The sequence below is a fragment of the Saccoglossus kowalevskii genome, chromosome 6 (genome assembly GCF_978046115.1).
Source record: "Saccoglossus kowalevskii chromosome 6, keSacKowa6.1, whole genome shotgun sequence".
NCBI lineage: Eukaryota > Metazoa > Hemichordata > Enteropneusta > Harrimaniidae > Saccoglossus > Saccoglossus kowalevskii.
Window position 1 is genome coordinate 19,191,860 of NC_140646.1, and position 64,070 is coordinate 19,255,929.

Sequence of the window (64,070 nt, forward strand, 5' to 3'; positions counted from 1 at the left end):
AGTTGCGTTTTTTTGACTAAAATGTGGGCAGTACTGTCAGTCACGAAAATTGATGAATAAATTAATACACATAAAATATGAATCACGGGCTAATTCAATGGTCACCGAACACTCCACTACTAAACAATCTGTGCTAAGATAGTAAGTAGCGTACTGTATATTTGACAAGCGTGGTACAGTTTTTTGCGCGTGTCCGTAATAACACGCACAAAGGATTGTGGAACAGAGTTCTTTATTTGCTGGCATTCTTGACTTTTGACTGCAGTTCTTTTTTATATTTTAGAGTAAATGCATCTGACATGCTCTTACATTGCTTAATATCCGTCTGAAATTCTGGACTGTGGTCATATTTTTCGATTAGGAGTCGTATATTTAAATATCTCACCGTGACTAGTGTTTTGCATTATGAAGTATATTATTATGAAGGTCAACACACTGTACTTTAGGTAAATATTTATCATTTCGTTATTTCATTATTTCGCTTTCCAGCATTTACAGGAAACGCTTCATTCTAGAAAATGCTATCGCAAAACGGTTGGAAATAATAAATGTAAAAGCAGAATACGTCCTAGCACAGTAGGAGAGTGACTGTGGTCCTAGTAATTAACTAAGTGACTTCTAAAGACTGAATGGTGTTTGCGAACTTCGTATTAGTTATAAACCGACGTTAGCTTCACGTTTATGTCACACCATGGAAACAGCCAAAAACATGTTGCTTGTTTTTGAGCGGAGTTGATCGCCAACCAGCCTTCCGGATTGTTATAGTATCATTCACTTACTGAATCATTGTAGCCGTTGTACGTATTTCATTTAATGATATATATCTTATATAATGTATTCTGACAAATTACAGAGACATGAAGGTAAATGCATTGATTTCGCCCGTGATTACAATATAATCACTTGTATTAAACTATTCTTGGGTCAATTGTTTCTCGGAACATGAATTGAACACTACACAGTGTCCACCTGACATCACCTAATTTATACCTTACAGTCATTATCTTTTTGACTCCCATGTGCGAAGCACATAATGTGAGTGTTTGCAGTTAGTGTGTCTGTGTGTGTATGTGTGTCCGACTGTTCCACTGCTATCTCAAGAACCATACATCGGTTTTTGATGAAACTTGGTGCATAGATGCTCTGGGCCAATGCGCAGATTTGATTAGGTTTTGGTAAAAATCCATGCTCGTTAAGTACCTAATTTGCATGATAATTAGCTAATTTTTAGCTGTTCTATGACTGTTCCACTGATATCTAAAGAACCACTCATTGGATTTTGATGAAACTTTGTACATAGATGCTCTGAACATATGCGCAGATTTGATTAGTTTTTGGTAAAAATTCGTGCATATTCATTACCTAATTTGCATGTTAATTATCTGATTTTTAGCTGTTCCATGATTGTTCCACTGATATCTAAACAACCACTCATTGGATTTTGATGAAACTTGGTACATAGATGCTCTGAACATATGCGCAGATTTGAATAGTTTTTGGTAAAAATCCGTGCATATTAATTACCTAATTTGCATGATAATTAGCCGATTTTTAGCTGTTCCATGATTGTTCCACTGATATCTAAACAAGCACTCATTGGATTTTCATGAAACTTTGTACATACATGCTCTGAACTAATGCTAGGTTTTGATTAGTTTTTGGTAATAATCCGTGGATACTAATTACCTAAGTTGCATAATGATTAGTCAATTTTCGTTTTTTCCACTGATATCTCAAGTACTAATTATCACATTTCAATGAAACTTGGTACATAGATGTCATATGACACTGCACAGACCTGATAGTTTTTATTGTAATATCAGTACATATTAATTACCTAATTTGCATAATTAATTAATTTTCAGCATTTTATATAAGTACTGATCATGACATTTCAATGAAACTTGGTACATAGATGTCATATGACACTGCACAGATCTGATAGTTTTTATGGTAATATCAGTACCTAATTTGCATAATTAATTAATTTTCAGCATTTGATACAAGTAGTGAGCATTACATTTCAATGAAACTTGGTACTTACATACTCGAGGACTATGCAGAGATTGATTGTTTTCGATAAATATTTGTGCATATTAATCACCCAATTTGCATAATTAGTTAATTTTCAGCTTTTCCACGGGTATCTCAAGTACTAATCATCGCATTTCAATGAAACTTGGTACATAGATCCTTTAGGATTATGCAGAGACCTGATTAGTTTTAGGGTAAATAATTGTGCATATTAATTACCTAATTTGCATAATTAATTTTCAGCTTTTCTACTGATATCTAAAAGTACTAATCATCACATTTCAATGAATCTAGAATTATGCAAACCCAATTAGTTTCCGGTAAATATTTGTGCATATTAATCACCTAATTTGCATAATTAACCAACTTTCACACTGATATCTCAGGTACTATACATCACATATCAATGAATGTACATGGATGCTGTAAGACAATAGACAGACCTGAATAATTGTGGGTTAAAATCTGTACATATTAATTACCTAATTTGCATAATTAACCAATTTTAAGCTTTCACACTGATATCTAAAGTACTAATTTCCATTTTAATGAAACTTAGTACAAAGATGCTCTAGGACAATGTACAAACCTAATTAGTTTGGGGTAAAACTCTGTTCATATTATTTCCCTAATTAGCATAATAATTCATAATTTCAATTAAACTTGGTACATAGAGTTTTTGTTACATTGCGCAGACCTCATTAGTTTTACAATCAAATCTGTTCATGTTAATTTTCTGATTTGCATAATTAGTTTTCAGCTAAGTAATTTCAAATTATATTTAATGTGTCTCCAATACTCTCAGCACATGGGAGTTCTTTCTAAGCTTTCTTTGATTTATTTATATTGTTATTTTTAAAATGGTGCTTTTGCTGGTGAGTTGAAACTGCAATGTCTTGTTTTACATAAGAAGATTCATTCAATCTTACTTTCAGTTTGAAGTCATGTTTTAAATATTTATTCAATATTTATTCAATATTTTCACTTCATTATTTTCTTCATTATTTGAACTCGTATGTGTGACTACTAATGTAAACTTACAATTGTGATACCCAGATATACCTTTTGACCATGAAACTCTCCCTAAATAGTACTGTGGAATACTTCATTTCCACTGAAAACATTTTTCCGCTAAAATAAATACCAGCGAAAATGCCATTTTCCATATACTATATATTGAGACTTGACACAGCATAGTGAAAATTAGGTTCACACGTAATGCCTTAAAACTTTTTCAGCGAAAATAAATTCTTTATGACTTAATGAGAGTTTGTAACGAACAAATTATGACACCCACCCCTACCCCTCCATATACACTGCACCCCCAGAACATCCTTTCACCAGTGTACTCTATGTGACTTCAGAAAGAAAAAATAACAAAATTATATGACAACGAACGTGATTATAAGTTCAGCCTCTAGTTCAGCAATGATTAAATAAACTACATTGTCTTTACCAAGTTATCCATTGCCTACATCAGTGACTTCAAAATCTATGTTTCAATCCAAGGAATTTCAGTTGCTATTTATTTGCAAGGGAGTGCCAGTATTTTGTTTTATATTTTAATGTCAATTTCGTGTAATTGCTTGGAACATAAAGCTGTAACCACAGTCCCTCTAGGTGCTGTAACTAAATGCTGGTATAAGCATCGGTTAGACTAGCTTAATCCATGGAGCTAGTTCCATGCTTGAACTATGCATGTGAAGCCAGCTCATAGGTATATATGATCCTATAGATTTTCCATTGTTTGGTAAATATTTGCGGCAAATGCAACAAAAATCAATTAAAATTATTACCCAAACAGCACTCTACAAGTTACTTGTTAATTTGTTCAATTCTTTTACCTACTCGCTACATGTGAGTGACAAGCAATATATTTATAGTAGAGTTATTATAGTGCACACTGATAGCTGCATACTACGTCATATATCACTTAATATTCATTAGATGCTACGCACACAATGCATGTAGAAAAAGACAATTGCACTAAAATGTAATTGTTAAGTTCTAGTAGTCCTGTTTTGTTAGGACAATAATTCCCTGTTCTTTTTATATGTACCGATCGCTTCGGCCATATTTGAACGAATCGGAAAATAAATTGACGTGCACATGTATGGTTGACCACTATGTCTTTGTACAAGTTTAAAAAAACGGTCGAGCCAAGGCGAAACTACAAGCCCCCTTATATAGAAAACGAAGGAGCTGAATTGCCCACCTTACTGCATACCCATTACATGTCTAGACATAGATGAATCAAATTATTCAGCACAAAGTTTATGTTAGAAAATCATGAAGGAATACAATGGAATCTTAAAACAGCACAAAGTAAGTAACAAAAAGAGTATTATCATTTACAATAAAAACTTAACTGTAGAGACTGCAGTGTAGATGGCATGTTTTGATAAAGGCTTGGTCACAGAAACACACAGATGCAGACCAGAAAGATCAGAAGAACCAGGAAGTGTTACAGCAGACACCTTGAACCAGGGTATGACCAACACACCACAAAGTAAAGTTCTCTATACAGGGTCTACCATACATTCAGAAAAATGAAAAGATTCAACGACTTGTTCAGTCTGTCTCAGATAATGTTAAGAATAAGGTGTTAGTAGAAAGGTGTTAGATATCCTTAAATAGATTTGGCCATTGTATTTGATACCATACTACAGAGGCTATAGAGACTGATTGAGCAACAACAATATCAGACATGTATTGTGCAACACTCGATGGTTGTTATCAGAAAGATGAAGTTGACATTACGGATACTGTATGCAGCAGTCCACGAAGAATTTACTTCTACAACCAGCGAATAGAAGAGTAGAACACAATCCAAAAGACACAAAGAACCTCAATTACCACCTACAAGGTTGGATGTGATAGCTGTAACACTCAACATTTCCCAGCAAGTAGCCACAGAGTGTGGGCAGGAGTTTACTGTTGTGCACTAAGATATTGCTGTGGCCAAACCTGCTATGCTGATACAAGCTGAAGATGTCCCAAAATATGACGACATCTCCATATGCCTTGAACCATTCCACATCCAGTTAGCTTATTTTGGTGCTTCAGGGCACATTCTTGATAGCTATGGAGTCCAGATGTCTTGACAGAATCGGAGGTTCTACCACGCAGATCGCTGGGTTACTACTCGTTATTTACCAACAACTACCCTTAATGTAAAGCTAGATCAATCTAATTTAGAGCAAGTTAGGGCTTTAAAATATCTTGGTGTTTCTATAGATACCCATTCCAAATAAATAGAGGCCTGGGCATTTTAATGTAATATTTTAAATGGCTTCTGTAAAACAGCAATTAGCTGACAGGATTTATAATAAACTTTGAATTTTAGGAAAGCACTACAACAGGTACATCATCACAATCATTATAATTTCTTTTCTAAGTCTGCTTCTTTTCTATACTTTTCTGTAACTTTCTTTATTCTTGAAAAAAAACTATTATTTTGTGACTGTAGGACTATCTCATATACATTTATTGTGCCCTTGCATGAAACGATATTGTGGTATATGTAATGCACTTAATTTATTGTTAATTCATAGGTGTAAGGGGTTACATCTTTCATTGGCAACAGCCTTTAAGATTCTCCATTTCAGATCATTCTTGTGAACAGAAAGTCCCCTGCCTCAGACAGTGACACTAAAATGACTCATCTAAACCAAAACTCATCAACAGTGATGCAGGCCATTGAAACTTCTAGTGACTACCAGGATATCATGACCACACAGATATACTGAGCTCACTTGTACATATATTTCTTTTGTTTAGTCGAGCATGCAGGAGTACACCCTAGACCTGTTAAGCTATGCCTTAAGTCAGATTCTTCCCATCTTTTTCACAGGAAATATGCCCAATTATGTCCGTTGGATAGTACGATATTCTTTGAACCTGGTGAATATGGATGAAACACATCCAGGAGTGTACAACATTTTTGATCAAGGTGTCCTTTCAGTGCAAAGGGCTTCCAAGAATTTTTCAAGGACTTAAGTTGATATGGCTCCTGCATAAATAGTGAATGCCGATGCTGCATCACGATTACCTGGGATAGATGCATTTAGTGAATCAAACACTGCACACTGCAACGAGACGCTGAATGGTGACCAGATCTGTGTGAAACCTGATAACCAAGGCTGGACTGAATTCTACTGAAGATATCACAAAAAGGCTCAAGCCATACAGGATAAAAAGGAACAATGAAGACCTGCAGAATTTGATTGAAATGACCTGGGGAAGCATGAATCCATTCACACAAAAACATATATTGTATCTCAACAGGAAAGAAGGTAGATGATGTAATAAAAGATCTTTTGAACTGTGTTCAAAACGGTCAAGCATGGTACGAGGAGTTTAAAACTGGTTGCTTTGAGGACCCATCCCGCTTCCAGAAACCAATTTCTAGAAAGAAAGTAAAACACTTTGCATCTGCTACTGTGAGGCAAAAGACCAGTGCCAAAAATGCAAAAATAAAAGAGATGGTAGGAACCAGAGATCTATTTAGAAGACTGCTTGATTTTGAGTTGGTATTCAAATACCCATTAGCACCAGTTCCACTCTCCTTGGCTTATATAGGTGGATCTCTAAACAAGACAGACAAAGAAAACTATTACACAACATTGTTGGAATGGTAGAAAGTATTGCTCCAGATCACATTAGTGTTCCTGTTGTAGATGTTATGTTCCTATTGCATGCACAGAAAAATCTACCTTCAACATAGTGATGTTGCAGCACATATTCTGTGCATACTATGCTCAATGTCTGAGCGATTTGACGTTGTGTGTGAGACATATGTTAGTTCCTTCATCAAGGACTTGGAGACGGAGCGGCATGGATCAGAGTAGACAACATTTTCCATCACAAACAGTGAGACCTAAGGATTGGCAACAAGCAATGAATTCGCCATCTTTTGAGGTTTCCTTGTTTTGATTATTGGCTTCAGAGTGGGTTAAGGGTTCTTATGCATACATTTTTAATGGCCAACAAGTCTACTTGGCGTATGATACATAGTGTCTTCAATTTACTGAAGCAGATGGATTTTCAAAGAAACAGTACCTTCAACCGGACCATTTCTCAATATTTTTTGTCTGATCTTCAGCAGTTTGTGTGTGCCTTATATGGGAACGCTAAAGTTACCAATGTGGATAATGCCTGATATGCCATGTTCCAGCCGCATTATACACCCAAGATGAAAGAAAGCCACATGGGGAGGAACCAATCTTATATACCACCCTGTAAAACAGTTTTGCTATACAAAATCGAGCGTGCTAACTTTGTAGCTTCAATGTGAAACGCCAACTTACCAGAACCATGCCGATTTGATCCCGAAGACAATGGATGGACCATGCTGGTTTGTTACATCACATTAAATAGTTTGAAGGAAAGCAAATTCATCAAAGTGTCCACCAGGTCTTGAACAAGAATGACTCCACTGGAGAGAAGACAGTGCCGATGATGAAATGACCTTTTGGAAGCGTTGTATGGCTCTGATGAATCTGATGCCAAGAACAGTGATGGATGATTGTGGAAACTTTGTGTTTTTGGATAGGTATGTACAGTGTTTTCCATAATATAAGCAATACCAATCAACACTAGCTAGTGATGTTTATGTTTAACCTGTTCACTGTGTAATATAACTAAATTAGAAGGAAGTGAAATATGTAGAATATGATATCCGACTGTAATAAATATTATTTATACTGCTTGTGAAAGCCTGTGCCAGAATGTTGATCAGTGTTGTCAAATAAATACCAACAGAATAAAGATTACAATTCACGTTCAAAGTTCACAAACAAAACCCACCATTTTTTTATCAATTAAGTGGGGCAATATATATATTTCACATACGTTTTTATTCTAAAAACATACATACTCTTATACCAAAATGTGGCATGTATGAGATTTAAAAAACTATTTGACATTAACCAAATCTCGCTCTAATTTGAAAAAGCGGCCTGGTATTAGAATTTTTGGTAACAGTGATAGTGGCCCTGATCAGCTGTCTGATATAGTTGGTGTTGTAAAACAACTTGTAGAACAACTTGTAGAAACACTGAAAACCGAGATTGTGACTTTCCGGGAGAGGTCACAGGCCAGTAGTTTAGGCGACACTATAGGGACGACCATGAGGGCGCTGTTCACATTGCGATGCGATGACGTCATAATGAACAGCGCCCGCATGGTCGTACCCATAGTGTATCCGAGGTGGAAGCATAGATTAGCATAAATGATGACGTCACAATAGGATTTCGTGCACAAATTAGCATAAATGGATGTAAATAGGTACGACCATGAGGGCGCTGTTCACATTGGGATGCGATGACGTCATATGGGGTGGGATGACGTCACAATGGGAGGCTGTGCATAGCTTAGCATAAATAATGACGTCACAATGGGAATTCGTGCATAAATTAGCATAAATGAGGACCATGGCCGTAAAGGGGATCATTTGAATGAGGATGACATCACAATGGGATATTGTGCATACATTTGCATACATAAAATTGATGTGAATATGAGGTCGTGTCGAGGTCATCGTGAATACATTTGCATAAATTACTATCAATTTTTTAAAGGGGTTCATTTGAATGATGACGTCACAATGGGATATTGTGCATACATTTACATACATAAAATTGATGTGAATACGAGGTCGTGTCGAGGTCATCGTGAATACATTTGCATAAATTACCATCAATTGTTTTAATTATTTTTTTAATTATTTTTAATTATTTTTTAATTGGACAGGCGTGGACGAAAGATTTTTCAGAATGTATCGTAGATGGCGCTCTCACACACACACACACACACACACACACGCTAATAAATACACATCATTTTGAAAACTAACAGAGTTTATTACACAAAGAAGGGAAATCTACTAATGAGTAAATAATCAAAAAGAATGGATTAAAAACTGAGTAATTGAAATTGAGTATATAGAAAGTATACATTTTGTTTTTGTTTTGATTTTTTTTTTGTTTTTTTTTTTGTTTGAGTAAATAATCAAAAAAGAATGGATTAAAAACTGAGTAATATAAGAATAAAAAATGACATTTTTGAGTATTTAGAAAGTATACAATTTGTTTTTTGTTTTGTTTTGTTTCTTGTTTGAGTAAATAAACAAAAAGAATGGATTAAAAAACTGAGTAATATAAGAAAAAAAAATGACATTTTGAGTATATAAAGTATACATTTTCAAATGCGGATAAGTATTCGATTATGATAAAAACAAGAAAACACGAGTAACACCGAAAAGTCAATACACACTTTTTTTCTAATCAGAATCGCTCATCTGTGATAAAAAGAAAATAAGAGAAATAATATGAAATCGATATATATATATATATACATGTGAAATTTTCAGAAGCATAAATCACACTTTTTTTTTTCTAATCAGAATCGCTCATCTGTGATAAAAAGAAAAAAAAGAGAAATAATATGAAATCGATATATATACATGTGAAATTTCAAAAGCATAAGTCATCTAGTAAAACTGCGTGGGAAAAAATATTTGTCATAAATAGGGAGGTTGAGTCCAGTCACGTTTTCGATATATCTGTTCACATAAAGGTCATTCAAATGTCTATCACGCGTAAAAGAGTCGGCTATGGACTTCATAGGTTCCCCTCGACATCTGCGCAGCAAGTAATACAGGACGTATTGACCACAAACGGTAGAGAACGGAGCTTGTAGTATTTGATGATTGTAGACCCATGTACAAACGTTTTTATCGAGAAATCTCTTAAATTCCACGTAGTAGGGTTGACTACCATACGAGTCAAAATATTCTCCACGGTAGGGATCCTTCAGATAAAAAGCCACCCAATGTGTCCCACCGCCGCTACTGTCATCGGTGTTTGATACGAACGCTGCGGGATACTCCAACACTTTAGCCTTAGGCAGTTGATCTCTAGCAGAAACGCCGAAGAACACGTTTCTAGTGTACGGATTAGTCGACAGAATACGATTCAGTTGATTCGTGTCCATCGCAGCTAGAAATCAGTCAATACGTTTCTGTCTCTGTCAATCTCGATAACGTTATCATATTCAGCATAAATCAAAACAGACACAGTCTCAGTCAATGCTTGTCTGAACTGAATCTCAAGACCAATCTTTCCTTCTTGTATCAAATTGAGGTGATAATCGCTGGCCGATTCGTCGGGAGTGAGGTCAAATGCGAAGATTGTGTACCCTTCGGGATATTCATCTCGAGTGATGCCGTTGCCTTGGTCTTGACCCATTTTATTTGTAACGGTAAATAGAGTGTAATAAGCCATGATGCAACTTCTGCCACCAGCTGCCGTGAAGTCTGTCTTCAATGGCTTTGCGGGAACTTGCTCGCCTCTAACGTTGAGAACGAGTGAAGTGATACCGTAATTCTGGAAGTTGAATGGATTGGTTTCGTAGGATCCATTGAAAGACTTATTAGAAACCAGACACAGGATGATTCTTTTGGGCAACTGACCAAGGAATATCAAATCTTTGTTTAATGACATAGTACCAGTCGGGATGGAAGCGATTTTCATAACGCATCGATCGATGGGGTATTTTGCAGTACCTTGTTTCAACTTCCACCCCATTGAGTAAATACTTTGGTTGAAAAAATATGTCCCCGTGTATTCGTCCGATCATGTCAACCGTCTTACTGAGTGATGTATATGCGTATCGACGTTTGAGTCCCATGTTAGCGTCACCATCATCAGCCCTTGGGTTTGCAACATTCATTTTTCCAGCGGTGTCCTTCTCAAATATCGCAGCACCAATCTGCGTTGATTTGGCGTCGCCTCCATAATTCAATAGCGTTTCGATCATGGCTCTGTAAGAATAGGTGGGAGATGCATCCGAAATCTGCTTTCCATTTAGGTACACGTCGATTTGAATGAAGAGGGAATGCATCCACAAGTTTGCAGGCCCTACAGTGGCGTCCGCAGCCAAATTACTTCCGTTTGCATTCGTGATTTTAGCCTTGATGTGCAAAAGCGTAGAACCAATATCGATGTAGTCACTTCCGGCCGAAGGTATTACAAATTCGATCGGACCATCGGCTATATTCGTGAGTGGGTTTACCTCTTCGTAACTTCCTTTTTCAATACTTGTCTGTGTCGGAGGAATAGTAAAGAGATCGAGTTCCGTCTTTGCGCATTCACAGGAGTGTTCGTGTACAAAAGCCATGATGTTCAGTCGAATATATCTTCTCCTCTTCTTAGCCTTGGAAGAAATGACACGTCTCGTTGTTGTCTTCTTTCTTTTGATGGTGCGTCCTCGCCCCGTTTGAGAGGGTCTTCCAAATAAATTGCTCAATACCGAAGAAGTAATTTGACGACCCACAGTCTTTGCTCTACTCGAAGCCGCTTTTTTAAAGTTTTTCCCTTGTACAACATAACCTAGAATACCTAAACCGGCATCGAGCGCTGGTTTTGCCACTGCTTTCAGACCTTGTGTTACCAGAGGTGTGGCCGATCTCACCAATCCAGAAAACATACTTCGATTCCATATCCGCGTTGCAGTCTCGCGCCAGAAAATACAGATCCTCGTCCAATCTGATTCATGTAGTAATTTCTATAAACCCCCACGTGAGGAGTGTAAGGTCGATGTCTGTTCATTTTTTCTTCACACTAGCGAAGGACGAGCTTTGCGAAAACTTGTTGAAATGGCACCTTCTCCCCCGTATCAGACCTTATATCAATCTCCACAGTCTCAAATGTTTACGTTCGAATCGGCAGGAAGTAAGGTTTGTTGTAAGTGTGATTGACGCTATCTCCGTGGGTTCCTTCAACATTGACTATTCTCAAGAGAGGTACGGAAACGTCACCGACCATTTGGTGTTCGACTATATTGCAATACACGTAGAGGGAATACAAACTTCTAATGTCGGCAAGGTAGGGACTAGTGCGTCTTTCGTTTGTAATTGTTGTATTTGAGGGAAATCCTAACAGTTCAGCCAATCCACCCATCAAGATTACACAAGCTCCTTCTTCAGCCGCCACGGTCACTCTCCTTGACCTCGAATTATATGTCATCAGTATTTCATCTGGTAGACCTTTTTCTCGAATCGCAATAAAATCATTTCGATCGAGTTGTAGTAGCCCGGATTCAATTTCAGTTCTCCGTATTCTCTCATATTGGGTGAGGCATCGTAAAAGATCCTATTTTCGTCATGTACGACGTTGTACCACGAATTTGGGTAGTGGATGTCGGCCAATGCTACTTCCCAATCGCCATCTAGCGAAAGCGTTCTCAGTAGTTTGACAGTGTATTTTGTCAATGTGTTGTTCGGGAACACATCGAGTGAGGCATTACTAGGGAGCGTCAAAAAGAAATCCTTTCCAGACATGATGATCTTTTGAAATGAATCGGGTCATCGTGTGTGTGAACGGTATTTATAAACGTTGCAAGTCCCTGATCCAAGAATTAAACGAATCATCATACCCACGCCACTTAACAAAATATTCCACGTGACATTTACGTTTTCTCTTGCGCAGCACTTTCTCCACAATGTACAATGCATCGTCGTCTTTTACTATTTTCTGAAGTTCTTCTTCGTAGAAAGTACCTTCCAACATTTCGCCGTTGTAATCTGAAATTTTGTAAACAGGTGGTTGTGTGTTGAGACGTCCAACAATCGTGAATACCTCTTCAGTCCAATTGGGTAGGTAACCTTTCTTGAAAACGTGTTTGGTTTTACTGATTCTGACTCTGTCACCGAGTTTATAAATCTTCCTCTTCTTCAACCCCTTTTTCTCTGTGCTTAGATCACCGTACAATATGTCTCTGACCTTTTTCTGGTTCGCGTAGGTAACGAGTGAGGGTTTGGTATTTATACTTCTGTGATGGGTATTGTTGTAAGAATGTACCATGTCGTCTAATACAGGTAGATAAGTCAACGTGTTGTTCTTCGTGAAATATCTGAACATTTATCTCTCCACAATGCTGGCTTTAGTCTCATTGCCTGTAGTAAAGAACTTAATGTCTTCGCTCTTGAGGTAGTTCTGAAAAAGTCTGTTGTATCTGGATATCGAGGAGAGATCGCATAGATCAGCCTCCCACTGCTCGTCCACTTGGAAAACCACCACCCTCCTTCTTTTAAAGGACCGTCTAGAAGGTTTGTGCAGAGTATATCTATCCTGTTTACTCAACCACTTCTTCATGTCCGACTTGGTTATCTTTTTTCCTCTCTTTGTTTTTTTTACGGCAGCATAAAGGGAATTCAAACCCCCGTAACTTCCAGGACTTTGGACATCGTAAAACAGTTCGTCTAGGACGGTGTCCATCTTCTTCGTCATTGTTTACGGGTGTGGTTATTTCACACACGCAGAGGCAGTGGATACGTTCGATAAACGAAAGCAAAGCAGGACAGCATGGATCCATCACGACCGACTGAACCAAAGTGAGATCTAGCGGTTGCGACGAGGTTCTATTTAATACGTCACCCACATGTGTCGAGGATGAATGGGAGTGGAAACCACATGGGGTCCACGTCTCTTCAGAACTCTCCCCTTGAGTGTGTTGGTATGCATGTAAGACCACCGATCTGTATTGCCAACAAGGTCTTGAGGTACATTTGACATTTTCATAACTTCGGCAAATTCTCTCCAACCTGTGGGGGTGAAATTCTTCCTTTTACGCAAGAAATCATTGACTAAATCGATGATGTGCGTGCCTGGCACGGATTGTCCATCAATGATTAATTCACCATTTTCACCCCAGTCGACCCGTTGGTTCTGTTTAACTTTCTGTAGTAGAAGCTTCGCTTTTCTCTGCATGCTCTTGGGAACACTTTGTAAGACTTCGGATGTAATTTGATCTGGCACATCGTCTTTGTCGGGTTGAGATTCCTGATTGGCTACAGCAACAGTGCTGGGTAATTGCTGCGTAACGGAGATTGGAATCGGTTCGTTTTTCTTCTCCCGCAACAACAAGTACTTGCGTAGAACCTGTTGGTACAGTTTGACTTTTTCATCTTCAGGCAACTCTTCCATTTGCGTTATGTCGTTCATGTCTCTATCCAGCGAAGTCAATGATTTCACCACAGGTCTCGTCATTTGAGCATTCTGGCTTTGGATGGTAGATAATAGCTCAGCAGAGACTAAAGTCATCTTCTTCACGGATTCCATCTATTTAAGATCTAGTAGGGGAGGGAGTATGCTCGAAATTAAGGGAGCAATCAAGGCGGCCAGGAAACCTCCTTTCTGAACCAGTTTTTTTTTCTTTTTCTTGACTGGAGTTTTCTTATTGGACAGTGCTCGGAGATGTTTCACGTACAACGCCAATTTTCTTTTCTGACTAGGTGATAGCTGGACGTTCCCTTTCAACACATTGAGCGAGCATTCACACAGACACTGTATCAAGTCACTAGAGGCTCCATCAATTATCCCCTTTTGTTGTTTCGAGTTGGCCTTGTGCAATACAGAGAGAAAATCAGCGTTCTTTCGCATGCGGGATGACATGGTGAAATGACTGACGATGAAAGACTGTCTGTTTTTTTATTCCTTTCTCACTTACACTATCGGTACTTGAGATGAAAGTATGTTCGTTCGAATGCGTATTTCCTCAGGGGTGTCTGGCATCAGATCCACGAGGAGGTAACCGTGAGGTTCTTGGGTGGCATCGGTGAATGCCTCCTGAAGAAACTTAATGTTTCCGGGGTACATTTGTTTTGCCAGAATGTTGACTTGTGATGCGTCCCTCGGATTTTTAAACAGGAAAATGTAGTGCGTGTTGAGACTGATGGTTTTCGATTGTCTGCCCTGATGAAAGAGATTTTGCAAAATCAGTATCACGGATAAATTTCGATGGTGAGATCCCTTCGTGAAGAACTGGGCGATTTGTTTATCGTTACCCGTTTCTGTCATCAGATCATCTATCACCAACAAGTTTCTTTTAGTCGGGTCGATTATTCTACCAATATCTTGAGGTATCCCTTCGATAAAGCGAATTTGAGGCACTGTCTTCATCATTTCCAAATAGGCTGGCTGAAACTCGCCGTAGCACCAATAGATAACGTCTGGTGGTGGAGATATGACGCTGTCACATTGTTCTAATATCTGTTTGACTAAAAACGTCTTCCCAGACTGTGTGGGACCGCACACGAGAGAGGTAAATGGGTGTTTCAATCTTGCATCCATGACGATATCATAAGACCTCGCTGGTAATCGCGTCTCCTTTTACGTTCTTCAATGTACTTTTTCAACATCCAGTTTAAAACAAAATAAGGCAGTGTACATAAGCCAGAATAGACGAGTGATAGAACCACGTCCGATTTGGTAGAGCCCATGCCAATGTGATTGTTCAAGGTTCAAATGGATGAATGATGGGTAACCGACGATCTAGCTTCTATTTATATATTTTTTTGTTTTTAGAAGCCGTATGGGAGGGTACAGTAATCATCTTGTATCACCCGTTTGTCATACACTAAACTGTACGTTTTAACTTCTTCTCTATTGAATATTCTATCTCCCTTGCGCGTTATTTTTCGAGGGTCTTTGACGTGTAGAGGACCGCTTGTTCTCCGAACGAGTCGATTCATGGAGTCAAAATTAATTTCCAGTTGATTTCTGTAATTGAGGGTGAACCCTCTCACTTTACACACCGTTTGGTTCCCACTTTTGTTCGGTTTGTGTAGTCGGTACGCATAATTCTTCGGTCCTCCCGATACAAAATGTGTGATGTAATTATCCGTCGGAGTTATTTCTCTCGTCAAATCTCCGAGATAATCACCCGTCGGTGGATCCCATTCTCCAGCTCGTTGGATGTAAATGATGGAATCTGTGTCAAAGTACAAGACTCTACTACCTAATTTCTCCAGAACACTGTAGAGTTTAAGTCGAGCATAGCTTGTCGTCATGGCAGCCAGTACAACGTTCGTATTGGGTGCTTCGGTAATGTAGTTTTCTTTATCGCAGTGCTGGACAAGAACCATTTCGTCAGAGACAAAAGAAAGATCTGTGACGTCCTTTGTACCATCCATCAACATTTCCAACAGTTTGGCGGGCGTTTCTACATACGTGCTCTGTCCAAAGTTTGATCTCTGTCCCAGCTTTCCCCAGAACGAGATTTAGCTTGGCGAGAGCTCTGAGACCTGGATTGGTGGTTATCTTGCTTCTGTCCAAGACGATACCTTCTCTTTCGCGGTACCTTTGGATGTACATGGTTCGGTCTTCCTCGGTGCGACACCACTCTGGAAAACCGGAAGACTCTTGTTTAATTTTCAGAAACATGTTGATGTACTCGGTGAACAACCCTCCTTCTCCAGTTTCAGGGTTGTATGTTGCCGACTCATCGTAATGCCAAACTTCGTATACCTTGGTGATGCGATACCCTACTTCTTCAGCCTTTTCCAATTCCGGAGTGCACCAACACCCGTCAGCTGACGTTCATTGACACCATGGTGACATTCGTCTTGATTCATGGTTTCCGCGCATTTGGAACAGAGTGGGAACATCAGTTTGTTGTTCACCCTGAAAGGTAGAACTGGTATTTACAATCTCCTCGGAGGTAAAACGTCGCACTTGATAATACCGAAATAGTCTGTGGGTTTGGCGATAAAGTCTTTAGTTACGACTGTTCGGTGGCCAACTGGATATCGCGAGGTCTTATTGATGTACGGGTAGAGGCTGCAAAAGTCAACATATTCTATCTTTTCACCTTCCTTGACCTCGTAATACAGACGCAGGGCATTGGTACGACCCCCGAGAAAAGCCTCCCTACCTCTGATAGGATTTGAGATATCTAAGCTTCCGACAAACTTCTCGACTTTGTGATTGTTCTTCATCAGGTTTTTGAAATCGCATTCCCACATGGTGACTAGCGAGCATCCTTTCGATTTCAACCACTCTTCCCTCGCCAGTAGTCTTTCGTAGAGGGAAGTCATACTGAGTTCATTCTTGCGATTCGTCTCATTCCTTCTGGGAAAACACTTTGGACAACCGTGGAAGTAACAACTGTAGTACTCATACAAGGTTTCGGTAGAAGCATCATATCCATCTACGTAATAAGGTCCAATTTTCATCTCCCTTCTGGAATTACGAACATGTTGAATATGCGTGTTATTGACGTGTGCCTCGTATTCCATCCATCTTATAGCATCTGCAGATTGATTCTGGGCGCTGAGGTACCCTTTCTCAGGCACAACCCCGATTGTGTCAGGAGTCAGGAAATGCTTTTCGAAATATGACGTTGCACACGGAAGCGATCGTGAAGCAACGGCTGAAGGGGTCAACTTTGGTGAGATCCATCATCATCGATCTAAATGCCAAACAACACTCCTCGAGTATGTGCACGTCGCTCCGACAGTACTTGAGCAGTTCTTTACGTAAATCATAAACAGAGTTCTTTTCTACTTCTCCATTGTACCATGTGTAGAATGTCTTTCTAGCCACCTCCTTCATACCATCTGGGTCAAAATAACGAGCCCCGGGTATCGGTCCTCTGTAATTGTCTCCAGTGGTTCTCGGAAACAGGTGAGGAAAAAAACCCTTGTGTAACTCGTCTATGCCAAAGGTCTTAGGAAGTTTAGATAGAGCCATGGGCAAGAAATTCAAGCTATCAATGAATTTGATATCTGCACGACGGATGTATAGTTGCATGACTTTCGAACCATTCATGATGACTTCGGGTAGTATATTGTGATTGTGACAGTATTTCAGAATCATAATTCCATCATATCCCTTCGAATTATGCGCGATGAAAATCATCCCATTATGCTCTTTTTCTAACGCCCACTCACAGAAACCTTCCAAGGTACGTGGACCATTGAACACTTTCTCCGTATTCGGTGGAATTCTCGCTACACACAGATCTGGAATATGAGTGCAATGTTCGTCGGTCGTGCATTCAAAATCGTAAAAGACGTAGTTACCATGGCTGTCAGAGTTATCCTCCTCAAATTCTTCCTTCGAATCGTCAGATTCTTGGTTCTTTTTTCTATCGGTGAGTGGTTGAATGTAACACAGGTGGTCGTATGTCTGAAAAGACTTGCAGGTTTTGCAGTAAACTTCGTTACATTTGTGAGACCCATCACGATATTTGAGGAGTTTGTGACATTTTTCGCAACGTTGAACTGACTGGCAAAGAGTTTTTTTCCAATTAACTGACTTTTGATGCTTTTCGAAACATACTTCGTTCTTGAAAAATCTGTGACAATTTCTGCATTTTTGCCATCGTGTAACCACGCAGTCCAGTTGATTTCCACAACTCAAACACCCAGTCGGACACATGTGATCGTAACGGTGGTAATAAAACTTGTCACATCGAGTGCAATAGTATCCCTTTCCCAGAAAACCAGTCATTTTTGTGATGACGTTGTAGTGTTTATCTTTCAGAAACAGATATATGTCTTTGGAACCTTCTGCGGCATCGCCCACAAAGATGATGGAGTCAAAATGATCGTGCGACAATACGTGTATTCTGAAATCGGGTAACACGCTCTGGAATTTTTTAATCTCTTCGATACCACATGGTCCATGTTCGACTCTAGCCTTCCGTAAAAGTTCTCTAGCTTGGACGGTTTGCATAGAGTAGTTCGCCGTTTTTTTTCTCTTTATAGAATCCCACACCGATGGTGGATTTTCGTCTTTTGTGGCGTGTGTCATGGCGACCACGATCGCTCTTGCGCAACACATCTGGTCATCGGAAACGATTTCAATGACAGATTTGGAATTTCTCAACCTGTCTGCGATCTTTGTATCAAACTGTCGCTTCCTCCCGCGTGTTTTGCCGGCACCAAGGGGCATTTCAACAGATACTGGTGATGTTTTCCTCAAGGGATATATCTTGGTAAGATTGTAGAATCCTCTCCACTTTGGACATCACCTTGTCAACATTCATGTCCTCAACCGGTATAAATGGTAACCAAATTTCGTTGTTCAAGTTGGGTACGTTTATGGAAATGCGAATTTGGTCACGTCCGTCAAGGTCAGAGGTGACCAGCTCGAGCAGTTGATGAAAAGTAGCGTGTAATACGCTATGCACTTCATCGAACGTATTGGCATTTGGATGCGAAACTTTTACGACCCAGTCCGTTCCACTCACCTTAAACTTTTTGACAAAACGTTTTCTCTTACTGACAAGATTGAAATTAATCTTGTCGGTGATATTCTCCTCACTATCATCTGTGTCAGTATCACTGTAATAAAATTTCAAATTAAATAAATAAATAAATAAATACACAAATATATGAATAAATAATCAAATAAACAAATAAACAAAACAAACAAACAAATATATAAATAAATAAACAAACGAACAAACAAATAAACAAACAAACAAACAAACAAATAAACGAATAAATAAATAAATAAACATACCTTACATGGTCTTTACGACCCCCACGTTGATATCCCGAGGTAGATGGATGGTTAACAGGCCCTATTGGACTCGGAGGGTTGGTAGGCGTGTTTGTTTCTCCATATATAGAGTACAAATTTTTCTTAGCGGACTTAGGTGTTGCAAATCCAGTACTTGTAGAACTATAAAAACAACAACAACAACAAAGATTAAAGGAGAAAAAACAAATTTCAACTTACCTCACATGTTTTTTTTTTTGTTTTTTTTTTGTTTTTTGTATACTTACGTTACATGTGAGCAGGAACCAGATTTAATAAGACATTTCAACTTCTGATTGAAATCTGGAGTATCTATACTGCTGGCTGGAGACCATGAACTATGTAAAAATAATAAATAAATAAATAAAATAAATAAATAAATAAATAAGTAAATAAATAAATAATAAATAAATAAATAAATAAATAAAGAAAGAAAGAAAGAACTTACAAAACACTATCTTTCGTAGGTGATTTCTCAGATGTGTCGTCTTCACTGAAAAAATAAGAGTTATATTATTGTTATTATTCATATTGTTTACTAAATCTTCACACGCATATCGAACGAGTTATTCATATAGTATTCGAATACACACCTGCTTATAAAACCATATTCATGTTCTAGGTCTGACAAAGTTTTAAACTGTGAATTGCTTTCCCTGTAAATTCAAAAAGTTAAAAAACATGTTTTATCCTGTTTTATTTTTTCCTCAGGTAAAATTTGAAATAAATAAATAAATAAATAAATAAATCACCCTTCATCTGAATTGTCGCTTTCTTCTGTTTGTCTGAAAATGACAAGAGTTTTGAATCAGCTACAACTTTGTGGTCAGTTCAAAAAAAAAACTTACTCAGATATAGAGGGCGTGCATTCATGCTCCGATTAAAAACAAAAGATTTTGAACGAGCTAAGGTTGGAAAATAACGTTGCTATGTTCAAACATGTTGGCGGGTAACGCTATACATTATGTTGACCTTCATGACAAAATAAAAGGTCAAGTCTAGTGAAAAGACACCCTAACTAATTGGGAAAATACCGCACATAATCATTGTTTTAAAGCTGAGGGGTATGCTCGATGAATGAGTCCAAGCAAGTCTTGATTCCCTGTGTCAAGGCATTCTTTGTGAATGACCGTGGTATGACATCATTTGAAAATATTGTAGTTTTCGTTTTTAGTAAACAAGTCTTTATTAATTATACATTTTCTACCTACTCAGACTTTCTATTTTCTGTGCCAATTTATAACAATGTCTCTCATAACATAAAAAGATAAGTATTCTTTAAAGACGTAAAGACTCATGGTAGAAGCTTTCCCCTGGTTTCAACTGACAGTTTTTTCAAAAACAAAAAACTCCCATATCTCGAATTATTAGGTAGTGTTTACAACATGAAAACAAAACGTAAAAAATGAATTCCCTACCTTATATTATCTGTGGATGTCATTTCATTCCGTGTAACGAGTGTGGCTCGATTAGAAATACTGGCTAAGCTATGAAGTCACTGGGATAATACACTCCAACGATTTGTGTTTTGATAGCAGATCTGACACCCTGAAATGCCCTAGATAACAGACATTCATAAACCCCCGACCCCCTGGATCCAGGAACAGATGTGAATTTGTTTATTTTACTATAAACATCTTTGTGTCTGTGTGGTCAGTTTGTGCACAGTTACAAACTAGTAACCGTGGTTTGTGTGATAAAAATGGATTATGGCGACATAGGTCTGACACTCATCGCTCAACACCATAGCAAACTCGACTTTGATTTTCCCCCCGGGATTCATGAACTCTTTTGAACGGAAGAAACCTGTTTATTTTACCATAAACATGTGTGTGTGTGTGTGATAAATCTATAAATATATTTGACTTGGTTGGGAAAAATGCTGACATGATGTAAACATCCGGGGCAACAGAAAGGGGGATTTTTTTAACACGAGATGATAGTATTGCGAATCATTTTATCACTGACGAGCGTACTCGCAACATGGCTTCGAACCAGCTCAGCACCTACCTCAATGAATTCTCAGGCAGTTTCCTACAGGACGCGACTCCTGGAATGTCTACTCCAGCTACAGCACAGCCCGATGTTTCTGAAAATTCAACTCGCCGTATTAAACGACGCAAAGTCACGAATGCACTAGCTAAAAGTGGCACAACGCGTCCGTCGCCAGCTCCACCGAGAGGTGAGACCGACATTTTTACTTTGCCCAGTCAAGCAATTGTTTGTCACAGTGAATACTTTTCGCAGGCAAACTTATGTTCACATTCGCGAGCACTATAATGGTCACCCAACAAAACGCGGTGTATCCTTACGAACGAACCAGTTCAGAATATTGAATGATATTATCCCTCAAATCAACCGGGCTATCAGGTATGTTCGTTTTCATTTAAAAATCCAAATATTCGTTGCTCATTTCCCGACTTCTAATGCATAGAACATTTTATGTATTAAAATGATAAAACCGTGAATTTAAAACCCACTGAATATGCCTGAAATGGTAAATCAGAGAAATAGTCATTTACAGTTTGTTTTTTTGTATTTTTCACAGGCAGCAGTCTGAGGAAACCACTGGATAAACTTGTTTCCAAAAAACTCGTCGCTGAATTCGTTTGTAGACACGTACGTTGCATCATCCAAACTAATTGTCCCGCGTGTGAAGTAGACCACCCGTCACAACTCCAACATTGGTGTCTATCCTATGGATTCGCCAATAAAAATAGCCGGATCGATGAAATCCGCTTTTTTATTGACCAAGCTTTATCTGAGATTTATATTGGTAAAATTGCCATGTGTTATGATGCATTTCAACGCATTTACCCAGATTTGGTTGGAAAATTTTCCAAGCGTTATACATGTATTCTGTTTAAAAGGTATAAATCTAACCCTGAACTGTGTTTAGATTCCTGTGAAATTACGCTATCAACTCGTGAAATGGATTCCCAACTCCTTGACATTATACAACAACATATATAGAATAAGAATGTCAATCATTCTCCATAGTACAGTGAAAGACGCTCGTGAAATGTGTTTAGTTTCCTGTGAAATTACGCTATCAACTCGTGAAATGGATTCCCAACTCCTTGACATTATACAACAACATATATAGAATAAGAATGTCAATCATTCTCCGTAGTACAGTGAAAGACACTCGGTGAGTTTTCTACTGATCCCTAACCCTATTTGTTGCGCAGATGACGATGGAAACCTGTGAACTCCGTAGCCGAATATATATATATATATATATATATATATATATATATATATATATATATATATATATATATATATATATATATCGAATTCATATTATTTCTTTTTTCTTTTTATCACAGATGAACGATTCTGATTAGAAAAAAGTGTGTATTGACTTTTCGATGTTTTTCGTTTTTCTCTTGTTTTTATTATAATCGAATATTTCTTATATTACTCAGTTTTTAATCCATTCTTTTTGTTTATTTACTCAAACAAGAAACAAAACAAAACAAAAACAAATTGTATACTTTCTATATACTCAAAATGTCATTTTTTATTCTTATATTACTCAGTTTTTTAATCCATTCTTTTTGTTTATTTACTCAAACAAGAAACAAAACAAAACAAAAACAAATTGTATACTTTCTATATACTCAAAATGTCATTTTTTATTCTTATATTACTCAGTTTTTAATCCATTTTTTGATTATTTACTCAAACAAAAAAAACAAAAAAACAAAACAAAAACAAAATGTATACTTTCTATATACTCAATTTCAATTACTCAGTTTTTAATCCATTCTTTTTGATTATTTACTCATTAGTAGATTTCCCTTCTTTGTGTAATAAACTCTGTTAGTTTTCAAAATGATGTGTATTTATTAGCGTGTGTGTGAGCGCCCTCTACGCTACATTCTGAAAAATCTTTGGTCCACGCCTGTCCAATTAAAAAATAATTAAAAATAATTAAAAAAAATAATTAAAACAATTGATGGTAATTTATGCAAATGTATTCACGATGACCTCGACACGACCTCGTATTCACATCAATTTTATGTATGCAAATGTATGCACAATATCCCATTGTGACGTCATCCTCATTCAAATGAACCCCTTTAAAAAATTTATGGTAATTTATGCAAATGTATTCACGATGACCTCGACACGACCTCGTATTCACATCAATTTTATGTATGCAAATGTATTCACAATATCCCATTGTGATGTCATCCTCATTCAAATGATCCCCTTTACGGCCATGGTCCTCATTTATGCTAATTTATGCACGAATTCCCATTGTGAGGTCATTATTTATGCTAAGCTATGCACAGCCTGTCATTGTGACGTCATCCCACCCCGTATGACGTCATCGCATCCCAATGTGAACAGCGCCCTCATGGTCGTACATATTTACATCCATTTATGCTAATTTATGCACGAAATCCTATTGTGACGTCATCGTTTATGCTAATCTATGCTTCCACCTCGGATACACTATGGGTACGACCATGAGGGCGCTGTTCATTATGACGTCATCGCATCGCAATGTGAAAAGCGCCCTCATGGTCGTCCCTATAGTGTCGCCTAAACTACTCAGGCCTAAAGGACAAAACAGAGTAAAAGTCAAAAAGTGTGTTATGCTTTTCGGCAATCTGGTCATTTGATTTAAACACAGACGGACTAGATGTGAGGGTCAATCCTCAGTTTCAGTAAAACAAAACAAGGAAAGTTCTCTGAACTGGGAAATCAGTCAATGTAGTGTCTTGGGGAAAATTAGAACACGTTCAATGACTGATAATGAAAAATGTCAGATGCATGCTAGAACTAATGTCTCTAAATGTAATCAAGATTAGGATGATGGTTCTAGTCAGAAAACTCCCTCATAGCTTCTGAATGGTCAAGATGGTCAAGATGTTGTAGTTGTAGATAGTTTGTAGTACTGCTGGGTTACCCACTGGAAGGGTGATGATTGTATGTCAAGATGAATCCAAGGAAGTAGGTGAGACGAATGGGCAGTCAGATGTTGGTATTTTGGTGCAAAAACCGAACTGGACCCACCGTGAACTCCGGGAGAAAAAGCATCAGGAGGCTGGTATGAGCATTTTAATTTCTGCTGTTGGGCATGCTATGCAAAGACGTGCGTGGGAGGAAATTTCTGCATTTTCTCCAGAGGTAAAAACGTGCTGGTCTTTATTTGATCATCTTCGTGTCATGAATGGTGTTCTGTATAGATTGTTTGAAAGTGTTGATGCTAAGCAAGTGATCTGGCAGCTGTATTTGCCTCTAGACTGTTGAAATCTCTCTCTAAACTGAGACTGCTGTAGCAATTGACATCCTTGGTCATTTCACTGAAAGTTATGATGGTAACAAGAAAGTTTTTGCTGATTACTTTAGTAAGCTGTTGTAATGTATTCCAGTAAAGGATGAGAAGGCAAAAGCAGTAGCTAAAACACTGGTTTATAATGTGTTCACTAGAATTGTGACAGAACTGAAATCTAAGTTGCAGAAAGCGCATACCTGGGCTAGAGAGCAGGTGCTAGTGCTCGTGCCTAGAAGAAACATTACAATTAGCAATTGAACATACAAGGTATTCAACCTGGAGAATTGTATGGTTGAAGGAAGACAGAAAGAGGAACGGGCTGAGTTGCAGCAACACTTTGAAGGGCCTTACTTGGTCATAAGCCGACTTTCAGATGTGGTGTACAGGATTCAAAGAAGCCTTTGCAGTAAGTTTACGGTCGTCGATTATAAAAAAAAATGAAGAAATATGAAGGGAAATCGATGGTTGAAGTATGTACCTTGAATAAATGCATTCAAATTGGTTTACCAGAGGAGAACCTTATCGGATGCTGCTGCCATTGTTGAGACGCCAATAATTGATCCAAAAAACGGATCAGATAGATGAAACTTCACCTTCATCAGAAATGCATGGTGAGACATTAATTTGTGAACAGGAAGGAGTTGCTGGTGACTGTTCCAAATCTGTGAGCTTAGATGTCGATACCACTTTGTCGATACAAGCCAGCAACAGAAACACTTGCGAACATTTCTGATTCTACTGATGCTTGAAAGTGGATGCTACTAAGGAGGAGACATGCACTGAGACTATAGAACAACCTAATGTTTCACAGAGATATCCAAGAAGAGAACGTAAACCGACCAACCAACTATTATGGATTTGAAATAATCAGAAGAATTAATCTAAATGATGATACTGTTAGCCATATTTGAATGGTACATTCTGAATTTTGAACTAAATGCTTAGAACTGTAAAATGAAAAAGCATTGATTTGGTATTTGTGAATTGTTATAAATATGTTTATAAACTAATGTACATCTTTCTGCCTTTTACCGTATATTTCAATGTACTTTTAGGTAAAAAACTTAAATGGGAAATATGAATTCTATAATTTAATATTTGTTGTGTTATAAGTTTTTGTGAAATTTACATCTACCATCACCTGCAGTTTGTATTGGTTCTGATTGGAAGAACACAATATGGTTTCATCCTATGTAATCAGTCTTTTGAAAAAATGTGACTCATCTTCTTGGCACATCTCCAAATTCATCCTCGAACACTCGACGCGTTCTTGCTTCTAGAAAAATGTGATCATGGGGGTAAAAAGAGGAGGAGATACAGCCAAAATATTCCTTCTAAACTTATTTTGTTTTAGTCAAGTTTAATCCCATAATTCCCTTTGTTTTATCGTCCTATCATCCCAAGACCGTCGACGACGCGTCATTTACTCTCAAGCGTTGTGCAGTAAATGCCAAAGTGCATTAAGCATGCACTGATCTTTTATACGTATATAAATCGTGTTTGTGAGCACGGGAAAGTTGGAATTTTGAAAATCGGAAAATTGCTTGTTAAGTTGATGTAATTTTTCGTTTTTCAGCACAATTTTTGAATCAGTAATATTGTAATGTTTCGAAACTTTGCTAGTACTGTTTTTAGTTCAAAATAAAGATCGTTTAATGTTATTTGCAATGGTGCAAGACATGGGCCGCACCGTGTTGTACCAAAAACTGAATTTTGAGGTTCGAAATGACACTTTTTGAAGTTTATATCCCGTGTATGTCTTACTTCCTATGGCAGTGCGTGAATTTTCTTTATACACCATGTACAAGAAATTTGCTGCATGTTTTTGTTTTCAAGCAATTATTTCGTTTACAGCATACAATTGAATTGAAGGATATAGCAGTTTCAGCATTGTAGTCAAACTCGTGTGCGTTATCGATCGTCGCCATGTTTGTTTATAAAAATTTGTATAGAACTGTCACGAAAATCACCGAGAGCTGCCGAAGGCGTCCGTAGTATCTTAATGTGTGGTAATCCTCACTGTGCTATTAGGAAACTGTCCTCCTTGGTTCGTTCGGAAAATGAACTCCCTGATCTATGTACGAACAGCGGCGACCATTATGGTACCTTTGATCTAACCTTGGCTGTGACAACTTTCTCTTTTTACCTCCATAGTGTGAGCAGGTTAAGGTAATCTATCTGGCAGACACCTTATGCATATGAAAATGGTCATGAATGACAGTTTCCACAGACCCTGTACTAATCTCGACCTCTTGGGCTATTTGGCGAATAGTAATGCGTCGATCTTACAAAATGGCTGCCTCAACTTGACGTACAGATGCCTCATCAATGGCAGAAGAGGGAGCTGGGAGCTATTTCAACAGACTTTTGGCCATGTTTGAACTCACGATGCCAGCATTTCATTTCATCAAATGTCTCCTTGGGTGTGCGTTCTTTCAAATACAAAAACCGGGTCACTGCGCAACACTCAACTGGCCCCATTTCACACCTGATTCAGTTCAAACCTCTGTAAATCAGAAACCGCAATTAGTTCAGAGCTGTTTTTGCAACATAACCCATAGAGATGTGAATCATTACACATGCAAAATTTCATCTAGATCAGACAACTGACTTATTGAACGCCTATCGTATTGTCATCATGCTGGTTACAACACAACGCAGCAAGACGATGATTATTCATTACAAACCTGTTTTACCACTACAATGGGAAGCACCCATACATAATGATGTCCCCCTTGTTAAAGTGTAACTGAATTGGGACAATTGACTTTTTTTGTGTGCAAAATTTATTTATAAAAACATTATGAAAAAAAATCAAGTGAAAAATGTACATAAATTAAGTAAACGATCAATAATAATGTTCTGGATAAGGACACGCCCACGTTCAGTTTCTTGGTCGACTCAGAGCGAGGCTCCAACTAGAGTACCTAATTAGCATACAAGGGTACTTTGTGACGTCACGGGGGGAACTTGTCATCGTCTCACAATGGCCGCTATACGTATGCAGTGCTCGGAAAGCGACACGGAATCTATGTTATCGTCTGACGAGAGTTATGAAATCGAAGAGTATGATGACAATGAGAGATGTCACGATTTTGTTTTAGAGTGCCAGGGACAAATTGGCCCATACAGGTTTGAACCTGCAAGAAAAGTACGCGATGTGGGTGATCGTGTACCTTCCCAAAATGACCGTGACATAGAGTTTGAACATCGTGACCGGCTTGGTTTCCAGTTTCTGTCTTTTGTTCATCCAAATTCTAAACACATATCAGTGTGCAATTTTCAGTTTCTTGATCTTCTGAAGAAATCATGTAAAGACACAAAGTACGTGAACGGTGAATGCGTCCAGTGCTTACATTTTCCAATCGCCATTTTGTGTTTTGTTGTTGTTGTTCCACGATCGATCTAGTTATTTCGACTCTGGCATAATAACATGAATACATTCTAAACTTTTCAAGCAAATTAATATTCATATTCTACATGGAAAATATTATTCTTCTGGTTATTTACACAGTTATTCCCGAAACCCAAATAATTCATAACGAATCCAGATGGTGGATTAACAAATGATTCGGGCGTAAAATGGACACTGCAAATAACGGTATATGGAGAAGGTCCATCCCAATGTTTCCTGGTGTTCTTGACGGCTTTGGTCCACTGATGTCATAAATTCAAATCTTTTGAGAACCCATAAAGACTTACGCGATCGCCGTGTGTGTTACTACACCCGCCAAGAACACAGCGTTTCCCCATGAAAACGATCGTGGTAACTCGTTGTATATGATGGTAACTCGTAAGAATTCTCGATCTTGGTAACTCGTTGTATATGTTTACGAAACGCGTGCGTATGGAAAATGATAAACAATCCTGTCTGCTAGCTAGCTCATGCTTTATGCTCCCGTTGGTGGCGCCATTTCGGTTACACTCGTAATGCCGAAAAAACTCGAAGGTGATGGGAGAGGGGGCGTGGCGCGATTTCGGAATATCATTGACTGTTTACCCAATTTATATACCTTTTTCACTTGATTTTTTTTCATAATGTTGTTTATAAATACATTTTGCACACAAAAAAAGTCAATTGTCCCAATTCAGTTACACTTTAAGTCACTGATCCTCACCGCATTGATCAGTTCAACAACTGTTATCTCTCTGATTTGAAACTTTTCATGAACGCACAAGGCATTAAGTAATGGGTATATTTCTTTGTAATGGGTCATGCTAAACGTTGCCAACTTGTGTGCATTTGCCGCTCGGCAAAATACAAAAATATGTTTATTTATTGCCTGTCGACCATATTACTTTTTGTAAATCAATATTAATTTTAACTGAGACAAATCTTGCAAGTAGGACACAAACAAATTATTATCAGGGCACCCCTCGAGATGCCACGGCGATCCAATAGAAAACAGATAACAACATTGGAACCTTATCAGATTGTTGTTTTAATTAATTTAATAGCTTTACGCTAAAACAAATCTCGAGTGTATTGTTCAGAAACGCAATCGTCCCTTATGTTAGTTGTTGTGTCATATGTGTACCACTGAGGCGGGTTTTTTTGGAAGGCATGAACAAAATCATTCTGTCATCTGGTCATTAACACGTGTTGCCATGTACTGTAATAGTGTTCAATTTCAAGGCAGTTTGATCAATAGTCAATTTCAATTCAATTTATTTCTATATCATGGCACTTTCATTTCATATGAATGAAACTGTGTTCGCATTTTCATTATCTTGATGCGATTCAAATTGTTAGATTATATATTTTATGTAAATGGGTGCGTTTCAAGTAGACTGAAACACTCTCCAAGCAGCACATATCTGTTTTAATGCTTGTTAATGCTAGGATTTCACAGTAAGCCGAAATACAACAACTTGAAATTATTCAGACACACACACACACAAATAATGGGTGACGAATTTGCTGCTTCAGCGCACTCCAAGGACCGCGTCATTTTAGTAAAGTCGTGTGATGTCAGGCTAAAATAATGTATAATTAGATGGTGTCCTATGTCCGCCGTGTTAAGGATATACTGAACATACCGTAGTTCCCATTCATTCCATCACAGTAACAGAGGACAATTACCAGACATTCCTCAATGCTAACAAGAACACGTTTACTAATTCACTATAATTCATTATGTAACAAAGGTTCGATGACTTTTATAGCATATTCCATTCGAAAGTATGAACATGGTCTCCTCCCCTGTTATGGAATTCATGCAGAATTGAATTGACTTTACATTGTCCAATGGTATTCGCACTGGGTCGTTGCCCTATATTAATGATGTATTTTCAAAACATGTGCATTGACAGTTCCAAAATGCAGCTATTGTGACATCTTGTCCGTTTGAGCCTTTTGTCATAGTTCCTATGCTTAAGACATCTTCTCATTCCTCACTTTGTGGTTTGGTATTGAAAAAGTATTTTGTTATTATTGCTGGATTCAACCGTTTATAATATCGCGCAACTTGTTTCTTGTTTTCATCATCAGTTATGTACCTGCACAACTCGTAATCCAATTCATGTATATATCAGTATTTAGATACAGTATATGGGGAGGCAAGATGGTCACTTCGTTCTTGACGACATCTTATCAGATATTTTACGTGATTTTAGCCACCCAGTTATCATCCATGAATAGGTTTTAATGAACAAAAGTAAAAAAAGCATGAACCTGTGGTGACATCGATTCAGTGCCAATCATATGTTGGAATTTGACACGCTTGTTAGCCGCTACTTGCAAGACTCAACGTAAGCCTGCACCGATGGCGGCCAGACATGGTGTTCCTAAAATTGAAAAGTTAGTTAGTGTCATAATAGTTATCAACGAATGTTTGAGACAATTGCTCGAAATAATGTAGTGATGTTTTTACAATTCATGCTAAAACCCAAATTAAATTTGTGTGTGACATTAATTTGAGTGTATATTCTGTTTACTTGCATTTTGTGACCATTCTGTCGTTGATTTTAGCAATTCTGGCAAGCCATTCTCAAATAAAAAAATCTGATTGTCGCCGAGATTAGAATAGAAATTATAAGTAGGTGGAATGTTGACAAAAAACATTTAATTTAATAGTTGTATTTTGGATATGTGTGTGACCTCATCCTTACAGCAAATGGCGATCCAATGTGGAATCTAGTGGTATTGATCATATAGCAACCGTGTAATCGACAATCAGCAGTTAACAGCCCACGAGTTTAAGATTGTTAGAGGTCGAAGGTCAACCAGATATAAAAGTAACATAAAAGAATAAACTGTTCAGGTGAGGTGTGCACAACTAACAAGTGAAGTGACCTAAATCACTTCCGTGAAAATAATCGACCATGAGGGCACAAAATATAATTAAATAAATTGTTCTAATTATTTATTAAAACAAATAAATGTAAAATCACTATCATTGTTCATAAAAGTCTTATAAGGGTCTTTATCCATACCGTTACAAATGTTCGTAATACTACACAGCGTAGACTTCATCAATTCTTGTTTTTTTTTACTCACATATAATTTTGCATACCAGAATTAATAACATCACATGTTTGTTTAACAATCAACGTTATGCATGTATGAACTGCGAAGTTTGTTTTTTTTTAGAACAGACACATGGTGGTTTGAAATGTTTATATAACTGCGTCTTTCTTCAACTGTTCGTCCTCTGTCCATTTAGTAGTTATTTCTTGACTTGGCCCAGATTCATTTGCACCCCACGTCGTCGTTCATGTGTATAATCAAATGTAAACTATGTGCTTAAACGATATTAACAATTCCAACCTGACTAGTTTAGTTTGATTCTCAAGGAAGCCTATTAAATCATTCCAATGACACAACAGAATAATTACTAAATACGCTTGTCGTTATTTTACTTTGTGTTTACTTGTTTCTTTGTCCGAATCGAACGTCTTCACAAGTGATTAACCATATGACGTAATGTCTAGTGACGTCAGTTTTTAAAGGATCTATTAAACTATTTTTAACATGAATTAACATATTGATAATTAACTAAGAACAACTTTTTGTCCCAAATGTTGTTACATGTCTTTAATGTGATTACTCTAAGTACCGCATTATGCTCTTCAGATGTTGAATTGGATTTATGTTTAAGTATTTTGCAAATAAATGTATCATACAAAAAACCTAAATGACGATAAAGAAATGAAAATGTTTGAGTTCCAATATGTGGCTACATTTTAATGAACAAACAAACAAACCTGCCCATTTGTATGGGTTGCATCAAAAGTAATGTTGAGTAATTGGTACATTATAATAACGAAATCTTCGACTAATATTTGCTCGGCTGTTCAACCACCTTGAAGAATGTTTCGGTTATATGCACTCTGATTTTTTTGTTGCACCTTTAGCACCGCTAAGTTCTGTTCCCAGCCCGGTCCCAATAGCAGGCAATCGGCTCTCAGCATGGTAGTTAGAAGTTGTTTTTGCTGGAAGCGTCTATTTGTAAAAACAGATACATAATCTCAAGCAGGACAAGCCCAACAAACGCCAATAGAAAAAATCGGTTGAGAATCATGGCGAACTTCCTCCATTCCTTCCGTACTTTATCTTCTTTCTGTTCTTCCATTGATTTCACAACCAAATAATTGAGATTGCTGCTTATGTCATCCAGTATTTGTACGCATGTGCCGTCCATAGATCCCTGACTAGTTGAGGCCGTGTTCTGTAAAACACTCGAGAAATCACGAGTCGACCGAACTTTTCTGTTGGTCCCATTTTTAAGCTCGAAACATTCGTTATCCAGCAGACGACTGCAGCCTTCGTCATTGAGCGTGCGCAGTGACACGTTTGTCTTAAAGATCTGACTGTGTCGTCGCTCACTCTCCCCTGTGTAAAACATAAAAATTATGCATGAAAAGGGAATAATTAAACTTTTTTTCAAAACAAATGAGAACCAAAATATTTATCAAAATAGTTAACACATTGTGCAGCATGCATGTAACAATGTGGCTCCACATATACGACTTAGTTTGTCCTTACTTTTTTTAGTGACTTGTAAAACTTCGTTCTTCATACAGAGGAGTCTCGCTAAATATTTCAACACAACTGTTCTCATCCACTGCGGGATCGGACGACATTCGGGACCACGATACCAATATGTCAGCACTATCACGTTCATACCCGTAAAGACAGCCACCAGAATCATCGTCAAGATGTTTACCAACGCTGTATAAAAAGGATTAAACACTTTTACGACGAAACAAAAATCACATTCTTAATTTCATCTGATTCCTAGTATTACTGTAATATTTGCCGCCATTCATGCATAGACTCGTATTTAACTCTCTTGAGTAACACGTTCTACATTCCTCGCTTCCGGCATCATGTTGAATCCCAGATTTGACCTTAGCTATGTCATGCGATGTAGAAAAAGTGATATAAGAACCGGAAACATGATTATTGATTATAAAGCATCGATCACAAAAAAGATGTAAACAAGTTGATTCTCACCTAACATAGAAACACCAGCTGCCGCAGAGGGCGTCATAAAAGCCATTGCATTACATATCAATATTATAGTAACGCTCAGTCCCACCTAGCAAGATTAAAGATATTCTGTTAGAATGTCGTAGTCCGTTGCTAAAACAACGTTTTTGGGAAATTAACTTTATTATTAACGACGAATGACCACTCAACAAAACATTTGTTTCCTTGGACAACGTTGCTTTCATCTATTATTGCACGCCATTTTGTCTCACACAAGTGTCGCTGGAGGGCGCGACTTGTAGGATAGGACAATTTAAAGCAACGAGTTGTGGTACATGTGAAAAATTGTAAAGCTGCTTGTAATAAGCTAACCAACTCATAATATGTCATTTGCAGGTATCGTACACACGTGATATTCAGTCTGATGACGTCAGCAAGCTCGTTCTAAGTCCAAGTGTGTTACCATTGTCTCGTGCCTCTTGTATTGTCAGCAACGTTTGAAGCATTTAGCAATCAAAGTAATATGCGCAATATAATATATGCATTTGTAAGTTATCCGCGCCAGGTATTTTTTGACTATAGAGTATTTTACCGAGTATGTGTTTTGATCATGATTGAGTTAGGGGTCGTCAAATCAACTAATCGTATGTAGGAATTTCTGTTGAGTTGGCGATGGAAGATGGACCCATATCGCAACAGTCATGTTTGAAGCGAATAAAATTCCAATAATATTAGTCTGAGATGCACACTAGATTATACTTTAATGTAGAATGAGACTACTTTCAATTTGCCACTGCGACATTTTTGACAAATTTTACTCAAAATGAACATTCTATAATTTTTAGAATTCATAGCTGTATCTAATTATTTTAAGAGTTCTATCAACGGCCATGTATTTAAAATAATCAATACATCGCATAGTCTAATATTTCACGGAACGATAACATTGGTCACAAAACAGATTTCATGACAATTTAAAAAAATCAATGCAGCAAATCCACTAATCATCTATCGATATGAAAATTAATGTAGATCCTTATCTATGATAATTCTGACATCAATATGATCAATCAAATAAGTACTAATTAGCGGACACTTGGAATTGGAATTTGGAATAATTTACACATTCCACAGTTATGGCTATCCAAAAAGTGAACGCAAACAACATATTCTGATAAAAGACACAGACATATACATATTCAAAGAAAAATGATTGTAATAATTTAAACGATTAGTGGAGAAGCGCGTCAGGTTTTGATCAGTATACCTTGCAAACATTCAGATTTGATTTTTTTTTTTAAATTACCCAAGATTCAAAGGTTTTTCAATCACATTTCGTCGACAATACAACTGTCGTGTAATAAAAGTATTTTACACGCGTTGTATACGTCACATGGGGCCCATATCAACACGACAACACGTCGCGACGACCCTCGCCCATTAATCTGTGTCAAGCGACGTCACAGTTTGCAGTAACATTATGATATAATTATCATAAACTGTGACGAACAATATGGCGGATTTATGACGTAAACGGACAAAGATATCACGTGACACCGGGAGCCGCAAATGAACACAGACAACTTCTCTGCAGGAATCACCTTTTCTCCTGAGTCCGGCGGGAGACAGAATCCGAAGAGAGTGAGAAGAAAGATCAGAGTACACGGAATAACAAGGTTCATTAAATAGAAGAAGGATACACGATAGAGATGTAGTTCGGCCACGATGAAGTAAACAGGTCCGAAGAACTCGAACTTCTCGTTGACGTAGATGTGCATGTTTCTTAACCCCCAATCACGTGACAATTGGTTGATGTTTTGGTAGTCTGGGACGCTGTACTCGTCGTTCATCAATTTCAAATCCAAGTAATCCATCCCGAGAAGACCCGCTGGAATTCGCATCCCGAACTCCTGGGTGCACATTTGTTCGTCAACCGGGAAAAAGAATAAATCCAACGAACAGAACGTGTTTAGAGTGACCGAGGCGTACCACAAAACACTGCCGTCATTGAATATCGTGAGAAGTGTATCCACCATAAAATGCTCTTTGTCGGCGCTGTTGAAATAAAATGTTCAATATAAGATTCTAATATACAATGTTTTTTTACTCGCCATCATGTAAAGTTCCAAGGTCCTACAATGGCGCGTGATTTACATAGTGCTCAATGTAGCAGTGTTTAGGTATCAAGGACAAGTGCGCCACCAGCACTTGCACAAAGATGTTTTGTTTACGTGAACAGTGCGCCACCAACATCAGTATAAACCTTTCGCTGGTTCCCGAATCCCGACGTCCCTTTCGAATGGCAAGTGGGACGCAGGTAACTGATAATCGCCATATTGTTCCACTATGCCGGGATTCCGGCCCAAAGTCACGTGACTAAGTGACGTAATTTGAAAACATTCTTATATTCGTTTTCTGTAAACAAGTCTTCATTACGCCATTCCCATACATTCTGCCTGTTTCTGGCATTTCTCACTGTTTCTGTGCCAATTTATAACAAAAGAAACAGTTTTATATTCGCCCAAGTGTACAAGGAGACTACTAGTAGGCTCACGAGCCTATGAGCTGACGTCAGGGAACCAAGGGAAATAGAACCAGCAAAGATAAAAGTGACGGACCAATCAGAATGCCGGAACCGTTACTAGTTACCGGCCTCTTGTGGCTTGGTACGCCATGACACTTGAGAGGCGGGAACCAGCCATTTTAAACCTCACCTGTTTCGGAGCACAATAGGGGGCGTCCATACTGTTGAGCTGCTCAGTCTTAACACTTGTAATCCTCCATATTCAGATGAATTCCAGTTAAGATAGTCATCGTGCCAGGTCTATAAAGAATTACAAATATTTGGCTTTAGTTTATTTTAATGCTATTCAATTCATTATGCCGGATTTATTTTTACCAGCTCCTGAACATGTTTCTGAAACCCTCAAATAAAAAAAACGGCATGTGAAATTTATTAAAAGACAATGCTGTTAACCTACCATGTGCACTGTGGCTACCGTTGTGAGGATTTGACGAATTTCATCCTGTAAAGGTAGAGATAAATTTGAAGTACGAATATGAACTTTTGTGTAAATGGAAAATTCATGTGAGATAATCATACCAACTCAACCAGAGACAACTCACACAAGCTGTACGTGCGCTTTGCGTGTTCTAGTGTGTCGTGCTACTCCCATAATCAGCTTTCGGAGACATATTTCGAATACCAATATGATTAGTGAGAATCACCAGAAAGCATGTAATCAGCTTTCAGTTTTACAGACAGCCACATATTCCTAATTTATATTATGAAATCGACGTTTGAATTGAACTTCTTATGAACCCGGTTAAACTATCAAGGAATTGATGTTGTTGTTCTGTTTCACAAATCGTTAGTACGCCATACAATTCAACATATGATCCACTGAACTGAGTTTATCAATGCGCAATTACTCACCAAAGCTACAATCTGGGTTGGAGTGTATCGTAACTTGACGACAACTGGGTCAGATTCGTTGATAACAGGACGAAAGGATGGATCGAAACTACCTCCAAACAACTTATCCTTTAACGCTTTCTTGTATTCCATAGATGTTTTTTCTATGAAAGAATGATATATTACATTATTGTTATTACCTGCACAGAACTCATATTCGCCATACCTTTCCAATAATACGTCACAATCCTGCCAGAAAAATGGACTCATAAGTGGCAGCCTAGGTTGCACACGGCTTGGCAAGGTGGTGAAGACAATGCTTGGTACAATTTGAGAGGACTAACACAATGGCTTTTCCCGATGGAGCTCCCTTAAGGTAGAGTTTACCTGACAGGTATTTTAATTCGTTAATTAGGAAACCAAAATGACCTCCTTTGTCCACAAAACTATATATTTTCGCAAAGCTTATTGTATGAATTTTAAAATGTTGTTAGTATTTCATCGCCAGAAATGGATGGTCAAGATGGCCGCCAATACCTAATTTGCATATCGTTTTCATTGAACTTGAGTTGGTATTGTTCGCCTATACAATTGCACTGGAGTGCCGTGAATAAGACGAAAAACCGGCAAAATGTGTACTTGCTTTGTTTAATTCCACTTATGTTCACTCTGAAATAGACACTTAATGACTTTGTCATTCACACTCAAGAGAGACTGCACTAAAATCATGCAACGTTGATTGCCATATTTACCGTAAAAAATCCAATAGGATTCACAATTTTTCACAACAGTGTACATAGCGTATATGCTGTTACAGTCAAATAGTGCAGTTTTGACAACGATAAAATCAGTTGACAGCGAGCGAAAGTTGATCGTGTGCGCTCGGTTTAAGAAAGTTAAAAACAAAAAGGTCACACAATCGATGACCTTTCAGATCATGAACGCATTATTAGCAGCCAAAATAACGCCAACATTTGGAAGGTTTTTACCTGATCGCCAGCAGCGCTGCTCTCCAGTTTAATCCAATTAATGACAGGAAGTAAACTAAGTGCGGTAATTTACCGCTATTTTTCCGTTATAGCCAGATAAACATTATTGAAAAAAATATCGAATGTTTTGGCTACTACAGCCATATTGCTTGTCTCATAGTCGATGTCAAAGGTCATATTTGTCGTGTTAAATAGCCGTAGTCTGTGTCCTTTGAAATTACGTGAATGTTTCGTCTTCACTTCGAATCCTTTCATTGAGTTGATGGGGTCTATTGTGTCGCCTATTGTCCTCCTAATGAGAGTGCCATCCCGTAATTTGAATATCCAAAGTATTATTCCACTGACTCGTGTTGTTGGATGGCTTGTTGGGATCAGCCAACAGAAACAACTCTACATTGCCTACTTTCCTTGTGGCTGCAATATGGTACATGTTGTCACGACCTAGTAAACTGGTATACTGGGAGATTCCTTGGTTATATGCACAATGTTATGCAGTTGAACAAAGAAAACAATTAGGAAAAACAGCTTGGGTTACGAAAACAAAGAACCACACATAATAACAAAGGACTGGGCTGGACCCTTGAAAACAATGGATTAAGTTCTTAATTCACACCTTCTTGGCTCTTGCATCTAATTAAAGGCAGAACCCCCTGAGTCAACAGGAAATCAGTAGAATACACCCCAAGCTGACAGGAAATGACTTATGGACACTGTAGTTTGAAATGTGCACAAAAATGTGCTTTTTTGGTCAAAAGTGATTTTAAAAAAATACCTTCTAAACCATGCTTTTGTTTCCTGTCAAAATTGGTTTATGGGTACATCTGTTTAATATGAAGAAAGTGCAGTCTTGAAAACTGTCTGCCAGTTGTCAATTTTGCAGGGCAGCAGCTCAAATTTCACTATTTCAAGTTTATGCATAAATTAACACCCATGCTAGTTGTTCAACGAAAAACACTGCCCGACGGCGTTTTGAAGATAAACACATTGTCAATCATTTGTGAAAATTTCAAAACAAAGGGTCAAAGCGTCGAGGAGCTAGGTTTTTTAAAGCGCGGTCGCGCTGCGCATGTTCGACATTTGTGTTGATAAACATTGATTTTCCCACAAACCAATGCGCTCTTCAAATGGAAATCACAAGTATGAGGTTTGACCTGGGCGCGACTTGCATTGACTACCGCCGGTGACTCCTTCGATACCTTCCAATCACATGAAAATTACTTAATTACAGCTTGGAAACGTGTCAGTTCGTACTCGTTGATCTGCGCAACAGTCAAAGTCGCCATCTTTGTTTATATGAGACCCATATATCTCGACTACCGCGCTTTAAAGTTCTGGGATGTGCACTAAAAAGAAGCTGAGATAATTACTAATTTGCATAACAATTCACTCATTAAGAAGTTTGCTAATGCTCATAATTAAAATGGCTGTAACAGTTCCAAATTTAAATGTATTATCGTTTTGTTAATAGTTAAATACAGTGCATAATATGGAGATCCCGTCATTTTTTTTTGCCATGTTTCTTTTTTATTATCTATGTACATCTTTGCTAAATCTTGCTTAGCATTCAAAAGAGAGAATGTTTGCACCTGTTATCTATATTTTAAAATCGTTTTTTGAGTATGTTCCACTATTCACAATTCTACAAAATTTTAACAGTCTATAGCCAAGACTGTTTGGATAATAAAAAGCAAAAAAAAATGTCCTTCCCAAGTGCCCACGAACCTGCATCTCTATCTAAAATAAAGTTTTCAAGCACACTTTTAGCATCATGAATCAACTAATTCCAGTGAAGATAGCACGTGATATCAGTTAGGATGTTACAATATTTGTGCGTTATATGTGATATTCAACATTTCCTGCCATATCAGTCAACGAGTGTTATATCTAGAGTTGGATCTACTTTTTAATAATACGTTTTTACCCATTGTGTTTTGATTAATGTTTTACTAAGTTATCTGGAAAACAAACTTTTTCAGGGGAACTCTTATGTTGTCATGGTCTCAGCTCAGGATTTACTTTGGACAAATGTAACTTTGTATTGCTTATGATCATGTTGTATTTTGTGTGCGGCTTATGTACTGCTTGTGAATAAAGTAGTTGTGGGACAATTTTACTCAACAAAGCATACTGTCAGGAATCCAAAGTTTAATTTATTTCCAAGTATTACGCCCTCCCTGTTAGGCTTATAAGCTTTTAAATGCATACATGATTTACATAGAAAGGGGAATACTTTGTGACTTGTTATAGGTGGAGAAATAAAGAAATACTTAATACATATATTGCATGCACGAATTGTTACATTCTTCGCAAGGGGAGCAGCCTGATTGGACGACAAAGAATTTACCTGGGGTGAGATTTGTCTCCAAATACTATGGTACCGAAGACTTGATTCCCGAAAATCAGAATGAATTTGAGGTTAATAAACTTTGGTGAATTTGGTTAGCCGGGTCAACAAACTCGGTTTTGCATTTCTGTCATTTTGCATAACATTCCTGTCGCACCTGATGTGGTAGTTTCTCGCAATTCTTCTGGTTTCGACCAATTAGAAATGAGCAGTGTAAACAAAGGGGTGTCATCTTGATTTACATATGGTCCACAATAAATTGAACAAGAAAGCGTGCCTTGGTTGGCGTGTTGGACGATCAACCAGAAGTACGGTATAACACAGATAACGTCACCATTGAACTCCGGATTGAGAATTCACTCTCTGGTCGTCCTGGTGTCAGCTATAGTACTGTACAGCGTCCTCGTGATGTGAGCCACCCCTGGAAACCAAGCCGTCTGAAGTTTGTCGCCACGTTTGTTGCTGCAGTTCGACATCGTTACGTCCGGTATAGTACATCTGCCTTACACGCACAAACAGCCAGGTTTCAGTTTCCCCATGCCTTACCTGCATATTTCGACCGCGGTTACGTTTATCGGAACCGTCTAAAATATTTAAGCAATGCAGTAATATTTATTTAGCCGATTTTGTGAAGCTATTTGTGTATTTACTGTCAAACTTTTGTTTGCTCTTTGTATTAAAGTGTGCGTCCGCACATTGCAGTTAATTCAAATTTGGCGTCATTTAGTGCTGTGCGTGAATGATGAATGTGTTCGTTCCCTTATTTATAAATTCTCTATGGTTCTTAGATGTCCAATTGTTATTGGCCTGAGATCATTGTCGTCTTGTAACGATAACCATCTTAATGATTTCCAATGCCTTTATGGCCCGTGAAAAGAACCCACAACAAGTGTGATCTATATAGTTTAAGTTATACGAATCACTGTTTGGCATTCCCATTCGCTTTGTATGAATTATTTCAGATTTAATACAAATATATATATATATATATAGACCTCTTGACACTCCCATTGGTACTACCAAGTCTGAAGACAGGTAGTTCATGCTTGATAACAAAAGGATACTTACAACCCGCATCATACGCAACCACATCTTTGACGCATATGCGCGAAAGTGGGAAAGATTAACGATGATTCAGATTAGAAAATGCGGTTAAGGGGCCACAGGCTCCAAATGACCCGACAGCTATTTTTTATGACAGCTATTTTTTATTTTTTATGACTTTAATAATTATGTATTAAAATTATGTCTCAAAGTTTGTCAACACATTTTATCCGATCATCACATGATCTTTAGACTAACCACAATAAATGTACGAGGACAAAGATCTGCGATAGCGCCATACACTATAATTTGATGTGGGCCTTACATGTATGTGTAGTGTCTTAATGTTATATATATTGTGGTTCATGAATATGCATGAGCTGATATGTAAATATGTATAACTGTTGTATAGCATGCACCCATCCACCAACTCACACACTCACGAAATGTCTCGAGTTCAAAACAAATTTCGTTTCGTCAATATCGATAATGATCACACGTGTTCTTCACTATAAAATGATCAACACTGATACATTTGCAGAAAAGATGTTGTCCATGAATTTTGAGTTTTGCTCTCTTCAGCCATTGATAGTTAACCCTGGATCCAAAAAAATAACGCAGGGTCGAAAGTTATTGTGTTATGAGGTTTGAATACCTCAGAATCTAACGCAGCTAAACAGTAGGAACAAACATGTATTGTCATAATTACTCATAGATAAATTCTGTTATTTCAATTATTATTTTTTTACTAGTCAGAAACATATTTGAGATTTATAGCGGCACACCTTCACACGGCTTAAATGATGCTGATGAGGTCAAAATGTCAAACAGAATCCAACATTAAAAATGTGCATAGTTTTCGGACACTGCGTTTTAATATGCATACTAGTAGTCATATACTACGAGCTCGACTAGCGCGTAATGGAGGTCGATGTGACCTCGTACTAGTTTGCATACTTTGCAATATTTGCGATAACATCATTATTATTATACATCTTTTTGTTTCCCACTCGTTTCGAATCGTCTATGTCATTTACAGTGACTTACATTGAAATATAACATCTCGAAATGGCTGCGTTCTGTGATTCCACTTCTGTATAGTGTTTGTATGTGACATAACACATGTAGAAATATAATCTCAAATTTACAATATTGATTAACGAATTGGGTTGCAAAAATCAGTATTGACCTTGAATTTGTTCAACTCATGCTTATTTCAAATCAGTTGATACGCCGACAGTTAATGACATTGAAAGCATTATCATGTACCTAGCAAAATACACTATGTTTTTTATCCATGCATTGCGGCAATACAAGTGATCGGATTTATCGAAGGGTTTGAACCATAAACAACAAAAAATCAGGTTCATCAGAGGTTAAAATATTCTAATAAAATTTAAACTAGATGCAATCACAATTATAACAGCTGTTGACAATATTTAAATAATTATTCTTTATTACGACTTAATACACTATTTAACATTGAAATCCAATCCAGCAGTCGCATAATCTCGTATACTTTAGCACTACTTAGTAAACCATTGCACTACACTATGTCAATATATGTCATCAATCTGCAAATTTCATGAATATCAAAAAATGTGTCTGGTTGGCTAAAGTTTTAAAATATTCACATACCCGGAAATTGCAATTTGCAGAACCGTTTTTGTATTATGACTTCATTGTAACAAAATATTCGTAATCAGGTCAGAAAATTGTTCTAGAAAAAATATTTACCAACTTTTCCTCAAAAATGCCTAATCCTTTCACAGTTTGTGGAAAATTGTCCTAGTCTGCTAGACAACAGTCAACAAAATTGGTGATGAACTGGACATTTCGGGTTCCCTGGTTGCTTAGCTATGTGACTTGAAGGATTTCTTTTGAAGTGTGTGTTTTAACATCGTATTTTAAACCCACACATAGCAGCGACTTGTTGAATAGATTTAACATTACTATGAGTAACACAAAGAAATATAAAACATCTAGTTCAACTGTATTGTCAATGTTCATTAATAAGTTAAATTTCCATTTTGGTGAACGAATATAAAAATGTTGAATGTATATTAATCTACTTAAAACAAATTATGCAGAACTTCTGCATATAGATTCGAGGATATTAGTGTAACTAATGCATATTATTATACATCTGTCACCGTAACGCCATAAGTTACAGCTTGCCATATTTTTGCGGTATTTTACGGAGTATTTCCATCCTATCCTATAAGGAAATGCGAATTCCAAATATAGAATGATTGCACGCGTAAGCGTTCTCTTATAATAACAATAAATATGGCTGCCACCAGAGTTTGACCGCATTCCATACAAAGACAATCGCTGATTCTGCTCTAAACTTTTTGGATTTCGGCATTCCCATGATGTATCCTTGGATGGAAAAGATGTATAAGAATAAGGTTATTACGAGGATACCTCAAAGTTTGCACTCGGGCAGTACGCGTCGCATCTACCTTCTCTGCTCGATACTTTCGTCGCTGTACTGTTTTCGTGCATACAGGTATCCTCGTAATAACCACATATAATTCCACTACAGCCCACAGGGAGTGTGACTCTACAACGCCATTTGTCTTATCACTGATTGCTTCTACGATATCATTGTAAAGTGATGGGTTCTACCACAATTGCATGTAATTAGGTGAATGCGTGCGTGTGTGGGCGGGTCTCATCGGACATCAAGAACAGATTGCATGCTCCGTTATCCAACAAATCTCTAAACAGTATAAAAACAACTGACCCTACTATCAAATATTATTATCACACTATCACGCTTTTCATGGGAAAGATTAGAGTAATGCGTCCTTGGTCGATATCGGCAATGCAATAGGAGTTTGTCAGTACGGTATTAATTGGGATGATTTACTTCGTTTTTATTAGTGTCGACTGTTCTTGCCGGCTAATTGTCTGAATGTAGTTGCATTTTCAGATGACCTAAATGTGGGATTATCAATACATGATAGTGGTGTGGCAGTCTTTACCTATAGTGTCTACTGTATCTGAAGATGTTATCACTGTCACATTATGACATTAATATATTCCTACAACTGTGTCACAACTGGAACATCCTTTTATAACATTTCCATTGATAGTCAAATTGTGTACACACGACTATGCAGGAAATGAGTAATGCAATTTAGTACGGAAGCTCCTAGCCTAACTGTACACAGCGTGGACGTAATCCAATGGAAAGGGGGAATGTAATTCTCAAATAAAATAATGTTCTTCTATGTGAGTTATATTGCACTACGTTGTCACTTATACGTTCAATACAAATCCAACTCGACTTGCTTTGCTTGTATCCGTCTGGACAAGGTAGCAAATGTGAATACAAAATCACTACAACGTCGATTCACAATCAACGTATTCAGTTGTCGAGGGTACGGGTACTCGTTATGCATTAACTTCGTTACGGAAATCGTTAAAACAAATTGCCAAAGATGTGGCCAATTAATGCCATTTTATAGTTTAACGACGCTATCGTTTTTTTTTTGTTAAATAATCTTCGTGTTTTTAGGATTAAATTCTTCATTAAAATAACTGTAAATCAATCGAGATGTTTATATTATGATACAAGTTGTAATATTGGGTTGGTTGCTTAATTACGCCGTCTATGTAGACTGCCTCAAATTGGTAAAACATACTTTGTAGTAAAACTGTACACTAACTCTATCACATGGAACTGATCAAGTTTCACAATAAAGAGCGCATATTTACAAGTTTTAAATGTATTTCCTATCTACACCGCTACCGATATATCAACACCTCTCTATGGACGCACAATTAATTTTTGATCAAGTGAGAAAACTTTAATAACGTTCTGCATGTTCGAAGGTTACACACTTGAATCCTGTGGTGAATTAGTCGATCAATCAACATTTATCACAATTGCCATACTACTTTGTGTCCGCGATAAAACGACCACTAGTTCTCACAAGACAATACCCACACATTTATTTTTTTACTCACTTTACGGGAATTACGTTTTCTAATAACTCCGTATTATTACACAAACCATATGTATATCGTTCAGTCACGTATCATTACATATCTTAACTGTTATCTCGAAACCGCGTTAGTAAGCAAACGCACCTTATATGGCAGTCGTACATTATTATATAAGCTCCATGGATTGAGACACGCCTGTGACATTTAAACTTGCATCAATACTGATACTACCCACTTACAATCACTTAATTACTTAATCTAATGTTATTATGTATATATTGCACAGTGGACAACTTTTATGAAAGGTGACACTTTTATTGGTCGTGTTCGTTTTTCCATATTTTCAATCAGGGAGTTTTCATACATTTTGTAGGCTATTTCTTTATTAAATTTGATCACGTAGCAGGTATTTCCTAAGGCAGATTGCTTTTGATTTTCGTCTATTGTCATAACCATTTAATGTAATAAGTGTATTGCACACACAAACTTAAACCTACGAACGCGTGAGTAAACCGCTGGCACCTATCACAAAGTACATCAAAGTACATTCAATTTATGTCAATTTGTTCCACAATTGGAAAAACACTAGAAAAATACATACAAATGTGTTAGCTATGATGGTTTATAATTGTGTCGAAAAAATACTATGGCACTCAAAATTGACACAACTATTTTACTTGTCAATTGTTAAACTAGTCGAATCCACTCGCAATTATTATATTCATTAACATTGAGAATCTGGATTGTTCTGTCTGACTGCGCAATTATGCGTGCCTTTTAAGATAACATACATCATAGCGTACAAAGTAATTAGTTTGCAGATGAAATAATACATCTGTATAAGTTATCAATCAATATCTTCAGTGGCCTTTTGGCCTGTCTTCAATGGTCTATTGGCCTGACATATCCTAAGACTTAGACGATCAACGCTGACAGGAGTTCTATTCGTCATACTTGTGTTACTATGATTGTGTTCTATCTTTGATGTTTTGAAATGTGTTTAATCAACCCTTATTACATTAGACAAAAACAAATATCATTGTATAAAGTCTTAAAAACTTGTGAGTCGTTAATCGGTTCTGAATCAGAGATAGGAACATCAAATTAAACATCTTCATCTGACATGATTCTCAATCCGTGCAATATGGTGGCTATTCGTTTATCCTATTTTATATTGCAATAACGAATTATTATGGCAAAGTGCCAAATTCCAAATGTTGAAAGCGGTGCACAAGTTTTCTATAACACTATTGATTACAACAAAACAATTTAGACTTATGAAAGTAATTTCCTCTGAGGTGTATCTGGTGGTCATTATATGATATTCATTACCCTAATATACTTATATTTGTTACTTATAAGTAACAAATAATCTAATGACGGTGAAATGTGATATTTTGAGCGCAAAGTGTTCAATCCGAAAATGAAATTTGGAAATTTTGCAGCAGGTCTGTTATGATTTTTTTTTCCAAACGACAAAGACGCCGTTAGATACAATAGACGCGCAGGGAAGGGAAGCGGGCATATTTTACTTATTGTAAGCCATTTTCACGATAACAAAAACAATCATACAATTAGCAAATAACAAATTAGACGAAACTTTCTAGCAACCACGTTTATTCCCACTAAAGAGACGTGAGAATAACCAAATGAAATTGTAATTTTCTGGATGGTTCAAAGCAAACTCACTTGATTCCCATTTCATTTCTGTAGTATTGTAGTTTGTGAACACTTCGGTTCTTTGTTCAGTTTGGAGGACTGTTGCTGTGGGCTGATGTCGGAGATCACAGAGGTGAAATATGACAAATATATTATGCATGTCTACCAATCGTGCATTATCTTTCGCACAATATCAGCGCATTGATAGAATATTCAAAAGATAAGGTAGTATTATCGCCTAAACGACCGTATAGTAGCGGTGCAGATTTCATATTGAGCATGTAATAGTGACCAATATGAGATGTGTGGCTGAATAATACATACATGAACACGGACTGTATTTATTTAACTTAATTAATTATTGTGGCTATCACAGACTATATTCTATACTGTCACAATACGCTCTGGGCACCATGTTGACCACATTCACTACAAATATGGGCACGGCGCTTTCAACACAAAACAGTGATGAAAATATTTAAAGACGAAAAACAGCCTTTGGTTGTTCGCGAGACTCAATATTAGTCACCATTATATTTGAGTCCGTATCAAGAAAAATAGTAGATACTATAACAAAGATTAATAGGGTTCCGTGAACCTTCCTTCGGGGAAACTCAATACATAATATACGTGATTTACGTGTGTGCGTGGCATCGCTGAGTAATGAACCTACAGGGGATAGGTCACAGTTTTGAAATTTACTTTTTCAATGATGGTATGAATTCACCGACTCATCTAAACTTTACACTTTATACAACCACAGTGTTTTAATATGATTATCTTAATTCCCGTTCAATAATTGACTGCATTGGGAAATATCACTCGAGAATGAAGTTATTGCAGTAATGACGTCATTCATTCATCATTAATTCTTTGAAAACTTATGATTATTGTTGATGTCAGGTAATACATCAATTTCACACTGAATGATGTGATGTGCGTTCATATACAGCGGCAATGCGTTTTCTGGCGGTTGTTACGCACGTCTTTAATAGCCCTGTGAACACGCCAGACACGCCTGTATTTAATGGACATCATACATACCAGCTGCGTTTATTTGAGGCATTCAGTCCTGCAACCAGACTTGCATGGCTCTGATATGTTAAACGTGTTGATCTCTACAGTGGCGTTAAATCCCTCGGTGTATGACCTGCAGACTAAAGACCTCCCACTGACCATGTAATCTTATAAAGAACACTGGATTTTGTACAGTTTAGGATATTGAAGTCGGATTTAAGAGAATCCTCTAGATTACATGCACTTGGGTGATTACAACTAAATTCAACTCATATTTGATTTGGAGATTATACACTATGACACTTAGATCAGCCAAGTTTCAGTGCTCGTTCGCCATTTCTCGTAATAATAAATGGGAGGTGTCCAGCACATGATATAAAGTTGGGAAAAAAACATGTTAAATTTGACAGAAAGCAAATTCTTAAGAAAACAATTTATCTGCGTAATTTGTTTCACACTGGTAGTGACATTATTGGAGGAGTTGACCCGGCTTGGTTCTCAATTTAAATATGTCAGTCCAATGATGAAGGAACTTGAATGAACAAAAGGGTTAACTTCTATGTACATATATGTACATTGTTAGGCGGATTTTACCATACCAACTGCACTATATCTTCAAATTGCGTAGCTTAGCGATGGCTGGTGAAATAAAAGTATTTTTTGAAGTGTAATGTATGCTTCAACGACCTGTTATACATCAGAACGGACATGGCATATCTGGTTTTCGATTAATAAGCTGCACGTGAAACTACCGAAATCTGACTGATGGACACATGATTCCACTTGATTGAAGTTGCCATTGGCTTCTGAGAACATTAAACATTGAGTGCAAATGTATTATTCATTACTACGTCATACATAATAAACTCTGGATCTATACTGGATACAATGTAATATTTGCTTCACCACGAAGAAAACCCACCGAAAACTGAACTATACATTAAGAACCAACGTATCCAGGCTATGTGAAATGCTCGTGATCACTACGTGAAATGCCCGTTATCACTACGTGAAATGCCCGTGATCACTACGTGAAATGCTCGTGATCACTACGTGAAATGCTCGTGATCACTACGTGAAATGCTCGTGATCACTACGTGAAATGCTCGTGATCACTACGTAAATTGCTTGTGATCACTCGTGATGTCATTGCGTGTCCATGCGGTTTCTCTGGAATAGCCCAGTTATCATTTATTTAATGAGAAGGAAGTCTTAGCTATTGAAAGATATTGTGGGCAGAAGACAAATCTTGAATAATTCTTTTCTGGCGTCACCGAAAAGTGCTCATGCCTTTACGAACTATGCCATTATAACATGTTATGTTGCATGTAATATCTTGTGTGTTTTGTTTTTTTACTGCAGACATTTGATAATATAACAGGCGGAAATGGCCTTACAAACTAAAGTAGAGAAACCATATTATCTTGTCATGTGATTCAGTAGCTGTTGATGATTAAATGACCTCTAATTTTTATCTCCCGTAAATAATGCCGAATAGCGGGAGCGATGTTTGATTTACAGTGAAAAAGAGAACACAGGTTCCTTATTTATGAAGAAAGTAATTATCTTTTCTCATAGAACATAAATTATCAGAATAAATTATCAGAAACTCTTGACCCCACGTGACATTAGCTCAGCATAGCTAGCTGATACTGAAAGAATGTCTTTGTATGAAATGATTAATTTTCCACTGTCTGACACTACTGGAATTGATGGCACAGGTATTGTGTGAATCTCTCGAGTTTGAGCACACAATGATGTAAATAACGTCACAAAACAACTAATATAGCGACCCTATTACGTTATTGCAGAGACATATAGGTTTGACTCTATTATTATTATTCAGAACGTCTGAATAATTGTCCACATACGACACAACGTACCATGAATACATTTTAAAACACTATAATTGTGTCGTTTAGTCAAAGGTATTTTGAATGGATTGACGTGACTAGTAGTCCTCCTCTGAGCGTTTCGTGGACTCAATGAAACGTCAAAGATTGCTTGATTTCATATTCTACGCTGTACTGTATCCTGTTTTACACAACAGACACACAGTTGTAGTACTTCTACTCATATGAATATGTAACCAAATTTAATCATTTTTGTTTTGTTGATTATATTTACAGGCTGGCAGTATAACTTTATCTGTATATCACAGACGTATATTACTTAAATAACTTAACTATCCGACATTAATATCATTGTTACCATGGATACTGGGTACAGCATACAGTCACTAATTGTGTAGAGCAATACTATACTATGATGTTCAGATATTCAACAGTACTTGTAATTCGTTATTTTATTGTTTAAAATGATAATGTTTGCAATTAGTCGTAGATGCAACATGATTGTAAATGAGGCTGTGAGGTTGTCCGTTCACTGCGAGATTTCATTTTTATTCCGAAAGACATATGTATGGCTTAATGTCGATTTTCGGTGTCTCACTCGGAAGAATGACAATTCATCAAATCATTAACGTTTCTAGTTGTATCTACTTAAACGCATATATATTTGTATAATTACTGATATATTGTGTTTATCGTTCGGGGGAAAATATATTTTGTGGCATGAGTGACATTGGGATAATGCATTATAAATTATACCGCCTGTGTTTTGTTAACATTTGTTTGTTCATTGATTACTGAATAATATGTGAACTATTTGTAGATTGGTTTTCATCTCGCCAGTATTATTTGTGTGTTTGTAAACATGCCACGAAATAGCCTTGTTCATGACTAATGTACTCTGGATACTACGCTACTAATCTCAGACTGTCCTACCTATCTTCAATTTGTTTAGTTGAAGACAATCCAGTGTAATCAACCAGTATATCATGTCTGTTTATTAACTCGATAAATTTACATCCCAATTTGTTAACATTGTACAAACGCCTTACTGACAATTATACTGAAATAATATCATAAATCGATTCCATCCATGAACTGAATTGATCACTTGATTACTGTCTATTGTCTTTGTTAATACAATTAACAATCTCCTCACGTTATACAATAATGAAGCAGAAATTCTTCAAATAGAGTGACGTTGACACACAATATTGTTTCAAGGCCATTGGGTGGATTTAATAACGAAGTTGTATGAACGCCGGGAGAATATAAACGAGTAATTGGTCCCTCACGAAACTGTTTTATTAATTTGCTACTGCGTGAGCGATGTACTTAATATGATATTTTTTATAAGGAAACGTTATGGTTGAACAACAGGGAGATAAAGCCGTGCAATTTGATTGGTACTGACGTATGTTGGATTTGGTACCGCAGAGGGCGCAACTCACGCGACCTTATCAGGCTATGTGGAGTGATAATATATCCAAATTAACTTTAGGATTTAGGAAACCATGAAGTCGGTTATTTTTATAAATACCCATTAGAGACTTGACATATGGCGAACTATTTGTACGTATGTCAACCCTGTGTGAAGTCAACACAGTGCACTTAACTCGACACACGTTTCCGCTCGTCTCAACACTGTAAGACTTCTTTTTCATTACTTACTTTGTTTTTTACTAAACATAATCAGTCATTGAGATTAAAACAATCTATTCTGTTTCACACGAGGAATACTACGTTGTATGGTCTCTGTTCGATAAGTAACACAAATCAGATAATATATTCACATTTTATAGCTTAAATGTATCACTAATAGTAGTCGCAGTGGGCACACCGATTTCCGTGAACACCAGACCGGTCATTCATAAGCTAGGACATCATAGAATCTGAGAAAAATCAGTTCCTGTAGTTGTATGTAAGCATGCGCAAATGTAACATAATTAAATTCGTCATTCTGAATGGCGTTTATTCTGGTGTGCCACCGGCGGATCTAGAGGTGTTGAAGGCCAGAACGCACCGCTATTTAAAATTAAAAAAAATAATTAAGTGCCACAATTACGTGCCAAATTATATATTAAACGTATTAATTGAATGTTTAAGAACAGTGTTGTAATCAAGTGGATACAAACAGATAATTAAGATTGTCAGTTATATACATATTGCTCTTCCATAATTTACTAACCATAACAAAGTCATATGCTTACACGATTATGCACGGGTTCGTGGAACAGTAATGAATGTTCGGCTTAGGTGAAACGATGTTAAGATTGTCAAGAGAACAGAACTTCAATACATTCATTGGTGACCCAAAATATACAAATGAGAAATTGAAAATCACGGAATAATAATTTACTGTAAAACGTTTTAAAAATAGATATATGCCATTTCAGCAAACTTTGTTTAACGCGTTCATAGACAGAATCTTAAAGTAGCTAAAGTGACAACAATCCCATTGTGAGAATACACTCATTTTTAATTAGCTACACTTTGAATTAGCAAAATCACAGCTAAATTAGATAAAATTTCACCGTATATTTCAAAAGTAGTTTGAATCACAGGTTTATACTGAAAGAAATTGACACATTTTTATGTTACCATTCGTATATTTAAACCCTATATGCGATATATAAGCCCTTATGCTATTTTTATTTTCCATTGTTTTCGAATAAATATATTTAGATTTAGAATTTTGTATCTCCAGGGCTGGAAATTATATAGAGTTGCAGCTATGTGCTTGTGTGTAGCTACTATAAATACGAATAATCTTCCACGATTAACGTCATTTGCAGTCAAGGATTTATAAAATAATAATTCCAAAAGCCACGATTACACCAGGATAATGAAGATTATGACATTTAAGAACATTTGATTCACAGTGGAGATGATATATACATATGTGCACATTCCCCGTGCAAGTCATTACTCTAGATTTTATGTATTCCTAATATCATAATTTGCATCATATCTTGTCGAGTGGTACAATCAGACGTGACAGATATAAGATTGAATATATGAAACACGAAAACAGGCAAATGTATAGTTTTATTCCAGCTTCAATGTATGCCATGGAGTCATGTAATAATGATGGCTGTTGCTGTATAGTATACATCTCAATCTTTTAACCGATTTAAGCTGTTTTGGAATCTAGTAATTTGTATTCGACTGTAGAAGAGTCGTGTAACTTTACCACATATTCCCTGAAACACAATGAGCTGCCTTGATCATTACGTTGTGAGTCATCTACTAAATCCATAATTACTCAAATGCATTACTTCCACGCCTAAACAGTTTATGCATCACTGAAATATACATTTCATGTCTAAGTTCAGAACGTCTACTGTAGATGTGTTCTTAATTGGCAAAGTCAATTTCATGTTGTGTTTGTCGGCACCATACGGGTAAGACAAGTCACAGAACAACTTTGCCACAAAAATGCGGAAAATGACTGTAAATTCATAGACACTGTCAAAGAGTAAGCAAGGCTGACAAATGTGCTGTACGCATAACGCCTGTATGCATTTTAGGCATAGCAAACAGAATTAAAAGTGTGTACAATTCCATGCATACAGATGCATTACAGGACACACAGCAATAATTTCACAGTAAAAACCGTGACATCTCGGATTGTTCTCGAAATTATCTCCGTGGAGGAAATGACATACAAACTTCAATTTACCCCGAACTTTCTTGAGATATGAGAAGGGGGAGTCGTTTTTATCCACCTTTGTTTTTAAACATATGAAAACGTTTCTTCAAACCTGAAACTATAGCTGATTAAACATCTTAATTTCGTCGACATGATATTGAAATAGATGTTTGAAACACATTAAGCAAACTAGCACTGCTAGGTTTTTGTATAATGGATGCTTTTGAAGATGACGATAAAGAGCATATTTGATTGTTCATTGTGTTTTATCGAATGCACTTGAACTATAAATTATTTATAAACAGTCAATTTATGATTGGTTAAAGTTAATAATACAGAAACCCAGTAGTTTTACTTGTACCTAATGTACAGTAATTACAATTAAGGCATTAAGTATATGTATGACAATTTTGATTTTCTGATTTCAGTCGTTATCTATTTTGCTTTATCAATCAATAAATCGAGTATACTTTATTTTTTCGAACCCGAACAAAAAATTGTTGAATATAACTAAATTGTGTTAAATATTTAAAAAAATAATTTGAATCACAAATGAAACTCCAGTTCTGTTATCTCATATAGTACTGAATTTGGTAGCGTAATTTGATTTTGATTATTGTATTTGATAGTTATCAAATTGACAGTCGAGTAATTATTCGTAAATACAATATTTATCCATTGTACTCAATATGCAAGGTATTCAAAACTATACTTTAATTAAATGTGAAAACCTGACATCTGCGTTTGCTATTGCAATACGAGTTCGACGCAGTTCATCTACGGTAACATTAATCAACGTGGGATCTTGATTTCATTATATTAGTGCTTTTCAAGTTTAAATTTGCATACGTGTCTTCGGAAATTTGATTGAAGAGCGAAATGTACATCCGCAACACAATACAATTCTGTTAGATTCATGTGATTACATGTATCGTACGGATCAGTTCAGCAAACTCGATGTCTTCCGAACTTCCAAAATTCTTTGCACGATCTTTCATAGTGTAATTGAAAAAAACGGTATGTGTGACAGAAAAGTGTCAAACTACTAACCAACGTACATTAGGTGGCGCATTTTTTGTATTATTATCAGTGAAAATGAGGTAATGGGAGATTGTTATTTTCGTTTAAGTGAATTCAAACAACAACTTCACGTTTCCAAATTTCAACACAATTGTGAACGTCACTGTCGTTTGATCGTTGCTTTGTATATATTGGATGGCCAGGCTTCCTTACACCACTTGTATCCATTATGGTGGTAATTTCTGGTGGAGAACAGTTTATGTCCAGCCTCCTTTATGCGCATTTACTAGAAAGGTACTTTTTGTCAGCACTTCTATTCTAAGCAATGTCCGTTTACTAAGAAAAGACTGTTTCCTTGTCCTGTCTGTTTGTACACATATGTACAGGAAACTATTTTGTAAAACGTTCTTTGATTAGATAATATTAATAGACAGAGATGCCCAGAATATTGTTCAATGGCGCGATTCATAACATACGAGCTGGAACTACAAAGTTCATCCAGGTACCGTCAAGCCAACGAAAAAAAAACCATGGCTCCGAAATAGCGAATCCTATATAATATTAATCTAGAGGCAAGAATCGTGACTCGAACCAACGTTCTTTTGATCAGACAAGACGTGGAACACTCATTCTACCGACTTGGGTAAGCAGATGATTGATTAAAGCTCGTGATTACCCATCCATTGTATTCGGTCCGCCATGTACATCCAGATCGCGTTTTATTTAAAACTGATTATCGGCCTATTGTTCATTTCAGTCATTTGCACGAAGGTAGTTAAATAACATACGCACACAGCATCCTGAATGGGGTTTGTAGAGAACTCTCCAAAAAAACTGATGAAATAGAATTAGTACAACTAGTTCAACTCGACAAATTTGTGGCATAAAAAGTAGTATGATTTATTTACTTCAATTTTACTATCAGTTAATGTTCATTATCAGTTTAAACGGGAATCTTGTATCTAACACTACGTTTCCTTTTTCGACATTGTGAAATACTTTCGTTTTTTGGGAGAAAAAAACCCTGAGAAAAATGATTTTGACAAGATATTTCATATCGAAATGTATTCCCTATGCACCCGTAAATAATTTTCATAATTACCGATTACACAAGTATATTACAGAAAAAATATAATTTGCTTTATCCTCTATATGTTTACCTTTTATTTGTCTTGAATTATATCATTACAAACTATGCAGTTTGTTCAACAACTCATCAATAACTTCAATAAATATGACTTTACTGTAATTGTCTGCATAAAAACGAAAGAATTTCACAATGGGAAAATGGAAAGTCTTTATCGCAGTGTTATCTAATCTTTTAAATATTTATATTATCTATTATCGAAAATTGATATGAATACTTAGCAAACCACCAGTGGAGTCGTATGCAAGAAGATGTTTGTACCAGCATTTTCGTGTAGTATATATCACATGTTGATCTGAAGAAGGGCTTAATTGCATTCATAGGGAAAACTTTTGGCGAACACTAATGTATGCAAATTATACTGGAAACAAATGTAAAAGATAGATCGTTCCTAAAACCCAGAATACAAAAACCACTAACCACCGTATTTACATATCGATTTATTTGTTGCCGCTCGATTTAGTCAACTGCGCTATCATTATGCATAACACAAAACATGCGTCACCTCTATTTACCTTTAATATTACTACATGAATAAAAGAAAATTAAGTAAAAATATGAATGTTCCCAAACAGATCTAGTATAAAGCTATACCTACTATGTACACGGCACAGAACGCAGGATAATAAGAGTGCACGGTCAGTTCATCCCGATCGATACAAATTTTGATTCACGATTGTCTGTGGCATTTACCCGAGCATACAAATCTAATGTTATAAATGTTCAACGAAGAACTTTGATTTACCTTTCCACATACTAAAATATGTGTCGGCGTATATAAGCTTATAGGAATTGATCTATTTCAGCTATTAGTTCAGATGATACACACGGTATATTTCAGTTATCTGTGTATCTGATGACTTTCCAATGATTAGATGACATTCGACCGGCATTAACATGACTAGCATGTATAAACTGTTTCAAAATGGCGGTGACTTGCAAAGCAAAACACGATGTGCTCTTTCGTCCGAAAAAAACTAGAGTAAGGTGTATTGGTTTAGAGAAAAGATTAGGCTAAGGAAGTATTGCTCTTCTACAGACATTTTGCGCCGCCGTTAGGACGTCGAGCGAAAAACTCCAACAGTGGGCGATCCAGAGGCCATGCCTGCCCCCCCCAAACGCGTGACGATATATATCATCTGGATTAGCATAGTTTCTCTGCGATTTACGCTCCGAAATTTTAAGCGAAGCTTGCCTCCCCCCCCCCCCCCCAATACATTTTGCTGGATCCGCCACTGAACTCCAACGCACTGTAATGACACTTTAGTAATTGATGGTAACATGCATTTAATTAATAATTTACCAGTACTATGCTGTACTTACCATTTCCCGATCAACCTGTTAACCAGAAAGTGGAAGAAAGTGTGTAGAATAAAATGAAATCTAATTTGATAATTATTTGATACATTTATCAACGTCAACGAATAGATGGTCTTTGCTGTAAGTTTAAATCGCGAGTCACCATTTTTTATACAAAGGTATTTATCGGAAGCAGTGGTTGTAATTGATAGTAATATAGTGTTAACAAATACAGTTTAAATGTAATCGCCATTTAGTGCATATTAAAACCAGATTAGTTAAAAGTTACAAATTTTCAATCATAAAATTCTATCTCAAACAAAATATTGATGTGATTTACACCGATTAGACAAATATTGAATAAGCATTATTGTCAGTATTTTGAAAGACATATTCCAGCTGTTTCGTGTGGTACATTTGTGTTACATTGAAATAAAATGATTGCATGAATTGCATTTAAAAAACAACACGATAGATAGTACCATAACAAACATCCAGACAACCAACATATGTCGCACGTTGATATAATCCCTACATAAATCTATGATAGATCACATTTACGAGACACATTTGTTTTCGATTAATATTGCTTCAGATTTTGTCATTGAAAAAAAATAAAAGAAAGCCGATAGAACCGATAAATATAATATATGGAAAATTGTAGCAGGTAATCGTAGTCCTTGGCAATTACACAGACTTAGCTTTATTCTATATATTGTGTTTTTGAAAATAACGTGTTCACCAATAAGCACCAGCCGCACTTGCCCACATGCAGGCATGTTGTTTAACTCACTTTAAATATTGATCGTCATCTCTACGACAAACGCAAGTATAAGTCACATTTACACAGCCATACACCCATCAGAAGAGAGAGACAAGCAGTTCGGTATATTACATATAGTAACAATAAGTAATAATAGTATACCTATATTACTGTAATCTACGGAGTCTTAGCATAGAGTAATTTCTATCGCGTTATATAAAGTGTGAATAAAGTAAATCCAATTGATTGTGTGAAATGTGAAAATGGTAGTTTTCCGATCAGTAATCAGGATAATAGTATCAACTCAAAATAAAAACATGTACAGGCTAAAACACCGCCAGAAAACCATGTAATAAAAAGAGAATATTAAGAATAATGCAAACTGGCATGGACATATTTATAAAAAAATTAGTGTAGCCAAAGGGGAACATGAACAGGTGTGGAAGGTACAAATAAAGATTCTTCGTAATGATCAACATTGGGGAAACATTGTAATGAAAAAATACTAAACAAGAATGAAACAAAATTTAGAGGTCGCAATTTGTAAATCGAATTAGATAGAAGAAGAAAGCGTAGAAGAAAAACACAATTTGCCGAAAAAAAGTAGTAGAGATTATAATTTACTTCATCCTTGATTCATTGTGAAATATATGAGGATATTCCAAAACAAAGACTTGGCAAATTTATAAATATATATCGAGTAACTTCAGTACTCTCAGTAAATACTTAGCTAAACATTGATGACGTCTCTTTATTAATCGTAGCTCATCGTTTATTTTTACTTTTTTAAGGATCAGTGGCAACTTCACATGCGAAAATACCTGAATTGGGACAATTGACTTTTTTTGTGTGCAAAATTTATTTATAAACAACATTATGAAAAAAAATCAAGTGAAAAGGGTATATAAATTGGGTAAACAGTCAATGATATTCCGAAATCGCGCCACGCCCCCCTCTCCCATCACCTTCGAGTTTTTTCGGCATTATGAGTGTAACCGAAATGGCGCCACCAACGGGAGCATAAAGCATGAGCTAGCTAGCAGACAGGATTGTTTATCATTTTCCATACGCACGCGTTTCGTAAACATATACAACGAGTTACCAAGATCGAGAATTCTTACGAGTTACCATCATATACAACGAGTTACCACGATCGTTTTCATGGGGAAACGCTGTGTTGTTGGCGGGTGTAGTAACACACACGGCGATCGCGTAAGTCTTTATGGGTTCCCAAAAGATTCGAATTTATGACATCAGTGGACCAAAGCCGTCAAGAACACCAGGAAACATTGGGATGGACCTTCTCCATATACCGTTATTTGCAGTGTCCATTTTACGCCCGAATCATTTGTTGATCCACCATCTGGATTCATTATGAATTATTTGGGTTTCGGGAATAACTGTGTAAATAACCAGAAGAATAATATTTTCCATGTAGAATATGAATATTAATTTGCTTGAAAAGTTTAGAATGTATTCATGTTATTATGCCAGAGTCGAAATAACTAGATCGATCGTGGAACAACAACAACAAAACACAAAATGGCGATTGGAAAATGTAAGCACTGGACGCATTCACCGTTCACGTATTTTGTGTCTTTACATGATTTCTTCAGAAGATCAAGAAACTGAAAATCGCACACTGATATGTGTTTAGAATTTGGATGAACAAAAGACAGAAACTGGAAACCAAGCCAGTCACGATGTTCAAACTCTGTGTCACGGTCATTTTGAGAAGGTACACGATCACCCACATCGCGTACTTTCCTTGCAGGTTCAAACCTGTATGGGCCAATTTGACCCTGGCACTCTAAAACAAAATCGTGACATCTCTCATTGTCATCATACTCTTCGATTTCATAACTCTCGTCAGACGATAACATAGATTCCGTGTCGCTTTCCGAGCACTGCATACGTATAGCGGCCATTGTGAGACGATGACAAGTTCCCTCCGTGACGTCACAAAGTACCCTTGTATGCTAATTAGGTACTCTAGTTGGAGCCTCGCTCTGAGTCGACCAAGAAACTGAACGTGGGCGTGTCCTTATCCAGAACATTATTATTGATCGTTTACTTAATTTATGTACATTTTTCACTTGATTTTTTTTCATAATGTTTTTATAAATGAATTTTGCACACAAAAAAAGTCAATTGTCCCAATTCAGTTACACTTTAACGTCTAATGTTGTAATATGCATGTGATAAAAATATAACCCCACTATATTTTCTCTTCGACTGACATCAGAAGATACTTTCGAGTACCGTCAGTAATTGAGACACAATCCTGGCGCTAATCTAGTGAAGTCTAATTTAAGCAATATCCGATGTTCGTACGACATCTCTATTTTACGTCGTTATGGAATATACTTATACTTACAGCAAATTACTTCGAAGTCTCAACCACTCTTCTGACCGCGAAGTTATGATCAACTACTTATTGTCATAACAACATGGTACAATTTGCCATTCATGTCCTATTTGTTTACGTCAGAGTACTAAAGTGGTTTCAATGTGAAAATCTGACGTTGTCCTACTTAAATATGCAATCATATTTCCACGTCGTTTTAACGTCGGGACCTCAACGTTGTTCAACGTAATTTGTCTGCTGGGACTTAGCCCCGACCTTTGAAAACGACTGCCTGGGATAAGAATCATTATGCTAGTGTGTCAGATCATCAACGGTGGACGACACATAGATTATATCAAATATTGCTTCCTCTGATGACTGTTTCATTCGGTCATTGTTACCATGGCTAAATTTGTTATCGTGGTGATAGAATAAATTACAAGAAGTCTAACTAGCGATGTGTCCATTGTTTCCGCGCAAGAGAAAGCACATTCACATGTTTTTTAAAGGCAGATACAATGGCGTGATTGCCGTATTGCATTATGAGGTGTGTATGCATGAGCAGTGACGGTTTAGGGCGCTTGCCCGAGGCGTTCCCATGAAAACTCGCCATTGAAAATAATTATTCAATATTTGTCACTGTATTTAGCCCTATCGTGTAAGAAAGGTCGTGTGGTGTAATGCTCTGAATGATCATACAAGGGCATCGAAGCACAAGCCTTAAAACTTACTACTTTAATATGCGGTATAGTTGAGTAAACATAGTTGAGTGATACAATGTTTGTGACATTGTAAAGTATGATTCTCCTTTGCGTTCTTTCGAAAATTCCTTTGTGAGTATCTGATTTGCCTGTCCAGAACATTTCGCAACAACAAATTTCAATGTATCGCGGACTGTTGCCGTGTCGTCACCAATAATTGCAACCTTATAAACAGTTTCGGAATAGTGCGCGAACAGTTTCTAGAAAGCGTAACGAAATAGACATTGTGGCTTACCTTGCGATGCAACGCTTTCAAGCAGCCACGACAAAACCAACATCAAATACAGTCGTCTAAACCCGTACATAATAAGTGAGTAATAAGAGTCCTGATATCGAGTGCAGTGTCAATATATATAATGTCGGGGGAACGATGTTCAGATTAAACTACGCCGTGGAAGACATCAAACAAAATGATTCAGTTTCGAGTTGATTGTGGTCGTTTGATTTCGCGCATGCGTTTACGCGTACAAGGTGAACGTGGTACATTCCGAATACTATATCATCAACTATGCGTAACAATCGGATTAAACTATGATGTTCTGTACGTGGTTCTGTTATTTGGTTTCATATATTTTAATTATTTGTATTTGTTTGTTGGTTGGTTGCCTTTTCTTTTGTACATTTAATTGTTATAGTATTTTAACTATTGCTTCGTGAGTTTTTGCAATTACCAATCTTACCAGCAAAAACTTACAATAAAATGGAATAAATTACATAATTGCATATACAATACCTATTTAAAAATAAATAAAATATAATGACAAAAATACTTGGACCCTATTTTTACTCAAATTGATCAACTATAAGCCGCCTGTCCCAGTTCAGCAGTACGTATCTTTGATATAAGTATAATACAGAACCATTATTATTATTACTATTATTATTATTATTATTATTATTATTATTATTATTATTATTATTATTATTATTATTATTATTTTAATAATAAACAACCAGTCACGTCGTTAATATAAAAGCAAACTCTTCTAAACCAATCAACCCATTGTAGTCTCCAGTTTCACAACAAGCTAACCCAACTCACCCGCAGTAGAATATACGACGTCGTCGATTCAAAGTACGCTATTGAAATAGCCCCCTAATGAAAGAGACAACAAGACGTCGAGACACGTGGACATGAATCACCCTAACAGCGTATCTACTTAGTCTAGACAATCCTTTACAAATTTCGAATTAAAGCAACATTTCGTAAAATTTAAAAATAGTACATGGACCCAAACTGATTGATGTAAATTAATGTGGATGTTACGCCTTATTATTAAGTGAACGTCGTAAACTATAGCATGCTTTATCGATCAATATTCGAATCGGTAATTACGCTGTAATTCGAGAATAAGCTGCCTATTGGTAACACTGTCCGTTATATTGTAATAAACGTCCTATGTTATGTTTCACATGTGGTGTATGGTCACGTGGTAAACCTAATAGCTTTTTTTGCTCATCACTAGATATTTATTTATATATTTATTTATTTACACTCGACATACTTAAATTTTTTAGATATCTATGAAAACGATGTTTAATATGCCGGAACTTGAGATCATAGAACAATTATTTGGATTACGTGTTACCATATCGGTAGGGAATGCTAAACACATATTATACATACTGTAGTAAGCATCTGCGAGGGCATTTACCATTGCGGGTCGAGACCTACACTACGTAATCCATCAATGGCTTACAGCTACTGGTGTATAACATACAACATACGCTTCGATATGTAACAGTGATGTAAGCAATTGTAATTGGAGTTTGGATTTGGTAGTTGAGAGCAAGGCACTTTGGTATCCGTCTGACAAGCAATAAAGCTGACTATCTGTAACAGACTAGTGTGTATTCTTTTTGGCCGAACTTTGCATCTCTGCAGTGCACTCGAAAGGTTAGGTTATGAAATGATGGATTGAATCAGATATATTACTCTATACAACCCGATCCTTTCTGTACTGTATGATGCATGTGTTCCCGAGAAATTCGTAACTCGGTAGGTAATTCAGACCGTAATTATACTGAATTATATTCCTCACATTGTTTATGACGTCGTAGATTCGAATTGTCCATTTAGTCATTGTAAAGGCACTACACGCTTCACCAAGTTGTCTTTTTGGGCAGTGCAATGTTGCCTAACGGAGAGTGCGTCTGTCTACTGTGGCAAGTCGCATTTACCCAGTTGTGATTTCGAATATTGTCTTTCATGTTTATATGTTGTATACTATATTTGCCTGTCATTTTAAGCATCAAGTTGTTTAAAACATGTGAGATTGCATTTAAAATAGTTTACTAATGCCAGTTACATCAAGTGATAATTACCCTCAGGTGAGAGATTAGAACAATAACTTCCGGAGCAGAACACCAAATCGTAGAGTCATCAGATTTATATATGTTTTAAGGCAACACGTCACTTACTTCTTCTTACTTCACCCTACAATCAAATTATACCAGTATAATCATGATGGTTGAAGGACACCTATAAGCAGCAGTGCTTTGTCAGATTCTGATGCATCACCCACTTGTAGAGGCTCAAGGTTAAAAGTCGTGCCTCTCCTAGCGCCACCCATCAAACTGAGATTTAAGCATGTGCATTAGTTCCCACCCCCGTGCCAAAAAAAACTGCCAATTGCAGCGTAGCAAGTTTAAAAGCCCCCTGGCAGACATAGTAACGAACCTATGTCACAGAGGGTAAGAAATAGTCAGAGCATCATCACTGTGTGCCCCAAAATTGTCACTGATTACCTTTTTTGATCCCCAAAGTTATACAGTGTTGAACGAAGATTTTCTTTTGCGAAGCGCAACACTACTAAGGGATTTGTCCAAAGGTGGTTTCCAAGTGTTCATGGTCATGGTTCGATTCTGAATTCCCATCCCATGGCTCTCAATAGACTACCATTTTTATGAAATTGCTCTTTGGGCTTGCTTAGATGGTTATAGTGTGTGAGTAGTCAGAGTATGGGACCTGCCTGTGCCCCCTGACTTCATCGACATTATGTAATCTAATCGACCAGACCAGAAGATTGTAGGGTGCCCCTTTGATGTATCTCATGTGTGGCTCTAAGAGAAAAAAAACAGCATAGAACTGTTTGATGACACTGGAAGGTTAACACTAAATAATGTCACATGCCGTTCGCAAAGGTGAACCTACTCATTGAACTCAAGATTCACCTTTGAGAAAAATGGGAATACTCGGAAAGGTTTGCTATAAGCACTCAATTATTAAGTGCAGGGCACACAATGCCCTGTAACCTCAACAGCTGAGTCGCATTCCCCTCTGCGACAACATATCTTTCACTTGATGGGTTATATTGTGCAGCAATTCACTACCTTTAGATTCCTGAAGAAGTAATAATAAGTAACTTCTATTTTGTAGACGTTTTTATTATACGTAACTTTGTGATACAATATAAAGCATGAGTGTGTCTAACTTCGTCGCTATTTACGGATCAAGAAGACTACCGTCTACTGTAATAATGGCAATTAATTAATTTATGTTTATTAAAATTATTTTATTGTTAAAGAGGCTGGTAACATATGTTACCGCAACATATGTAAAATTAAGAACAGAAATAGCATGGGCATTAAGAAAAGAAGACCCACATTTAGACGAGAGTTCTTTATTGATTCATAAATTGTATTTCGTGACATGAAAAAAGGTTTTGTATATTTGTTGAGATCTTGTGTAAATTCAGTATGTTATATCTCTGAT

At 36.9% G+C, this 64,070-nt stretch overlaps 4 protein-coding genes across 4 annotated transcripts; all 4 read right to left on the reverse strand.

Annotated features, from left to right (window-relative positions):
• Positions 1 to 10,034: 10,034 nt before the first annotated feature.
• LOC146741858 (uncharacterized protein F54H12.2-like) lies at positions 10,035 to 11,523 on the reverse strand. The gene is made up of 2 exons (XM_085500608.1): positions 10,689 to 11,523; positions 10,035 to 10,522 (listed from the first exon to the last, which is right to left on the reverse strand). Exons 1-2 carry the CDS (start codon positions 11,521 to 11,523, stop codon positions 10,035 to 10,037), a joined length of 1,323 nt encoding a protein of 440 aa, XP_085356734.1.
• Positions 11,524 to 12,422: 899 nt separating this feature from the next.
• On the reverse strand, positions 12,423 to 12,899 carry LOC146741859 (uncharacterized). Its single transcript, XM_085500609.1, has one exon. It carries the CDS (start codon positions 12,897 to 12,899, stop codon positions 12,423 to 12,425), a length of 477 nt encoding a protein of 158 aa, XP_085356735.1.
• A 3,066-nt stretch (positions 12,900 to 15,965) lies between these two features.
• On the reverse strand, positions 15,966 to 17,050 carry LOC146741860 (uncharacterized). The gene is made up of 2 exons (XM_085500611.1): positions 16,561 to 17,050; positions 15,966 to 16,408 (listed from the first exon to the last, which is right to left on the reverse strand). Exons 1-2 carry the CDS (start codon positions 17,048 to 17,050, stop codon positions 15,966 to 15,968), a joined length of 933 nt encoding a protein of 310 aa, XP_085356737.1.
• Positions 17,051 to 30,995: 13,945 nt separating this feature from the next.
• Positions 30,996 to 60,660, reverse strand: LOC102805399 (neuronal acetylcholine receptor subunit alpha-9-like). Its single transcript, XM_085500612.1, has 8 exons — positions 60,591 to 60,660; positions 36,528 to 36,670; positions 36,073 to 36,117; positions 35,806 to 35,915; positions 34,693 to 35,146; positions 33,116 to 33,200; positions 32,645 to 32,830; positions 30,996 to 32,491 (listed from the first exon to the last, which is right to left on the reverse strand). The coding sequence occupies exons 1-8, from the start codon at positions 60,658 to 60,660 to the stop codon at positions 32,076 to 32,078; spliced, it is 1,509 nt and encodes a 502-aa protein (XP_085356738.1). The 3' UTR covers positions 30,996 to 32,075.
• Positions 60,661 to 64,070: the final 3,410 nt, after the last annotated feature.

Excerpts from the sequence above, each read along its gene's own strand:
- LOC146741858 (XM_085500608.1), bottom strand. The coding sequence starts at position 11,523 with ATGTTTTCTGGATTGGTGAGATCGGCCACACCTCTGGTAACACAAGGT. Across the intron at positions 10,523-10,688 it reads ATACGCATATACATCACTCA|ATTTGATATTCCTTGGTCAG; the intron begins GTAAGACGGTTG and ends CATTAAACAAAG.
- LOC146741859 (XM_085500609.1), bottom strand. The coding sequence starts at position 12,899 with ATGGTACATTCTTACAACAATACCCATCACAGAAGTATAAATACCAAA.
- LOC146741860 (XM_085500611.1), bottom strand. The coding sequence starts at position 17,050 with ATGAAAATTGGACCTTATTACGTAGATGGATATGATGCTTCTACCGAA. Across the intron at positions 16,409-16,560 it reads CAAACCCACAGACTATTTCG|CTGACGGGTGTTGGTGCACT; the intron begins GTATTATCAAGT and ends AATGAACGTCAG.
- LOC102805399 (XM_085500612.1), bottom strand. The coding sequence starts at position 60,660 with ATGTACGGGTTTAGACGACTGTATTTGATGTTGGTTTTGTCGTGGCTG. Across the intron at positions 36,671-60,590 it reads TGAAAGCGTTGCATCGCAAG|AAAAAACATCTATGGAATAC; the intron begins GTAAGCCACAAT and ends ATTCTTTCATAG. Across the intron at positions 35,147-35,805 it reads CCTATTGTGCTCCGAAACAG|CGCCGACAAAGAGCATTTTA; the intron begins GTGAGGTTTAAA and ends TTATTTCAACAG.